At 46.5% G+C, this 71310-nt stretch overlaps 2 protein-coding genes across 3 annotated transcripts; one reads left to right on the plus strand and one right to left on the minus strand.

The window, feature by feature from the left end:
- The first annotated feature begins 5500 nt into the window (after positions 1-5500).
- VASH2 (vasohibin 2) lies at positions 5501-35901 on the plus strand. The gene is made up of 8 exons (XM_080941320.1): positions 5501-5638; positions 6209-6608; positions 14329-14417; positions 17617-17673; positions 18314-18388; positions 23447-23828; positions 25249-25370; positions 33628-35901. Exons 2-8 carry the CDS (start codon positions 6333-6335, stop codon positions 33698-33700), a joined length of 1074 nt encoding a protein of 357 aa, XP_080797446.1. The 5' UTR covers positions 5501-5638; positions 6209-6332; the 3' UTR covers positions 33701-35901.
- A 456-nt stretch (positions 35902-36357) lies between these two features.
- ANGEL2 (angel homolog 2) lies at positions 36358-55112 on the minus strand. 2 transcript variants are annotated; one of them, XM_080922647.1, is made up of 9 exons: positions 54974-55112; positions 52200-52522; positions 47259-47515; positions 45782-45851; positions 43678-44099; positions 42744-42870; positions 42114-42171; positions 39525-39688; positions 36358-38747 (listed from the first exon to the last, which is right to left on the minus strand). In XM_080922647.1, the coding sequence occupies exons 1-9, from the start codon at positions 55030-55032 to the stop codon at positions 38596-38598; spliced, it is 1632 nt and encodes a 543-aa protein (XP_080778773.1). In that variant the 5' UTR covers positions 55033-55112; the 3' UTR covers positions 36358-38595. The 2 variants fall into 2 exon arrangements, with proteins under 2 accessions (XP_080778773.1, XP_080778774.1); XM_080922648.1 differs by lacking the exon at positions 54974-55112 and adding an exon at positions 54641-54879.
- Between the last annotated feature and the right edge of the window lie 16198 nt (positions 55113-71310).

Consider the following 71310-nt stretch of genomic DNA (forward strand, 5'->3'; position numbering starts at 1 on the left):
ATATCTGACTGGTCAATTTTAGCTTTCTTCTGCTTGTAACTCTCTTGTTTCTGTAAAACCTTCCCACAGACATATGTTATATCTGACTCCTGAGTTCAGTTTCTGATGACTTATTCATGCTTACTCTTACCTTGCAGGGGGAGAGGGCCACTTGACTCATTGGTTTGTTTGCAGGAGCTGTTCAGGATCGCTGAGCCTGGGTTCAGGCGATGCTCTAGAGCAGATAAGGCTGCGCTCTTTCCAGGCCCCTAACGATGCTGTCAGCTCAGGCTTAAGCTTCAGTTTTCCAGAGTTCTCTGGACATTAGAAGCTCCGTGTAAACCGGGCATAGTGGTGTTCGCCTCTTATCTCAGCACTTGGAAGGCAGAGGCAGGTGATCTCCAGGAGTCTGGGGCCATTCTACATAATGCTGTACACGGTGAGTTCCAGGACAGCCAGGGAGAATGAAGAGACCTTGTCTTGAAACAAAACAAAGAGACAGACAGACAAACAATAATAGAGCTCAGTGTAGAGACAGATGCACTGTTTAAAGTTCTTAGAAAAATAACCTATTATGCTTTCTACCACTCAGAGTAGAGGCTCAGCAGGACTGTTTTTGTGATTTCCCGGGTCAGTTAGTTCCTTGTTACTGAGCTGTACATATTAGACAATCAGCTCAGAGAGAAGGCTTATTTGGCTCACCCTTTGGGAGGTACCATTGGACTTTACTGGGAACACGTGCTTTTTTTTTTTTTTTTTTTTTTTTTTTTTTTTTTTGACCTCTGGGGATGACATCAGGAGAGTATGAGACCAGGGTCCCACGTCCCCGTCAAGAATCTATCTCTAGTGACCTGAGACCTCCCGAGAGGTCCTGCTTAAGAGTCTCCACCACCTTAGAACAGCACCAAATTGGGAACCAAGAACTGAACCCAGAGGCCTTAGGGAGGACCTTCAACATCCAAACGACAGCTTTGCTCTCTGGACCTAGTGTGAATTACACAAGCTTTCCTAGTGTTACTTTAGAGCCCACAGGGTCCATGTGAGCATTTAAGTAACACAATACACATGAAGGGCTCGAGCTGTGCTCGGCATAGACCAAGCACTCGGCGGATGCTGCCGTCCTTCTCTGTACGGCAAGACCTCGCTCTCAGCACAACGAGGGAGGAATACGAAGCAGGGTGCGAACCTCTGGTCATTTGTGTGCTTCAGACCATTGTTTGGGTTCTTCCATCACTGCCAAAACCCCACGGTAGACGCAGTTCAGAGGAGGGAGACAGCTTTGGAGATTTCAGTCCATGGTCGGTCTCTGGCTATTGTTTCTGAGTCAAGAGAAGGAGTTCTTCACCGCAGGCAGGCAGAAGGGTTCAGGAAGCTGCTCTTACTGGGGCATCCAGTAAGCAGAGGGGACTGTGCCAGGGCAGGAGGGTGCCCCTAAGGGTACACATCAGTGGGCTATTTCCCTCAGGCAGACTCTGCTTCTATGTCCCTGGCATGTCCCTACACGGCAGTGCCATCCAGGGGACCATCCCTTCGACATGTGAACCTGAGCGGGACAGTTCACACTCAAGCCGGACAGTCATGAAATACAGAGAGCGTCCCAGAGGAAGGGGAGCTTTGAAAGGTCAAAAGAAAGTACAGAAATACAGGTGGGCCTCTTGTCTCATGTTTTCTCTTACTGCCTTAGCCCATTCTTGTTGAATCTCATGATTTACACAATACTAGTGTTATGTGCAGGAAAGTTCAGCACAGTGGATGCCTCCTCATGAGCCAGCTCCCAGACAGCGCATCCAAGCCGAGTCCTGGCTGCCCAAGCTTGCTGCGTCTCAGCTTGTCAGAGCTGAAGCGAGGAGGAGCTGGGGCCAGCATGGTACACACAGAACTTGACTGCCTCTCATGTTGGAGGCTGGAGGCTTCAGTGAGGCCAGCTCTCTCTGAAGGTACCACAAGTGGCCAATGTGTGCCACAGCTTTCTTCTGGCCCCTCCAAATCCCTTCATAGTGGGGATATAGCTCTGGTTCCCACAAGGTTTTCCTCATGTTGTGGAGACATTTAGATGTTTCCCTTCATGTTAGAGTAGGAACCCACCCTCCCTGTCAGTTCAGCATAACTAATTACCTCTCAGGGACAGTATTTCCAAATGCCACACTCTGATTCATCAGCAACAGATTCAATTTGGGGACACACACAATTCTACACACCACTGTGTGACTTTTCCTCCTTGTTACCAGTGCAAGAGACTCTTCCAGTTCTTCCTGTGTGCCAGGCACCGCCTCTCAGCTATGCTCCAAATCTGCTTGTGTAGTGCCTCGGATTCCCAGTGAAGCCCAGCGGACATATAGTAGACTCTGCATGGGTTTTCTTATATGATGGCTTAGGTCCTTAAAGGCTGTGTGTTAGTCCTGGTTGCTGGACAGTGGTGCTGTGGGTAGTACTGTCTGGGAGACGGGCACCTGTATTAGGTACTTTTCTCATTATGGTGACCAGTGACTTGACAGTAAGAGAGAAAGGGTTTATTTGGACTCACAGTTTGAGGGCCTACAGTCCAGCATGGTGGCAGGTGGCTCCACTGTGGCAGAGTGGGCAGCTGGAACCCTTGCCTCAGACCTCGGAGAAACAAGGAACAGAACAGGGGTGGACATGGTCTATAAAACTTTAGTTCCTAATCTCAATAATCTGCTTACTCAAGTGAGGTGCCAACACCTAAAAAGGTTTGACAGCCTTCAAAACAGCTGGGTATCAAGCATCCAAACCCATGAGTTCCATGCTGGACATTTCACAGTCCAACCCACTATAGGTGGAACAAAAGAATGTTAGGCCATCAAGAACATCCTTTAAAGGGGATACTGGAACTTTGGCCCTTGCTCACTCTCTCATTGGTCTTTGCACAGCTCTTAGCGGAGAAGCCTTGTTCTCCTGGACAGCAAGTTCACTCGGAGCCTGCATCTACCTCATTGGAAAAGGTGCCTATCTTCCCAGGACCCCAGGCCTGCTCATCCCATCTATGGGAAGGAGAAAATAGCAACCAGAATCCTGGGATTGTCAGCAAATGCTCTTCTCCACTATCAGTGAGTTACAGGGCACTTCTGAGCAGGAAGCAGGATTCCAGTGGTGATTGACCAAGATGAGCAGACCTGGTTGGACTTAGTCCATCTGTGGACAGCCATGTGACGGTGAGGGCGGCGAGCCTGGTTTTTCCTTGAGCACAGGTGTGAGCTGTTTTCTCTCAGGGCAGGCAGGCCAAATCCCAGTCCACAGAAGAGCCGCCCTGCGATTCTTTTCTGGTCTGGGAACCAGGGAAGTGGAAGGAAGAGAGACAGACTTAAAAGAATGAACTGCAGACATGAGAAGGGTGTTTGAGATGAGCACACAGGCGGGTTCCCTTTTGAGTAGGAATGAGATTCCCTGGGCACACACTGTCCTCTGACCCCTGCTTCTTTTCCAGGTGTGCCCGTTGGAATTGTGATGGCTTTGACATGACCCATTGCTTTTGTTCACATAGACTGATGGTACTGTGCTCAGTGCTGACTCCATAGTCCCATGCCAGGGGCTCTGTCTTGGCATGTTCAGAACCCAGGTCCCCCTGCCCCCCCTTCTCTGCTGATCCTGGCTCTGACCCTGCCTGCCTCATAATGGTTTCCATCCCAACCCCCACATGTAGCCAAGTAGCCAGAAACTGGGCTGTTCAGGGCTCTTCCCCAAAGTATTCAGCTGGGAGATTTGCTTCCCATGGTTGGCACAGCTGACTCACCTATTCAAGGCTGGGCAGTGGACCTAAAGTTGACAGCAAGGCTGTAACAGACAGGCTCCTAGGAGTTCCCCAAAAAAGCAGGCCACAGTCATATGACCTAGGAGCCAAAGGGCCTCTGGTTTTCCTCCTTTCAGACAGATAAGGGAAGGCTCAGAGCAGATGAATTGTGTGTCCAGGCTTATATAACTCAGCAAGAGACAAACCTAGACTTGTTGGGTCAGCAGTCTGTGGCTTCTTCCACTTCAGCATATTCTTTCTTGAAATAAAAGAAAAAAGACTGGGAGGAAAGGAGAGAGGGAGGGAAGGAGGGATGAAGGAAGCAAGAAGGAAGATACTATTAAGAAAAAGGTACTCTGGGCTGGCGAGATGGCTCAGTGCATACTGGCTGGCCACCAAGCCTGAGGTCCTGAGTTTGACCCCTGGAACCTACGTGGTGTAAGGAGAGAATGGCCACCAGCACTCTGCTGATCTCCACATACATGTATACACACGTTCACACACTCCACACACATACACACGTACAGACTTAACATACGACAAATGCAAAAGGCAAAAGGTTTTAAGAGATTTATTTCTAATGGTTTTAAATTACATGTCACGGCGTATATGTGGAGTCAGCACAAGCGTGAGCATCCAGGTGCCCAAGAGACCCAACTTGTGTGATCCTCTGGAGCTGAAAATGGGAGCTGAAACCTAGGCGCTGGTCTTCTGTAAAGACAGTAACCTTAACTCAGCCAACGCTCCAGCCTCACGATAAACATACACACACACACACACACACACACACACACACACACAGGCACGCAAGGAGGGAGAAAGAGAGGGAGGGGGAGAGAGAGAGAGAGAGAGAGAGAGAGAGGGAGGGAGGGAGGGGGGAGGGGGAGGGAGGGGAGAGGGGGAACGGGGGCAGAGAGGGAGAGGGGGAGGGAGAGGGGGAGGGAGAGGGGGAGGGAGAGGGGGAGGGAGAGGGGGAGGGGGAGGGAGAGGGGGAGGGGAGACGGGGAACGGGGGGGGGGAGAGGGGGAGGGGGAGGGAGAAATATTTCGTGGCTGGGGATGCAGCTCCTTTGGCACATTGGGTACCATGTAAAGTCCCTGGAATTCCAGTCCTGGGAAGGTGAAGACAGGACCAGGAGTTCAAGTTCATCATTTCTCTGTATGGCAAGTCTGAGACTAGCCTGGTTGCTGTGACACCACAAAAGTAAGAAAAGATAAAGAAGACAAGAGGAGGGGGAAGCTGTGGGCAGGCCGCTCCCTTGGCTTCAAGCATCCCTTTACAAAACAGTGGCTACAGCAAAACTGAAGGGGGCTTGACGGGCCTCGTGTCTCACAGCAGCTTGGGTTGAGGAACCTTGTTATCCACGTCTACTAACAGAGGATGCAAGGTTGTACCCACTTGTTAATCTGGGGAGAAACTTGTAATGGAGGAATTTGGTAAGTATTAAGGTTGGGCCTTCCCAGAGCCCTGTGTAGGACCCAGTCACTGTGCCCAGCTCCTCGACGAACACTGCTCCAACGCCAGACCCCTGAATCGCATCTCCGGGCCTCAGCTGCTGTTGCCCAAGGGAAACTGGATCTTACTTAGTCCCTGGACAGTCGTTCCAGCTCCGCGGTGCTCCCAGGACACCGCAGCATCGGATTTCGCGTGGCAGCCCAGCTTCCCTAACTCGGATCCCCTCCCGCCAGGGAACCCTGGAACCAATCGCAGAGCTGCACAGCCCCGGGTTGTAGAGTCCCAAGCTCAGGACCCGCCCCTCTTTGTTGCGGTGTCCAATGGCCGCATTCGGAACATCGGCGGCTGCCCGGGTGACTCAGTTATATGTCACAGAATAACATTCGAGAATGGGATATGGAATGAGGCGACAACCGCCTCACCTCCAACAGCCTTCTGCAGCAATGAGGCCGGCCCGAGGTGGGTCCCCGGGCCCCGCGCGCGTCGTGGCGGCCCGCAGTTCCCACTCGCGGTGCCCGCGCGGGACCCGCGGGAAGGGGGCGGCGCTGCGCTTGCCCGGGAACCCCGGCTGGAGCCGCCCCTCGCGCGCCAGAGTTCGGGGGGCTTCCGGGAAGACGCCAGGCCTCCTTAACAAGCGGAGGCTGCTGCGGCGCCCTCGCCCTGGCCCCGGGCGCTCACGTGCCCTCTCGCTCTGGGTCGGTGGCAGTCCACCACATCTGGGGACCCAGGGATGCGTGAAGCTGGAGGGGACCCTCGAGTCTTCTTGCTACCCAGCTGTCTTGCTTCTTCCTACCCCGTCCCCTCCTCACCCCGCGCTCCTTGCATGCCTCCCCATCCCCGAGTGCAGCTGGGTGTGAGGCTTCGTGGCGTCTTTCCAGCCGCCTTGCTAGGTAGTCGGCTGGGCTGGAGGCTCGCGTGAGTCCTGAGGGGGTGGGTCTGGGGCAGGGAGGCGGGGGTGGGGTGAGGTGGGCGGGAACCCCCATGCCTGTCTTATTGAGCCGCAGGGTCTGCTGTTTCCACTGCTTTCAGGCCCAGCCAGTGAGCAGGGTTCCCTTCGCGCATCTTGCGGCTGCGAGAGTTAAAGTCCACCCCCGCGGGGCCCTGATCCCCGGCGTGCCCGCGTCCTCTGCCCCCTCACCGCGTGCCCCTCGCCATGACCGGCTCCGCCGCCGACACTCACCGCTGCCCCCACCCCAAAAGCACCAAAGGCACCCGGTCCCGGAGCAGCCACGCGCGGCCGGTGAGCCTCGCCACCAGTGGGGGCTCGGAAGAGGAGGACAAAGACGGCGGGGTGCTGTTCCACGTGAACAAGAGCGGGTTCCCGATCGACAGCCACACCTGGGAACGGATGTGGCTGCATGTTGCCAAGGTCCACCCCAGAGGGGGAGAGATGGTAGGCGCCATCAGAAATGCTGCCTTCCTGGCTAAGGTCAGTGGCTTGGCTGGGGAGGGTGGGATGGGACGGATGGTCGAGATTGGCGGGATGGGACTGACTCATCCTGGGGAGAGCAGAGAGAATGTACCTCATGTCCAGCTACTGAGTCCTATCTCCCTGTTCTGCTGCCAAGAGGGACAGGCAGGGGGCTTGCTGGCTTGGCTGTGAGGTAGAACTGAGCCAAATCCATTATGTACTCAGCTCGTGTAATATCTTCATCAGCAGCTAATGTCACCAGGTCAACACCAGCCACTCCAAGAAAGCATCGAACTCCAGGGTCCACACTGCCTGCCCTCCTTTCGTGTTTTACTTTTTCCTTTCCCTTCCCCCTGTGCCCCTAGCCGTGATTTATGGAGCCGTGAGTGAATTTGTAATCAATCAGCCAGAATTTTCAGTGTGAATCATTTCTAGAGTTTTTGCTAATTATCTTCATCGTCTTCCTCTTCCTCTCCTCCTGCTCCTCTTCCTCCCCCCCCCCCCTTTTTTTTGATTACAGAGATTTTTGAATTTTTTCTCTGAAACTTAGAGATCAGTGACCTGTCTCTTACCAGCTTATCTGGTGCCAAGGAAGCGTTTGGCTGTGGCTTAAAGGGACTTTCCAGGACACAGGATGAATTAGTCTCTGGGGTAAAGGGAGACACCAAGTGAAGCTCTCTTTTTACTCTGGAGAGGAGCCAGGGAGAGACTGAGCTCAGTGGCCAAGGATATGGTTACAGACAGACGTGTCCCCTGGTGGGAGTGTCCTGTTATAGAAAATGAAAGCCTTGGAGATGGCTTCCCTGGACCCTAGGGACCCCATTTGCTGAGCAAGATTCCTGAGAAGATGCAGGAATCACACACCCCAGAGTCATGGCTGCAGTCACTCCTGGTCCTGCCTGGTGACAGCTGAGCATACAAGCCTGCAGGCCAGGAGGCTGTGTGTGTGTGTGTGTGTGTGTGTGTGTGTGTGCGCGCGCCCTTGGGGAAGTGGAGGAGGCTCTCTGCTTCCTGCTTCATTGTGTTTCATTACCTTGCTAGGCAGGGAGTTTATTCTGTCCAAACTGGAGCTAGCCAGAGCTGGAAGCTTGTCTGTGGGGGCATCAGCAGTAATGATTCCTGCTCTCCAACATGAGCAGCCTTGGCTCTGACTTCAGCAACTTTCTCTGCTTAGCAAGAGTCACCAGAGTCCTTAAACGTGGGAGAGTTGGGCAGAGGGGTCGGAGATTGGATGCCACTGTCTTGAGTGGCTTTTGAATCCTGCACCTCCCTCACTGCCCCTTCATCCTGACCCGAGTTCCATGTGTGGAAGCCCTTCTCTATGAGACAAGTATTGGATCTTACCATTGGTGACCATGTCTCTCGAGTCCCCCTGAGAGGGAGGCAGGGGTGTGAGTGAGACAGTGGGACTCTGCCTCTGTTCTCTGGCCTCCTCTTCCTTCCCCCTCCTCTCTTCCCTCCTCCCTGATCCTTTTCCTTTTTCGCCTCCCCCTACCCCTCCTCCTCTTCATCTTCCTTTTCCTTCTCTTTTTTTTTTCATGTCTGTCTGCTCTTTCTAGGACCATGGCAGATTTGCCACAGATGCAATATTCTAAGTGTCCACTCCCCAAGACTGACACTTGATGCTTCCAGGATTGTAACTTGAGTGTTTCCTTTTTATACAAGAATATTCCAGTCAGGAGTGGTGGCGAATATCTGTACTCTCAGCACTCAGGAGGAAGAGGCAAGAAGATTAGAAATTCAAGGCTATCTTGGGCCCTCTACTGAGTTCAAAGCCAGCCTACAATGTGTAGTGAGACCTTGTTTCAAAAAAGAAAAATACAAGAACAGGACCCATTTCCTGTTCTTATATGTATCTTGTAGTGTTCTCATTGTAACCAAGAGCCTCCTGACAGTTGCTGATAAGTCAGGACTCCCTCAGCCCAGTGAAGGCACTTGCTTGCTTTAATTTTGTTGTTTCTGTTTTGGTCAGGTTTTTTGGGGGGTGTTGTTTGTTTGGATTTATTTATTTATTTATTTATTTATTTATTTATTTTTTTTTTTTGAGATAGGATCTCACACAGAAGCCTTGGCTGTCCTGGGACTGGCTATGTAGACCAGGCTGGGCTCTAACTCATAGTTGTCTGACTGTCTCTTCCTCCTGCCTGGTCCTCTTTGTTTATTTTTAAAATAGTTGAAGATTTATTTTATGTGTATGAGTGCTTTGCTGGCATCAGTGTCTGTACACCATGTGCATGAATACCCACAAAGGTGAGAAGAAGGTGTTGGATCCTCTAAGACAGGAGTTAGAGACAGTCGTGAGTCACCATGGGAACTGGGATTTAAACCCAGTTCTCTACAAGAGCAGCCAGTGCTCTTCATCACTGAGCCATCTCTCCAGCCCCATTTCTGTTTGTTGATGGGGTCTTGGTTATATCTGAGGCTAGCCTTCATTATATCTGAGGCTAGCCCTCAAATTTATGATCCTCTTGCCTCAGCATTCTGAATTCTGGGCTTATAGCATGTCCCACTACCTCTGGTGACAAGGGATCTTTAAACTTGAATAAGACTATATGATTTCATTTCCCAGTATTGCTTATTTGGTTTTGGTTTCTAAGAGGTTCTTATGTAGCCTAGGTTAGTCTTAAATTCACTCCACTGAGGCTGGAACTTCTCCATCCTTTCCAGTGAGTGCTGAGTTTCACTGGCTCTTGATCCACAACCCCATCACTGGTACCTCCTGGCCACAATATCCCTCAAACCCTGGCTCCTGCCCAGGCACAGGCATGTGAAGCTGCTCTGTCAGACACTGTTCCTTTCCAACTCCAGGCCTTGGCAGTCTCTCCCGGGGCCAAGTCATTCTCCTTTAGCCAAACTAACACCATGCTGCGAGGAATTTGCACCGAAGGCGGTGGTGGGACAGTGAGTGGTGCTGGAGGACTGGTGAGTTTGGGAGTAACTACTACAGCAACAGAATGTGGACTGAGGCAAGATAGAATCCGGAGCAAGTTCCCAGGGTCTGTGAGGAGGCGCGGATGGCGTGTCCAGGATGTTCTGTGAGGGACCAGAGTAAGTCTGAGCGCCTGGGTAGGAAAGAGTGGGTGGGGGTGGGTATCACATGAGATCTGCATTCTTCTCTACAAGTGGTTACTGAGCCAAGCGGAGCACCTGACCAGTCCGGGTTTTTTTACTGGGATAATTTAAGAAAAAGATCAAAAGTCACTGGGGTTCCACAGGATGGGCAGAGAGAGTGACAGAGAGGCAGGTGCAGAAGGAGCAACTGGCCCTTCTAGGTCTGGCTCTAGGGCCTCCTAATGTCTAGAGGTCAGCTCTTCTGAGGCAGGACACTGGAGCCCTTAGCAGGAAATGCCACTCGGTTTCCCGCAGCCCCCACCCGGGTGTGTCTCATTTTCACTGTGATTCCAAATTCGGAAAGAGTTCACATCAGAGGGCTGTGAGCTGCCTTTGTGAGGTGTGAGCAGAGATCCGAGACTCTCTGCAGGCTCTGCCTCTGCACCGTGCGCTCTCAGGATGCTCCCTCCCTTCCATGCCCTGGATTTAGAACTATCCCTCTTGTCTGTCTGAATCCTCCCAAAATGTGACTCTAGGACCTCAGTCCCAGATCACAGGCTGGGCCCTCTGATGCATGAGCCTGGGGCCATCCTGGATTGTGACTGCTCCATGCCGCTTCTCCCAGGACTCCAGGATTTTTTTTTCCCTTGCTGTCTATGCAGTGAAAGAAATGCTTTGGTTTCTCCTTGTTCTTATCAAAGGTTGTTCCTGCTGGGGCCTCTTGCTGCCTCCGTCCTTCAGGCCTGGCTTCCCTTCCTTTATGGCATATGTCACTTACAGGCCTGTGCTCACCTGTGGGCCTCCATCTTGCCTTCTGTCAGCTCTCTTGTTTGGCAAGAAGTGGAGAGGCCACCCACCAGACTCTGTGGTCTCATTGTCCTTCCCTGCCCACTGTATACCCTCTTCTTCTAAATCCTTTAAGCTTCCCTGGGCTTCCTCACCAGAACGGTGATCTGCTTTTCAGAGTATTCGGACTAACGGGAAGAGCGGAGGATGACATTTTACAGAGCCTTAGTTTGTGTTTATTAGTGAGCTTAACCTTTTCCAGAGTCATTATTTGCATTTCCCCTTTAGTAAAACACTTTTTGTGACCTTGCTTATTATGGTAAAATACAGGATATGGATTTACCTTTCAACCATTTTCTTTTTTTCTTTTTTTTTTTAAATGATTTATTTATTATATAAAAGTATACTGTAGCTGTCCTCAGACACAGCAGAAGAGGGCATCAGATCTCATTACAGATGGTTGTGAGCCACCATGTGGTTGGTGGGATTTGAACTCAGGACCTCTGGAAGAGCAGTCAGTGCTCTAACCACTGAGCCATCTCTCCAGCCCCCTTTCAACCATTTTGAGTGTATGGCTGTTGATGTTCAGATCCTGAATGTCCCCAAAGGCCCACCTGTTGAAGGGTTTGCCCCCAGCCTATGGTGCTCTTAGGGTATGACGCCTAGCAGGAAGGACTTAAGTCACTGGGTAGTGTGCCCTAGAATCAGAACACTGGCTCCCCCCCCACCCGCTTTCTTAGATTCCATGAAGTGAACCCTCCATGCTCCCTCCATGATACACTACTGCAGGTCTAAAACTATAGTCACAAGTGATCACGAACTCTGAAACCGTGAGACAAAACAACCTTTGTTCTTTATAAGCTGGTTATAAGCTTTGTCAGTGATAGAAAGTTCCAGACACACATGTAAGATCAGACAGGTGTCGGTCACCTTTCGCCATGTGGGTTCTGTGATTGAACTCAGGTCATCAGGTTTGCCTACAAAAGCCCCGTGCTGAGCTGTCTCCCTGGCCCAGTACTGGCTGTTTTGAGGCTAGTTTACTTTAGGACTTACCCCTATGTTAGTGTGTCCCCCAGTCTGTGCCTGCTTTGGGAAATGGAGTAGCAGTTGTCTGTGTTAGGATGGAGCTTTATTTATTTGTTCTGTCTGCACAGAGTGAACCCTGATTTCTCACTGATGCCTAATGGGCTTTCTGATCACTGCCTGTGAGTTTCCATGAACTAAGGACACCAAGCATCCCCTCAGCAGCATGTGCTGAACTTGGCAATGGAGTGGATGCTTTTATCTACTCTTGGGTAGGAAGATGTCCTCAAGAAGTGAGACCCCAGGGTTGTGTGCCTAGGAACTGGCGTCCCCACTCATTCTGAGCCTCTCTGGTCCAGCTCCTGGGAGCCTGTCAATGATGGATAATGGCCCAGTTTACACCTGTACCCTGTGTGCAGCACCTGCCCTGCTACCTTCTCACACAGCAGGCCGCTGTCCTTGCTGCAGCTCCAAGGGCAGAAGACGCAGTGTTGCTATTTATCTGGATACAAGTGAAATCTCTGGGGTCCTGCCATGGCCACAGCTGGTAGGAGACAGAGCAGGGATTTGAACCATTGTGTATGTCATCATAACACCTTGGGGCCTCTGGCTTACATTTAGATCCAGCAGGAATATTGGCTGCCTAAGGTGCTGTTCGATGTTGCCCAGAGATGAGCCCCAGCCAGCTTGCCTGACATCAGGGTGAATTGCAGCTGATGCTATCTTGCAGTGAGTCACCTTGGCATTCCCCACCACAGCCCTGCTTTAGCCCATGTGGGGAACGCTTGCATTTGTCCTCCTGCTTTGGAGCAAGTGTGACCACAGACATCTGAGGTAACTGTGCAGCTGTTTTGCTAAATCCCTTGGGCGCCATTGGTTGCTATTCTGAGGCCCAGCTGCCTTCTGAGTCCTGCTTCATACCCTGCTCTGTGGGATCCCTAGGATGGAGGGGGCTGGAAGTAACTCGGTGGTCAGCTTAGCTCCCACAGTGGACTCTGAGCCAAGTCACAGGCTGCGTGTTCGAGAACTCAGTCTCACATCTCTCCACCTTTCCCCATGGGGTTTCCCTCTCCCTTCCTTCCTTCTCTACTTCCATGCTTCCCGCTCCGTACCTGACCTAGAGCTCACCACGTGGAGATGCTGAGGAAGGGTCGGTCTGTTCCTTGGCCTACTTTCTCTTCTCACCTCTCTCTGAAACCTCTGGCTGGTTGTTACGTAGGTTTGGTAGACCTGTGGGTGTTGCTGCACAAAAACAAGGAAGTCTTCACAACTGTTAGTGTTTGTTGGACAGAGAATTCAATGTGTGAGTTTGTGGGTGTGCATTTATCTCTCACTCTCTCTCTCTCTCTCTCTCTCTCTCTCTCTCTCTCTCTGTGTGTGTGTGTGTGTGTATGTGTGTGTGTGTGTGTGTGTGTGTGTGTGTGTGTGTGTGTGAGAGAGAGAGAGAGAGAGAAAGAGAGAGAGAGAGAGAGAGAGGGAATGAAGTTATGGGAACATATGTTCTTCATGTTGGAGCCTTTTCCCCTCCAAAGTGACTCTCAGACAGGGAGTTTGAGTGAGGTGTCAGGGAGAAAATGTAGCTTGCAGAACAGTCAGGCCTGTGTGTGTCCCCACATAGTCACACTCAAGCTCACACACACAGTGTCTTGGTTTGGATGTGCCAAGTGTGACTGCTTCCCTTCCAGCTGAAGGGACAGTTTCTATGAATTTAGAATGCCTCAATGAGTAGAGGCACCGAGAGGAAACTATCAGCAGAGAATGTTTGCAGTAAATACAGCCACAGTCACACAAATGGCGAACAGCCTGCTACCCTGTGCCCATCTGTCACTGCATGGCGGAACCTGTGCCTGGAGAACCAGGGACTTCTTAGGTGGTGTCTGGCTCTGCTGCCCAGCTAGGCTGTCCACAGCTCCGCTTGCTAGCCACTTCCCCTTCTGTTTGCAAAGCTGGCCCTGTTTTCTCCAAGGATGAGAGTAATCATGATTTCCACTCTTTCTGCTTCTTATTGAAGAAGCTAATGCCTAGAAGAGCCTCCTTTCTCAAACCTGCATCCAGAGGGAACAAGTTTCTTGTCACCAATGACGTGGCCCACCACAGACATGGAGAAAATGAGGAGTCAGAGGGGGATAAACAAACCCTAATGTGTTTCTGGCTGGCTGGCGTCCTCATGTCTTGGGAGCAGTTTGCTGACTGGAGGCACTTGGGAGAACTGACTGGGCTGCCCTGAGAATAAAATAAGAAGGTTCATGAGGCAGGGGCATAACACTTACCTGGGGAGAGTGGAGACAAGGAGAGGGCCTTACTTAATCTCGAACTCTGGAAGGGGACTAAGTAGAGAAAGCAGTGGGCGTGTGAGGAGTGTGGGATTGAGAAACAATGCCCATGGCTGGTGTTCCATTCTGCCATTTGCCTCGTGGCTTGTGTCAACAATGTTCAAGAGGGAAGCACATATAAAAGGGTCACTGTTAGCTATGCTAATTAATATTCATGAGATAAAAAAATATTCAAATTGGTAAAGCACGTTGGGGTCCATTCTGGGCCAATCTCAGTGGGAGACTCCAGAGGACATGATCCCTGGCCTCAACAAGGAAGTTACGTTCCCACAGAGAAGGCTAACTGTGTTACACTCGATGTCAGGAGGGCCACTGAGAACCAGAGCTCTGAGTGGTGTATATCTGGAGGGAGCTGAGAGGGCCCTTCAATGGTGGAACAACTATCTTAGGGAGAGATGGTGTAGGGGAGGTGTCATATCAACAGGGGGACTATACTGAGTGCTCCTGTGAGCAGCTGTCCCTTGGTTTCAGCCCCATGCCTGCCCCAGGAGCTGGACCAAGGCAACCCCTCGATAACAGGAGTCCCTCTCTCTGTCTCTTTGTAGCCTTCAATCCCCCAGGTCCCAAACTACAGGTTGTCCATGACGATCCCAGACTGGCTCCAGGCCATCCAGAATTACATGAAGACACTACAGTATCCTTCCAGCCAGGGGCTGAGCATCCCAGACAAGGGATGGGTGTGGTGCTTGTAAGCTTGGCAGAATGTCTGTTACCTTTGGTTGTCCAAAGCTCTCTAAGGCTGGTGAGGACAGGTGTTGAAGAGCACCCTTGGGTGAGAGCTTATAGCCCGTGATAGCAGCGAGCAGAAAGAACGGACAGGGCTCGTCTCCCAGAGGTGAAGTTGTTCTACCTTCAGGCCGAGACTTCTTTCCCCTCCTTCTCTGACTCTGCCTCTCCAACATCCTTTCTTTCCGACCTTCCATTTTTTCCACTTGTTCCATTCTTCCTTTTCCATATGACAGCCATCTCCTTTTCTCCTGACCTTCCTTCTCTTCCGTCTCTCACTTGATTTAATTCATTCCTGATCTCTCATGATCCCAAACAAGCCAGGTAGGTGATTTTATCCCAGTTGTACGTGCAGGGTTTGGGGGGGGGGCTCTGCAGTGGGACCTCTGTCTCAGCTAGAACTCAAAGAGCTACTGAGGAGCCTGAGGGTTTGGTCAGACATGCTTTTTTGGTTGCCACAGTGCCCTTGAGTTGTTTACAGTCAGGGTTGGTTAGTTCCAGCACTGTGGGGACAAAGGGGCGGAGGTAATGGCCTTATATGGCTTCTGCTGTTCACCAGCACAGGCATGAGATTCGAACCCTCTCCGGGATACTTCTCAGGCGGATGTGCTTGGGTTGACTGTGTGGAGAGGCCCAGGCTTGTTGGCTTGCTTTCTGCTTGCTTCTCTTCAGCCTTGAGGATCAGAGAACTTAAGGAAGCATGGAGCTGGTATTCCCCCATTCTTTGCCACAGTCTCCTGAAGGAACCAGACAGCAGCACCTTCCCAGGGCTGCCCTGCATTCTGGGGAACAGCACCTGCTCTGTTCATTAGGATTGATTTTTTTTATTAGCCTGTCAGTTTCTGCCTCAGTTGGAGATGCTAGCTTCCTCCAGACAGAGGCTGGCAGCCCAGGGCCCCACCAGAATTATTGGGTATCGCCTTTTTTTCTCCTGAGATTCTACGTGGGTTGCTGGTGGTAGCTGAGAGACACAAACACCTTCCCAAACCGACCAAGGCCCCAAGAGCTGAGCTTCTTTCAGGTGTCACTGTCACCAAACATTCTAGGTGACCTAAAGTTAGAACGACTCTCACTTCTATCTAGGACGAGGCCTTCCCAAGGAGAATGAGCTGGCACGGGCTTCATTGGTCGGGACAAATTTGCATGTGTTTTGCATATTATTTTCTTACACTGATATAAAACCTGTCACACAAACCCAGCTCGTCATGGCTCTTGAAGCTCCTCCCCCCTTTCGCTTTTTCTCTGACTCCTTAAGGAAAGCCGAATGCGTTAGCCTAGATTACCGACCGCAGGGTAAGCAGTGGAAAGTACAAGTGGCCTAGGGCCCAGGTCCTTAGGTCTTGGGAGCTATCGTCAAGGGAGGTAGAGTAGAAACTCTCCCTTCAGACCCCGTGTCTGGGTGTCTTGTGCTGGACATGGGTGCCAGCCTATGGGGATTGCTTGGGATCATTCCCAACTACACATGCGTTCAGCTGCCAGTGGAGTTTTGATGGGTCTGACTCTGCCTTCCCCAGGAGTAGAATTTAAGAGGCAGTGAATTGGAATGCTGCTCTTTGCATGTCTAGAAAGAGGCTGTGGCTGTACTGGGCATGGGAAACCTGCCCAGGAGCCCTGTGTTTCCTACAGAGAAGGCTAGAGAAAGATTTCCAGAAGCTCAGCTACTAGCCACAAGGAACTTAGAGAACTTAAGTATGGATTGATCTTACTTTGTAGAAACTGCATTCTGCTTTAAATATACTGGGAACCCCACTGTTTGAGCAAAAATCTTTGATAAAGTATAAAAAAAAAAAGCACCACTTCACAGTAAGAGCCCTCTTTTTCTTTCCTTCACTACTAATAATTTTTAATATCTTATTTTAGCAATGCCTAGCAAGCCTACACTGCTGTACCCATGGCTCAGGGTAGCTTCCTAGGATCACCTCTGGCCCTCTAATCCAGCATCTGAAGTGGGACAGACGCCTGGAGGGGGCCTTGTTCCTCTGGGGGCAGCATGAGGCCCCGCCCCCTCATAGCTCCCACCCTCAAAGCTGCTTTTGTACCGCTGGGACACATAGGGAGTGAGTCCTGTGCACCTGACCGGACATAGCACTCTAGGTGAACAAAATCATTAGTCATCTACAGCCTCCCAACATGCATTTTTACAAACAGGATTTTGCTTGAAGTAAAACATATAATCCAAGTTTTCTTTAAGATCCTAAATATTTCAACATTGTGTCTCAGAAAGCATGACATGAGCAGCCCCTCGGCAGACCAGGCTTGCTAGCTCCAGAGAGCTGGGCAGTCGATCAGCACAGGGCATGAATAGAGGTGCCATCTGCTTAGTGATGTCAAGTGTGCATCTAGATGTGTAATGAGTCACATTTTCTTAAGTTCTATGTGCTGTTGAAAACATCTAACTCCCAGCTGTCCACCCTTCCATTTTTTCTTCCATATCCTGATACATTGATTAGGATAATACATCCATCCATACACACACACACACACACACACACACACACACACACACACACACACGACTAACCATACTTTGTCCATTCACCCATCCACACATGCACCCACCTATTTACCATTTATTCGTTCATCTATCCATCTGTCCATCCATTTCCTTTCCTTCTTTTCATCTTGCCATCTGTCCTTCTGTCCTACTTTTTCTTTCTTTTCTGTTTATCCTGTCCCTTGTTTATCCACTGAGCTGCCTACTTGGTGGTGAATTAATTTTCTAACTCTCATTTATTTAATAACACCTGCTAACCTAGGATTGTTGCTCTTCCTTCAGGCTCTATGGGGATCCAAAGACGATAAAAGAAAGGTCCCAGCTCTCAGAGGCTTCTTCTGGTCTAGCGTGTGATTTAAGACACACAGTCAAATAACCAGAGCACAAGGTAGCCTGCTCTGAAGTGCTGCGGACATCAAAGGTGCGCCTAGGCTTCTGTTAGAAGATGGATTTCTAGGTTGCACAGTGAGACATCGGGCTGTTGGCTCCCCACTGGCCACTGTCCAGGAAAGCAAGTGCTTTCTTATCCCATGGAGAGATGGCAATTTGTGTGGCCCTCTGCTGGGGACCAGGACTCTGGAGTTTGTCTCTTTCCTTAACGTGTTTCACACAGATACAACCATACAGGGACCCAGTTCTTTGAAATCAGGAAAATGCGACCTCTGAGCGGGTAAGTGGCACATGATCTGAGGACACATGACTTTTCTCCTATCACTGAGCCACCAGCACCCTCTCCTAATCTGTCCCTGTGTCCTAGTGCTCCAGGATTCTAGTCTGCAGAAGGTGGAGGTGCTCCAGGGCCTGGCTGTGGGTGGGGCTGAGGACCAGTTGCTCTCGGCAGCTAAATTCAGTGGTCAGGACTGACTCCCAGGCCCGGTGTGGAGGCACACAGCTTTAATCCTCGAACTTGAGAGAAAGGTGGATCTCTGAGGTTGAGGCCAGCCTGGTCTACATCTATACAGCCAGGGGCTATATAGAGAGATCCTGACACAAAAAGCAAAATGAACCAGAATGACTTTCAGGACAGCAGAGGCCTGCAAACCTGTCCCTCTCCGTCCCTGCTTCAAGGCTGGGAGGTGCTCACACCACCCCCTTGGAGGTAACTGGGGGACAGGTGCAGACAAAGATCTCGGTTCTGTCGGGGGTACATGTGCTTTTGGTTCTCCCTGGGGAGTGAGTTGTTCCCTTTCTCTCTAGATCCCTGCATAGCCCCTGGTGTGGAGGTGGGCATGCACACAGACCGATGGACTAAGGGACAGCCAAACTGACTGCATAGGTCCCGAGATGACCCGTTGTGCTCTGTCCCACAGGTTAATGGAGACAGCGAAAGAGATGACCCGAGAGTCCTTGCCTATCAAATGCCTGGAGGCAGTCATCCTGGGAATGTATCCTCTAACCTGTGCGCTGTCCCCTTGTGACCCTGTTCTAGAGCTAGTTGTGTCTTTAGTGTCCTTGGAGGAAAATATCAGACCCCCCCCCCCTTTTAATTTGGCCTGGCTGGAGTCGAACACAACCACCAGAGTTGGGCTCCTTCGGACCGGCTTCATCTAACCTGTCATCTGTGGAGCTGTCTGGGACAGATGTCAGGCTCATGACTGTAGATTCAGCAGTTACGGGAGAGTTCAAATTCAGAGGGACGTTGGAGGGTACCCGTGTGGCTTTTCTTGCATTAATCTGACACTGTCATAAGAAAGATACTTATACAGAGTTGGGTAAAGGCCAAGAGGGCAAATATTCAGAGCCATCACCGGGAGAAATCTGAGAGCAGGTTGCAGAGAAGAGCAAGTGTTGGCAGTGTGTCACGGAACCCGGTCATTTTCACTGCACTCTTGGCTCTTTGCCTGGAGTTTGGTCCAGAAAAGCTGCGATGATCCTGACTGATGGTGAGGGCAACCGAGCACCACCTGATAGCAGAGAAATGATGGGTCTTCTTGTGGGGTATTTGGCTGGGGGACCATAGCCATGGAAGCAGAACAAGGTGCTGCTGGGATACTAGCTGGCCCCAGACGTCTTGAATGCTGTGCTATGTGGCCTTCAGAAAGCTTTGACGCTGAAGACGGCTGAGTTCTCATCCTGGACACGTCTTCCGTAGCTTTTGGAAGGACGGACAGGACTTGTTGAAGGCAGCTGGGCTGGATCTGCAGAGCCCACTGTGAGTACTCACAGGAGGGAACGGTGACACCTGGACCATGATCTTGGCAATGGGGCTGGGTTAGATGAGGTGGTATCCAGAACTGGCAGGAGCTTCAGTGTACAGGACTTGGAAGCCAGCCATACATCGGAGTTGACAGGGAGTCAACCACAAATGGAGAAGATCTTGAAGAATCAAGGGTCATGGGGCTGTGGCATGTGACCTGCACCAGGACAGAGGCAGTATGGGCTGAGGGGATGGGGCCTCAGGCATCCGGGCTGCAGCACTGTGGAGCCCTCCTGTCTCACGTGGTGATGAGATCTGGGCTACTCAGGATGGGATATTTGGAGTGTGGGGCTTTTGAGGAGGCAGATCTATGCTAGGAACCCAAATTGGGTGGCATGAATGTTGGGGAGATAAGTTAGGAGAAGGAAAAAATGACCAAAGGTGAACTCCAAAATCCTTTTCCCGAGATGGACACAGAGAACCCATGAATGAGCCCTTCTTTGATCTCTGTTGCTGTGAGTGACACTCTGATGGCTCTGTTGTTAAAGAACTCGCTGTGCAGCTAGGCAGTGGTGGCACATGCCTGTAATCCTAGCACTCGGGAGGCAGAGGCAGGTGAATCTCTGTGGGGCCAGTGTAGCCAAACCAGGGTGCTCCAGGTTCTGTGGAAGACGCTGTCTCAAAAGTCAGGTAGATGGTTGGGGAGGTATCTCAGTAGGTTAAAGCTCTTATTGTGCACGCAAAGAACCCGAGTTCAATACCAAGAACCTACACAAAGCCAGGTATGGAAGATGACATCTGTAGCCCCATCGGTTCTGTGAGGTGGGGTGGCAGGTAAGAAAATCCCTGGAATCCTGTGGATCAGATAATTCGCTGTACAGAGCAATGGACAACAAAGAGAACCTGCCTCAAATGAGGTGGAAGCTGAGAACCAACACTCTGACCACCACCCTCATGTGTGCACCCCTCTTATATCTTTTTTTTGCTTTTGCTCTTTGAGGTTCTAGGGACTAAATTCAGTGCCGTGGTTGTGCACTTGACCCAAGCTACACCTCTGGCTCCAGATTTTCATCGCATCTTATCCTTAGTGATGTATATACTTTGGGTATATATTGGTGGGCATTAAAAGCCAGGGCTACGCACCGGCTAGTGGACCTTTTCACAGGACAGGGAGCTTTTGTGATTGTCTGCCTCATGCAGAGAACATGGGGGTCTGACCTGAAGTATGATTGTCCATCCGTACTGTAGCATTTGGAAAACGGCAACTTGAGTCTTTCTGAAGCCTCTCCCAGATCTTCTCCTTGCTCCTCATCAAAAGGGGAAACACATGTAGGGAGCACAGCAGGAGGGCGTGCTGTGGGCAGTCGGGTAGCCCAGGGATCCACTTTTGAGTAGCCACAGCTGTAGGCAGAGCCTCTTTCTGGGAACCATTGGCTAAGGAGCTACTGGCCTGAGACCAGTGGAGGACACAAGGCCAGACCTGTCCCTGGGTAGACAAGCTCTCCTCAGCCGCTTTGGCTGCCTGCTGAGTGTACAGGGTATATGGGCCTGGGCTGTGTAGGTCCAAGGTACGTGGGCCTGGGATGTGTGAGATCAGGGTTTGTGGGTAGTGGGTATGTGGGTGGGGGGTATGTGGGACCAGAGTATATAGGCCTGCGGTGTGAGGGCGCAGGGTATGTGGGGCTGGGGTACATGGGGCTGGAGTTTGTGGGTCTGGGGTGTGTGAGTCTTGGGTATGTGGGACCGGAGTATGTGGGCCTGGGGTGAGAGGGTGCAGGGTATGTGGGGCTGGGGTGTGTGGGGGTGGGTGTGTGGATGTAGGGTGCATGGGACTGGGGTGTGTGGGCCACTTTGTTCTTTGCACATTATCACACATCTGAACATCACATCCCTGGAATTATCTAGAACACTGGGGCTTGTAGATAATAGATCTAGGAACCCACTGGGCCAGGGCTCTTGATTTTACTTTGTTCTTACCTGTGTGACATTTCAGAAAAGAACAAGGCAGGTGATGCTCGTGGGAACTTCTGCCTGTCATGTTCAACTCAGGGAAGATGGACCTTTGGCACAGACCTTCATCCAGACTTAGAGTATCTCTGGGTTTGCTCTGTCAGTGTTCTGGTGTCCTGCTTTTCCCCTGGGAAGAGTGATTCAGGTCACAGTCAGTGCCTCCTAGAGCTCCTGACTGTCCTGGGAAACAAGGTTTCCTTAACAGCTGGGAAGTTGTTAAACAGGGTTGGCTGACTTTTAGTCACCTGTCCTTTTCTATCTAATGAAGCAGGGACAACTTTGGGTATGGTTTCATAGGCACTGTCCGTCCATCTGTCTGTCTGTCTGCACATCCATCTATCTGTCCGTCCCTCCCTCCCTCCCTCCCTCCCTCCCTGCCTTCCTCCCTCCCTCCCTCCCTCCCTCCCTCCCTCCATCCAGGGATTACAGATCTGGGGTCTGAGTATTGACTAAGCCAAGTACTTTACAGACTGAGCTTTCTCCCCAGACTATGTCTTATGCATCCTCACTTCATCCTCAAGTTCAGGATCCCTTCCTGGACATCCACTTTGTACACTGCTAACTAATGGGGTGTGCACACTTTCCCGTGCCTGTCGGACACACGAAACTTAAAACTCTTCTCTGGATGATGGCAAGTATTTGGGAGGAACAGCTGCTGTGGGAGGACTTGAGCTGGTGTTTGCTCGGAAGAGGCACATTTGGTATTGGAAGCTACTGTTACCACCAGCAAGCAGCCTGAGTTGGTTTGTTTGGTAACAAGTTTTAAGAAATACTGTGGTTACTTTGCTTTTTTAATTATTTTATATGAGTACACTGTAGTTGTCTTCAGACACACCAGAAGAGGGATCGAATCCCATTACAGATGGTTATGAGCCACCATGTGGTTGCTGGGACTTGAACTCAGAACCTCTGGAAGAGCTGTCAGTGCTCCTCACCACTGAGCCATCTCTCCAGCTCCCACTTTGTTCTGAGACGTTTTTACTATGTATTTTAGGCTGGCCTTGAACTTCCTCTAGCCCTCTAGGACTACAGGCCTGTGCCAGTGTGCTTGGGCATCATTTCATCTTTTGTGGCGGTACTGAGGATTGAACCTAAGGCCTCATGCTTACAAGGGAAGTGCTTTTGCACTTGGCTGCAGCCCCTAACACTGTATGACATAGTTTCCCAGTACATGTAAAAGTCATCTGAAGGTCCCTGTCTTCCTTATTCTCCACTGCTGTGGTCACACACTCTGACCAAGGCAACTTATTGGAGAAGAGTACTTGGGGGCTCACAGTTTCGAAGGGTGAGCCCATGACCATCATGGCTGGGAGCACAACAGGAAGATGTGGCCCTGAAGCAGTAGCTGAGAGCTTATATCTTGAGATATAACCCAAAAGGCAGGAAATATTATATATATCCATATACACATATGTATATATATATATACACACACATATATATTATAATGTATAATCAGGCCTTAAGGTTTGCATTAATGATCCCAGTGTTGGAGATGTGGAGGCAGGAAGATCCCTGGGTATCACTGGCTAACCAGCTTATCTGAATGTTTGAGTTCCAGGACAAGAGACCCAGATTTGAAAAGTAAGCATGGCAGAGGAACATGGAGGTAGATCTCTGATCTCCACACACACACGTACACACCACACCATGAATGCACACACACACACACATATACTCTCATATATACATACCACACCGTGAATGCACATCACACATACATGCACCTACATGCATACACACATGCACACAGTCATATACACACACCACACATGCGTGCTCACATGCACACACACACACACACACACACGTAAAAATGTTTTAAGTAGCTCCAAGTGCCCTATAGAAGCCAGACAAGGAAAAGGTACCTGGTTATTGTCTTGTTTTGTGTTTAAGGGTGGATTTTCTCTTTATCCCATATTCACTTGATTTTGGTAATATGTCAAGAGAGTTGATACTCAAAGACACCCAGCAAATTCCTTGTAGAGGATTCATCTGGGAAGGTTAGATACCAAGCTGCTAGAGACAGGGGAATGGACTCATTGGCCCCAGGAGCATTATCATATTCTGGAAAGCATGATCTCTGAATTCTTTGACTTTGTTGTTGAGGTTTTTTTTTTTTTTTTTTTTTTTTTTTTTTTTTTTTTTTGGTGACAAGGTTTCTCTGAGTAGCCCTGGCTGTCCTTGAACTCCATTTGTAAACCAGGCTAGCCTTGAACTCACAGTGCTGAGATTAAAGGTGTCACTCTCTGAATCTTTAAGGCCTCCTCCTTTTCCTTCACTCTGCTTGCCTCAGATATTTAACCAATGGGCAACCTTCCATTGAGCGGTTCCCTATCAGCTTTAAAACCTATTTCTCTGGAAACTACTTCCAGCACGTGGTGCTGGGCATCTACTGCAATGGCTGCTACGGTTCACTGGGCATGAGCCGAAGGGCCGAGCTGATGGACAAGCCGCTGACCTTTCGGACTCTGAGTGACCTTGTCTTTGACTTTGAAGACTCCTACAAAAAATACCTGCACACGGTGAAGAAGGTCAAGATTGGGCTGTATGTCCCCCATGAGCCCCACAGCTTCCAGCCCATCGAGTGGAAGCAACTTGTCCTCAATGTCTCAAAGATGCTGAGGGCTGACATCAGGAAGGAGCTGGAGAAGTATGCCAGGGACATGCGGATGAAGGTGAGTTTGGGGCAAGCACATGGCGTGTGGGAGCTTTCTTCTCGTCTCTATCTGCTACATACAGGACAAAGCCCCTGATCCGAACATCCAGAGGGGAGGAGGATATTCTGGTTCACGGTTCAAGGGTGCTCTCCATCATGGGAAGGAACCGTGGTAGATCCACTACCGGGCTCAGCTTACTCTCGCTTTTATTCAGATTGGCTTCAGCCCATGGGACGGTGCTGCCCACATTAGTGTGTGGTTCCCGGTTCACCCAGCTGAAAACCCTCCTCACAGACAAGCTCAAAGAGCTGTCTCCCCGTGAGGTCCTCAGTCTCATCAAACTGAGAGTCAGGACTTAACACTGTCTGTGGCTCTTGCTTAGTGGCCTCTGTAGGGAAATAAACCTCTGCATCCCTGTCTGACCGGATGGATAGTCTCTGCAGCCCTTTTTGCCGGTGGATTTTTATACCATCAGTTTAAGCCAACTGTGGATCAAGGACGACAGGAAAAAAACCTTGCAGCCATGCTGAAAATATAAAGACTGTTTTCTTATTATTCCCTAAACAATATATAGTTGAACAACTATCATGCCTTAGGCATTACAGGTCATCCGAGTTGTGATTCAGTCTAGAAGAGGATGAACACACATCATTGCAGACATAAGGGACTTGAATACCCAAAGATTTTGGTGTCCCTTTGGGATCCTGGAACTAATTCCCACAAGGACCCTGAGGGGCAGATGGTGTTTCACAAACCACAGCTGAAACCACCTTTGATATTGCAAAGAAAGCGACAGTCTCCCCAAATTCTTTCATCAACTAAGATCCAAAAATGAGAGACCAGGCTGAGACAGTCACCCTGTCTTACGGTCTATTGCAGAGTCCTGCCTTTGTGGTCTAAGTTTCGAGGCCTTTGGCATCTGGTGTCACAATAGATAGGAGGGACAATCCCTGTGACAGACCAGAGCTTGGCTGGATGGTCTCATTATCCACTCTTCTGTCAGCTCACCTCTATGGTGGCAACACACCTACTTGTCCTTGTCCCTCCAGGGCCTGTGGGGACACTAAGAGAAAGTGACTTTTCTGATTCAGGCTGGCTTCTCTTCACTCCTTGGGACCTGGGGTGGTGATCTGAAGCCTACTCTGTGACTAAATGTGGGAGGTGGGGTCAGCATCTGCTGCTTTCTGACAAACTGTAGAGGAGGCTTTGCCTTCCAGGGTGAGAAACATGTCAGCTCCCGAAGGTTAAGGAGCTGGGGCTGACTCCCCTTCCTCTACAGAAAAGGGGGTGACCTGCTGCTCCATCTCACTTTCCAGGACCCTTTTCTCAGTGCAGAAGGAATGTGCATCTTGGATGGGCTATGGTTGGGGTGTTGTGTTGTGGGAAGGAGAGAGATGGGTGTCCTTAGGATCCAGCTAATTCTTCCTGTCTTTTTCAGATTTTGAAACCTGTGCCTGCAAGTACCCACTCTCCAACCCAAGTGAGAAGCCGGGGGAAGTCCCTGTCTCCACGGAGAAGACAAGCAAGCCCTCCGAGGAGGCTCGGCAGGCGAGACAAATCGTGAGTGCCGCTTTCTCTTTTCTAGCCGCACATTTGCAGGGGTGTCCTGGCCTGTGGGGATGGAACCAGCTATGGTGTGGGCCACCCTGGGCAGTGCTCTACCGAGGATGAGTTGCACATACAAATAGAAGCTAGGGAAGACCTAAGCATGGAAGAATACTGAAGATACAACTAGGAATCTTGGCTCTGGAATTAGCTTAGGTACTTAGAAGCTGTCATGGCATTTTTGTAACTCTTCAGGGTCTGAGTTCAAATTTGTCAAATTCATGGACTGGCTTCCTTTGTGCCCAGCAGGATATGGTTGCTGTCACACAGTAGTGGTCCAGGGATGCTTCCAGGCTTTTCCTCATCCTTGGCTAACTACCATAGGCTGGTGATGCTGCCACAGCTCCTTAGGTCAAGATGACTCATAGAAGACATGACAGTTGAACTGCTGAGGGTCTCTAGAGTAAGCAGGAATGACTAGCTAGAAAGTGCTGAGGCTACAGTGGCATAAACACTAAATCGTTGACATTTGCTAAAATAACGACAGTGGGTTGTCACAGTAGCCTACTGCATGCTGGGAACTAAGGCTGAGTCCCTGCTCAGTCTCATGGTAGCCTTGTGGTCAAGCAGACCCTGGTCCCAAGGGAGCCAGAGTTTGCATTTGTAAGAATTCCTCACCCGTCACCCAACATTGTTGAGCATATCTAGTTAGGTCACATGGTGGGTGTGGCTTCTTAATGGTAAACTACTTTCACAAAGCATGTTCTGAGCAACATGTTCGTCCCGTCGGCTAAGAGGGGAAGGTTCTGCTGTGTTCACTTCTGGATGTGTTCATATCTTGGCCCTGGGTCCTGTAGCTTGTCAGTAAGGGAGCCAGCACAGCTCCGTAGACTCTGGAAAGGTGACAGGGAGAGGGGTGCTTCTGTTTGGGGATAACAGGATAGGACAAAGTGTTTTAAAGAAGGCTCTTGTTTGTCACTCCACATCCCACTGCCCCCTTCTCCCCCCTCACCTCCAGGTTTAGCATAGACAGTCAGCAGAGCCTTGCTAAAATGAGGTGTCCAGAGGTGGGGAGAGGGAGTCCTGGGACTTCCATGGCAAGAAAGGCTGAGATCTGGATGCTCCAGCATATGGCCATTTTCTCAGAGAGGCCAATGACTTCTCACTTTCCATGTGTGGCCTTGCTGTCCTCAAAGCCTATCTCTGACCATGACACCCACCCTCACCACACCATCTCTGACCATGACACCCACCCTCACATCACCTCTGACCTCGTCACCCACCCTCACATCACCTCTGACCTCGTCACCCACCCTCACATCACCTCTGACCTTGTCACCCACCATCACATCACCTCTGACCTTGACACCCACCATCAATCACATCACCTCTGACCTTGACACCCACCGTCACATCACCTCTGACCTTGACACCCACCCTCACATCACCTCTGACCTTGACACCCACCCTTACATCATCTCTGACCTTGTCACCCACCATCACATCACCTCTGACCTTGTCACCCACCATCACATCACCTCTGACCTTGACACCCACCATCAATCACATCACCTCTGACCTTGACACCCACCCTTACATCACCTCTGACCTTGACACCCACCATCACATCACCTCTGACCTCGTCACCCACCATCACATCACCTCTGACCTTGACACCCACCCTCACATCACCTCTGACCTTGACACCCACCCTTACATCACCTCTGACCTTGACACCCACCCTCACATCACCTCTGACCTTGACACTCACCATCACATCACCTCTGACCTTGACACCCACCTTCACTGAGCCCAAGCACTCTGGACTCAGTCATCTGTTCCAGCTGTGTTGCCGTCTCAGAATTGTGAACCCTTCCTGACAGGTCAGTGACACAGACCTAGCAGAAGGGGAGGCCTGTCTTTTTGATTTATTGTCTCCTCTGTCCATGAAGGTAACATCATTAATTCCTTTGAAGCTCCCATGAGCAGTAGGGGTTGAGCTGCCCACAGGAGGTGCTCTTCCCCAACTAACCTGGTCCAGTGTACAGGAGCAGTGCTCCTCTGGGATGACAGCCATTGGCAGGTCAACATTTCTCGGTCAACGTTTCTGGCTGGATTCCCTGGACCCATTAGGAGCTCGGTGTAGGCAGAGTTGTGGGAAGTTCTTAACCAGTGAAAGAAATGGAGTGACTGAGGGGACAGGGCAGAGTGGCAGTCAGGGTGAGGTCAGGAGTCTGATGGTGATGGTTTGATATGGAGGCAGGGGAAAGTATGATTGAGACTGTGGGCTCTGAGGTGCTTCTCAGGCTCCCAGGAGGAATGTTCTAGAAAGTACCCATAGAGACCGGGGTGGGGGTGGGGTTTAAGGATAGTTTTAAGATGGAAGGCTCCTACCCAGAAGTGACAGTTCAAACAGGGACCCATCGGTGAGGAAAGAAAGAATGAATATCTCTGGGGAGGCCAGAGAAAGCAGAGACCAACTAGGAAACGAGGAAGGAATGGCTAAGAGGGAGATTCTGGCCCGTGTGTGCTGCTGCCCTTGTCATGGTGAGTGTTAGACAGCCCCCGCTGCCCTCTGCTGTAATAAATATTTACTCTCAGTCTGGGGTTTCTACCTTTGATTATTCAGTTTCCAGATAAAAGGAACAATACTATTATATTTATAAGCTTTAAGCAGCACTAGGGCTGAGCAGATATCTACCTTCTAAGCTACTATTTTACCTCCCTATCAGTAATCTGTTCCACACGGCTGCTCTTAACTCCACGGATAGTTCTTGTGATCTCTTATCACATAGTGTCTTCCTCCCTCCTCCCTCCTCCCTCCTCGTGGTTCTCCTCACGGTTTTCCTCCAACCCCAATCTCGAGAACCAAACCCTCCACCTCTCACTTCTGCCCACGTATAGGCTGCAGGCATCTTTACTCATCAATAAGGGATAACTTGGGGGCAAGGTTAAGTGTTACTTGGGTCTACATGGCAACTCTCTTATCCCTGGGGGACAACCAGGCCTTGGGGACTAGTATTTTGTACAATAATACATAGCAAAAGACCAAATCTCAACAGTCCTACTCTGGGGAACCCACCAACCCTTCTGTCCACCTGGTACATCAGAGAGCCTGGGAGTGAGGAGGCAGAGTGGGGGCAGGTAGTGACCTCTAAGCCAGAGGGATGCTGTCCAAGAAGAGGGGGTTCACTTTGGTCATCCTCCTGCCTTCATACCCCATGGCTCATTTCACCCCCATGATAGCTGCAGGAGGACCAAGGTGAGGACTCATGGTCCAGTGACAAAAGTGTCAACTCAAAAACAGCATGGGTAGTAAGGTGGGGGGGGTGGGGAGGGTAGAAGATAGTGGGGACTCTGGGGACCTTTGGAATGGTATGATGGGGCTTGACAGGGCTAAGCCTCTGAGAGGGGGAGAGATGAGAGGAGCCAGGAGGACAGCACACAGGATGAACCTTACCTGAGACCCAAGGGACCAGGATGTGGCTTCGGGCAAACCATTTCCTGTGAAGAAGAGTGGAATTGGAGCCGATTCCTTGAAGTCGTTCGTAGAGTATCATGTATTCCCTCTGGGCCTTTCCTTGCAGAACTGAAGAGAGCTGCACTGTCTTTGGTGACAAGGCAGAAATGACTGGGGGCAAGAGGTGAAGGTCCAAAAACAAAGTGGTGAATTCAGGAAGCAAGGTTTTGGGGCAGCCAGGGTCAGAGGGATGGGATGCTACACGGCGAGGCCTTAGGGGCAGGGGAGGGGTTAGAAGGGCACCAAGTAGACAAGCGAGCAGAGAGGCTGACCGTCTCGTACCAGGGGAAGTAAGCCATGTTATCTGGAAAAGACAGCCGTGGCTGTAGACTGAGCAGGGCCCAGGCTGAGGGCCTCAGTGACAGGTGGATCCTGATTCCCAGCGGGGCCTTGCTCCAAATCAGAATGGGGGAATCCCCTTCCCTGGAGCACTTGTGAATCTGAGTTTCTGTTTTTGATAAGCCCTCAGTTCTGCAGCTGGGTGGGGACCACAACTTGAGTTCCCAAAACCATTCAGCAGCAGACCCAACTCCACTGGGCTTTATGAACGGGGGCAAAGAGTTTGCATTAACAACCAACGTGGCAAGATGAAAGTGTGGAAGGCCAGTCAGACCCCAGACATGTCCAGTCCTGGTGGGCCTCTGACGGAGATGGTCTCCAGGTAAACCTGGCTGGGCCCCATGCTCAGGACTCCCTGAAATCAGTCTGGGAGGTGCCTCTGAGTCACCCTCAAGGGGTCAGAAAAAGAAGGGACTTCCCTTGCCCCAGCCCCTAATCTCTCCTACTTTGTCATGCAGCCAAGACAACCGGCCACACCAACACCTTCATATGCATCCGAGAAGGACAGCTGTTAGACAGTTCCAGTTGTGAGTTCAAAGCTACGGGTGCCAGGGCCCCACATCCTCTCTTTTACCCCATCATTCCTGATACTAGAGTGTCCTGAGAGAGGAGAGGACCAGGAGGAGCCGGGTTCCCAGGTGTTTCCCTTCTATCATCTTCCTATTGCTGCCCCACTGCGGGACAGTCATAGGCCAGTATATTGTAAACTTCTCAAAAAAAAGGTGAGGTGGCTGTACCCAACTCCCAAGGCCCTCAGATTCAGGCCCATAGCCTTTCTCCCTGGCTGAGCAGGTTGCCAGGAGCCCCTCATTAACTCTTCAGTGGGGAGTGTGGAGAAGGGGTCTGCATGCAAGCCAGGTGGCCTTGGAGCTGCATGGTCATCAGAAGCCCTGCACTGAGAGTGCCACAGAGCTCGTGAGGCCACACTTTTTTCTGCATCAGGAATCCTGGCCACTTGGCTCACTGTCTGCATTTGGAGGTTAGGAGGAGCCTCTAAAGGGGGAATGTATGAAGAACTAGGGAAGGGCTATGCTACTGTGCAAGAGAGGGGAGGGCAGGAGAAGTAAAAGAAAGACTGGAAAGCAGGGACCTCAGGAGACACGGAAAGTCCAAGCTGACTCCTCCCTCTGCTGACGCATACATCTGCCATAACCACAGGCTAGACCAGCGTCACAGGCTAGACCAGCACCCCGGCTCCCAACAAAAGGCTCTTCTCTCCTACCCATAGCCTTCTTCAGCCATCTAGTCTTGCTTTTTAAAGGGGACAACTTTGACCATGCCCCAGTGGCTTCAAGCACTGGGCTCGATGAGCTGGTCTGCACTGGGAAAGTCTCTCGGATGCCACTGTCATGCTATTATCTCATCATTACCTAAGGCCAACAAGTCGTTTCTAAATCTGCTCAGGGAGGAAAATGACCACAGTTGGCGTGAGGCTGCCAGCTGGGGCCCATACATAGTTCTAGGGGCTGATGCTACCCTCCGCTCGCTCACAGCTGGAGCCTCTGCCAGCTCTTCATTCCCCTGTCTTTACACTTGCCTAAATAATCCCTTTAGGAACATCTGTGTCACTGGGCTGACTCAAGAGTCAGCTGAGTGGGAGGCTGCGAGTGACTTCACCAGCCTCAATTAAGATCGGGTTTCTAAAGGGAGACCAGTCTCCCCTCACCCAGGCTCTTCTCTGCTCCCTCGGAGTGTTTCGGTCTTATCACTACATTTATAGATGTGTAAGAACACACACACATACACGTGTGGGGCAGAGGACAACCTGTGGGTTCTTACCTTCTACCGTGTGGGTCATACTTGGTGACAAGTGCCTTTAACGACGGTGCCATAGTCTCCCTCCTCCAAAGGTCGGAAGCACCTTCCACAAAGAAAGTTGAGCTTCGATTTGTTACCTCTCAACTCCACCCACCAGGGGTTCTTAGAGGAAAGTGGGGAAGGAGATTGGGGTCTGTTTCGAAGCCCCTGTCACCTTAAACCAACTCCTTCCCAACTCTGGGAGACAGTTCCCTGCAGCTCTTTTCTGAGAGTTGTTCACAGTGCCTTTTGAGTGGGGTTAGCTCAAGAGCAGGTTAGAGAAGTCGGGGGAGCCTGAGGTGGTAGCACATCCATTTTTCCGGTTACCTGAGAGGTGGGAGCCAGGAAGCTCACTTGTGTCCTCAAGTTCAAGACCAGCTTAGACTATATTGAGGCAATCAGTAGAAAAGAGAGGCTGGAGACATGGCTGCTTGTTACACAAGCCTGACATCACAAGTTCAGATCCCTGACACTACATAAAAAGTCAGGTATGGCAGCACACACACTGTAAGCCTACTGTGTGGGATGGGGTAACAGGGTGAAGTGAGGCTTTCTGGAAGCCAGTTTATCTCAGTCTACAAGCTGAAAGGCCAGTGAGAGATCCCATCTCAAGAAAATAAAATTAAATTAGGTGAAGTAGTTAAAGAAGATAACAGGTCAGCCTCTGGCCTCCACATGCAATGGGCACATTTGGACACATACCTCCACACACATCCTCACATGAACGTCTACAACAAAAACAAAAAGGGAAGACCATCTCTTCACTGGGGTCAGCTTCTCCAAGTACTGGCCAGTCTAAGACTTTTTCTCTCTCCATTTTTCTTTTACCTAGCCTTCCTCTTTTTCTTCTGCCATGTTTCCTTTTCCCCCTTTCCCTTTCCTTGTGGTTATTAACCTACCAAGGGTCTCAGGTGGGTCCTGGAAGTCACTCTTCAAGGTTTGTAGGCAGCAGTCCTGTTTAAAGTAGCTGGTCTCTAGGGCATGACTGGACCAAACCAGCATTACCCTGAAGGCCTGGAGCCCATGACACTGTTGAGTGAAGCGTGCACACATCCACTTCCACTGTGCATCACTTGTGGGCATCCCAGGAACCATGAGAAAGACACATAGATGAGGTGCAGACCAATACTCACCACCACTCACAGGAGACTAAGATACAAGTTCTTTAGTGGGTCAAGTAGCAAGTTGGTAGATTTAGTGACCACTGTGAAGTTGTTTCACAGAGAATGATTATAGATCAAGATGTTGGAATCTCTTAGTGGTTGCTTGAGAGGCAGGAGGATTCCAAGTTTAAGGGCTGCCTGGTAACTGAGAATTCATCTGAAATCTAGAATGAAAGGGGCGTTGGGGAGGGCTCATGGCACAGTGCTTACCTACCACAGGAGAGCTGGGTGTTTTAGGAAGGTCAAGCCCTTCTTAGAGAGACAGGTTGCTGAGCTATGGAGTCTGCTGTTCAGTGGAGAGAGTTGGACTACTTTCCTGTCAAGAGGAAACAATTCTGTAGAGAGAAATCTTTCAAAGGTTTAAGAACTTTCTTATACCTGAATTTTCACTTTTTAGCACTTAAGATAGTATCATTGGGTGTCATTTAGAGACATCTTTGATGCTCTGGTGAAGATAACAGAACTCGCCAGCATTCTAAATCCCACTTAGTCTTGGACATGTCAACCTTTGGTGGCAAGGGCTTGGTTCATCAGGTATTGGAAGCTGACAGGATGCCTACACAGTGTCATTCTGGAGAGCTGCTAGTGACTTATCTGGTGTCCTTACAGTGCTTAGGCAGCTCACTGCCAAGTGCTTTAGGAGTTTCTTAGCAAAGATGCTTTGGTCGGGTAGTTCTGTGCTGTGGCTTCAGTGATTTCTGAGAGGCACACCATTTATTTATTTATTTATTTATTTTTGGAGACAGGGTTTCTCTACATATCCCTGGCTGTCTTAGAACTTACTCTGTAGAGGTGGCTAGCTTCAAGCTTCACCTGCTTCTGCCTCCTAAGTGCTGGGATTAAGGTGTGTGCCACCACAGTGGGCAACACACCTTGATGTTACGTTCAAGCCTACAGTATGAAGCATCTCTTGGGGGTAACTGAGCATGTCCACCAAAACCTAGTCTCCTTGTGATCCCTGGGCTCACTGTTGCCAAAAAAAATTAGCTTAGTCCTGTATGATATGTGACTTATTAGGAGCTGAGGTACTGGGTTTCAAAAGTTGTAGCACTGAATTTGGTGCCATGCACCTATAATAGATCCAAACGTGGGAGACTGAGGCTGGAGGATGCAAGGTTCAAGGCTACCCTGGCAAACAGGGAAACCCCGTCTCAAAAAAGTGAGTCTGATGAATTTTGCTGTGCTGTTTATTTTCAAGGTCTTTTGTTCATTTTAACTTTACAAAATTCAAGCTTAAAAGGCTCATTTGATACCAGAGATGCTTTTATATAACTTCACTGAAAGCCTTTAGAACTCCTGTAAACCTGTCAAGGTAGGATTAAGAGCAAAAGTTGGGAGCCAACCGTGCGGGCTCCGAAGGTGACTAGGAAGGGTTAGCTAACCACGCCGGAGGCCCCAGAGCTTTGGTGCTATTGTTGGTCCCTCTCTACCATCCTTCTGCCCTTCCCCTCAGGCCTGCTCTGACCGAGAAGAAGGTGTCTGACCTCAGCACTCTGAACGAAGTGGGCTATCAGATCCGGATCTAGCCAAGCCGGGCCGGCAAGGCTTCTATGGTGCTCTTCTCTGCACTTTACCCAGCAGCTTCAGGACGAACTGCAACTTGTGGCGTTTTGATTTTGAAGGCTTTACCTGGAGAGAGAATCTGAGTGAGTTTGGAAAACTCACTGGGCAGTAGGCATGAAGTGACGGACAGACCCCTGGGTTGACCGACTCCCTCACTCAGGATCTCAAGAACAATGTTAACTGCAGCTTTCTATTTTTCCATTTGCCGACTGTTCCGCTTGCTTTGGCGTTATGCCTCGGCTGTAGTGACCGTTTATAGTCCGTCCCCACTTTTTGGTACAGTAGGCAACTCAGCCAGTATTACCGTCTTCTCAGCAATAACAAGCAAAGATGGGTAGGTTTTTTTAAGCAGTTGATATTACCTCAACATTTTGGCATCAGATATGCAATCTTAATGAGTTTTTATATTCTCTTTGTATTGGTTTCCTATAGGGATCCTGGTTTGGAGGGTTTTTGTTTTTTTCTGGTTCATACGAGATGAGATTTAAGTTGTGTTATATGCAGATGCTTTAGAAACACTAAAATTCTGGCAATAAGGGAAAACACTTTAGGATCTTGGAGTCACTTTTCTTAAAGCATCTGCTGACAGGTTTTCTTCTTCTAACAAGCATGTTAAGAAGCTCAAGTCCATGCTGTTGCTAACATTTAAGCCTTTTCTGAGTCAGGGAAAAAGTACAAGAGACCATGTGCACCCAAAAATGCAGCAGTACTGAGACTTCCCAGACAGGGCAGACGTCTGGTCAGCCTTGGTTCTTAGTGGCTCCTTGTTAATGTGTTCTGCTGTCTCCCATGAAGGCAAACCTGATGATGGACTGTTTTCCAGTAGCTTGTCTTTGGGTACCACTTTGTGGCATTAGGAGGCACCGGGGAAACCAGGACCTCTCGGAGCAAGCCTGTCTTAAAGGAAGAGTTCCAGCTCGGTGCTGTGCCTCAGGGTCACCTAGGCCCTGCAGCAGAGTGAGCCTGCCTGCTTCTGCTTGCAGCCCACGAAGGAGGAAGCACAGCTTCAAGTCTTTTATCTTTGTGCAGTCACGCCAACTCGGGAGGGCGGAGCCCAGCGTGCTCCCCTGTGACTGGGGAGCTCTGAGGAGCCAACATCTGCTCATTGAGTCTCCACCAGGAAAACCTAGGGCCACAAGGAGTGCAAAACAGAAACACAAAGACCTCACTCCACCCTAAAGCCAGCATTATTAATGACAAGTAGTTTTCTTGGAAAAGCTTAGTGTCCTTTAGAGGACAGGACCAGGAAACTAAACAGTGTAAGCTTCAAATTCTGAATTCAATGGTTTTCTCCAAAAATCCTGTTTCTGGAGTTGAAGGCGAGTTGTGTGGCCTGGCACATGCTTGGAGGCTCCTCTGGTTTGACACCCAGCACCCAAGGAAGCATCCTTCCTCCACATCTTCACACACTACCTGTTGTGAGCCTTGGAGCCTTGTGCATTTAAATGTTCCAAGGAGCAATCTGGCCAGTGCAGCCACCAGGCCAAGTGCCTGCAGCTGCCTGTGTTCAAGGGCAGTTCTCAGAAACCTTGATGTGTGGCAAGGGCAAGGATAGCAGCCAGCTGTGACACTTTGTTGTCTAATCTCTTCCACAACTATTTTCTCATTTTTAGGCTCATTTTTCAAGGCAAGATTAGTCAGAAATATTTAAAAGGCTCTTTGTCACTCAATTTTAATGCCTGTAGTTACACTAACTTCCAAAAACAGAAGCAAGCCCCAAAACATCTACATTCTAATGCAATATTTTATAAAACGAACCCAGCATGTCTTACCTCTCACTGGCCTTCTGCCTGGCTGTGATGGAGATGAAAACGGAGCTGACAGGAGCAAGTTTGTCCTATGCACCATGGCAAGATGCATGGAGCAGAATGACACATTTCAAGCTGACTGCTATTGACTGAAAAGTGGCTGGGTATTTTCTGCACACGTGAACTGTGAGCACACCCCTTTCCTGAGTCAGCTGTTTCCTAGGGTGTCCTCAGCTGACATGGGTGATCAAAGGGAAGCCTTTGCAACCCTTCAGCTCACCATACAAGGCTTTCTAGACTTTTATGTGCAACCTTATACAGTCTTTTTGACATACACTTCAGATTCTTGTTTATTCTCTTAAGACTTTGATCTGGACAATACATTTTTAAAAAATATTTCAGACAAACCGTGATTGTTTTAGTGGTTATTTTTCTAAGTCTGTGAAGACTTGACGGTATTCTACAGAACACCACAAGTGCATGCTTCAGGCTCAAATCTCTCATCGCGTGTCCACACACAGCATGTAACTGTAATAAAACCGTTCTGGAAACTGAAGGACTTCATGATGTTTTGTTGCTGTTTTATCCAATTGAACATAATGGTCATTTTCTCTCCTCTTCCAGACTTTGTTAAATATTACTCTGTTTTTGTATGGATCAATCACTGGCCTCTTAGCTTCATCCTGCTAATGACTGAAAAGGTACTGAGTTGAGGAAGGTGACAGGCCAGCATCTACAGCTCAGCACACTTACCACAAAGCCCAACAAATGTGCGAATATAATTTATTACACCTTACAGGAACAAAGTACAAAGAACTCTATGCCTTATAACTTTTTTCAAACAAAAAGATTAAAAACTAGCAGATGCTCAATCCTGAAAGACAAGATTTCAAGTGTTTATTATCTTGATGGCAAAAGTAAGAACTAGAATGTCATCACACTTTCCCTTTGCATTTGTAACCTGGCCAGCATGAGGCTGGGGATGGCTCAGTTAGAGGGCCCGAGTGTGACCCCAGGACTCAAAAGTAGTCTCCTGTGAGGAAGGCAGACTGGAGGGTCTCTGAGCCTTGCTGGTTGCCAGCTTATATGATGTTGGCATGCACCAGTCCAGCCAAAGAACCTCTTATAAAAGGTGGATGGCTCCAGAAGGCTCACCTCTGGCTTCTAGACACACGTGCTAGCAAACACACGTACACACACACACCACACATAGCCTGTACACACATTAGCCTGTGAGAGACCTGACTTCTATAGTAGATCAAACTTTGCTTGGCAGGTAAACACAAGGCCTAGAGGAGTCGCTGACTCCTCTCTGTCCACACAGTAGAGAAAATAGGTAATATTTATTGGAGTTTTAAAAGCTTGTGAGAAGTACTGTGTGGTCACAGTTTAGCAGTGATAAGCTAACAACAATTTATGAATTAACTGTATCAAAGAGCTGTACATGAAATAAGCCAAAATTCACATTACATTCATCAGGATATAAAAACTTTACAAAGGTTTTCATGAATGTTAGTTTGCTTACAATGATGTCTATACAAATTCACTCAACACACCCTAATTAAAGAGACAATTACCACTGTAATTTGATAGATTATGTCTCTAACCAGGACCTTTAGCACCGCACAAGGTAAACTGGACCATCAGCACTCTCGTAATAAATATTCCACATGGAAATCAGAGTGAGCCTGTGCTTGCTCAGTGCTCACTGGACACTTTAGTCTACACACCTTGAGGCAGAGTCTAGTAGACGTAAAATAACTGGAATAAATGAGTTAAAATTTTAAATTGCAAAGATTTAGTCTCTAAAACATTCTATTAATAAAACTCACCATAGAAAACATTTATTACTGTGCAGTGATGTCTTAGTAAAAATGCCTGTAATCTGAGTCTACTATTTTTAAAGAGAAATTTCTACTCACATTTAGAATTCTATTATTCGATACTTGTACAGGGAAAGCTGCTGTGTGCCAGAGCTCAAAGCTACAGCCAACAGTGAGGCTCCAGGTCTAAGCAACAACTCCCCATGCCGACTCCTGCATGTTGGATGCAAATGACAAATAGCCGTGGAGCTCCCGCTTCCCTCCAAAGACTTCTCTAGTAAATGTATACAAAATTGGCTCAACAAAATGTTGCTCCTGACCCAAGGGCCTTCCATCACCATCCAACAGAAGGGGAAACGCAGGAGATAAAGGCACAACCTGGGGACTGCCGTCTTGTGTCGGTCTTTAAGACACAGGGCCTTGTGTATAGACCTAGTCAGCCCAAGACACAAAGCCATCCTCCTGCCTGTCTCCCAGCTGCAAGATTAAGGATGTTTGTGGATGCACCTGGCCCATCTGCTTTCCTTGGGGCAATCTTTGTCCAGGACAGTAATGGACATAAAAGACTTTGCCTTTTTTTTTTTTTTAAAGACAGGTTTTATGTAGCCCAGGCTGGCCTCAAACTTGCTATGTTGCTAAAGCTGGCTTTAAACAACTAACCCTTTTGCTGCCACCTTCCAAATGTTAATAAGATTATAGGTATGCACCACCATATCTCCCTAGGAGCTCTGCTCCTATAAGACTGACCTACACTTCTCAACTACTTTCACTACAAACTGTAGGCACATCCCACAGCTCAGGGTGGCAGTGACACCAGTCAGTGTTCTCTACTAACACACTGTCAAGTGTTCTTTACAACAACACATTGTCAAGCTTCTTCAGAAGCGTGGAACTCTGGAGGAATGACCCAGTGATTTCTAAGAACAAGCACAGGCTTCTAGGTCTCCAGAAAAGGCTGCTGAGCTTTTCAGGTTCTGGCAGGACTACCCACCAGATGTACTAAAAATCACTGACTTCCTTGAGGGCCAAGGAGGGAAACAACAGTTTTCAAATGCTGTCACCTTTACCAGGACTTAGAAAGTCATCTACAATAACGTTCTTTAGACATCAGATATCAGGAAATTATTTCATTAAAAAACAGTTGTAAATTTCTTTCTTCCAATCTGTTTCAAGCATGTAACAGAAATTGAAAACCCCACATTACAACAATGAGAAACATGCAAACACTTAAAATTTGTACAGCCTTTGAAAAGAATCCAGACAGGAAGTTCTGGGAATGAGCGGTAGTCAGAGCTCAAGCCTGAACTTGGCCAGCAGAGGCAGGTGGTCTGAGGAGTTGTGCTCATTGGGAAGTCCATTCACAGTCCACAAGTCCTGTTCTGTTAGGAGTGACAGTCTAGCCAGAAGTTTCAAGCCACCAACCAAAGTAACGTCAGCTCCTAGAAACACACATTTAGTGAAACTGTCATTAAACAAGTTTTTTAAAAATCAAAACACTGAAACAGAACCCAAAGCCCACTAGAAAACTAATATGAAAGTTTTTGGAGTATAGTTTTATAAAATTATTACTAATAAATCGTTAAACAGATTCATGCTTTTTATGCCAGATATTTTTTCTATTTCAATTAATACAGTTTACACAATGTAACATAAAATTGCTAATAATCTGAGGTTGACAACCAGCCCACTCGGATGTACAGAGTGAAGCCTTGCAGGGGATGCTGAGGTGACTGCAAGGTAAGATGGTAAGATTTGAGCCCAATCATTCTCCACCCAAGTGAATGCATGCCTTAGACTGGAGCTGCTAAGCCCTGGCACACTCCTGCCATCTAGTGAACGCTGTAGGCATGGCAACTTCCAGACCTTACTGTCTAAACTGAGAGCAACGCACACTTGGTAGTTAGTTTAGTCAAATCAAACAACCTGATAATACGGATTCAAGATACTAAGGTTCCAGTTTTCTCCAAGCTCCCACTGGCTTATACAACCCGATTCCTTGAACTGTAACGAGGAATGTACTGCCAAGAGCTCGCCTCAGGTTCACGCCTAGGGTCTGCTATGGGCAGCCTGTCTGATAAAGAGCGATGGCAGCACAGGACTTAGTCTCTGGCTGGCACTGACTATGGCTGTGAGAGTTTGTGTGGGGATCTCTCTGCCTGGCTGCTGTCATCAGTCCAGCCCCGTGCGTTCTAGCGCTGTTTCCACATGCTTTTTACCTGGACCCCGAGCAGTGTCGTCCTTCTCTGCAGAGTAGAAAATGTAATCGACAGTTATGGCACTTCGAGAGTGGCAGGTGGTCACCTCTGGAACTCCAGTGTCAGGAACATAATGGGAATAGACAGATGACAAGCTGAAACCATGCTGCAGATGTGAGGACACTCTAAAGTGGAGAGAAAAGGGCTTACTATCCATCAAAGATTTCATAGGAAAAACTAACGTTTACTCCATTCTCAGACAAAGACTAAGGACACGTTTGATGTTCCTTTTCAGAGGGTTACGTCACAGCCTGGCTGAGATGAAACTTACAGCTCAGACTCAGACCTGCCTCAAATCTGCGGCAGCTCTTATCTCAGTTGCTTGAGTGCTGTTGTAAGTGTAAGCCACTATGCCTGAGAGCTCATAGACCAGGCTAGCCTCAATATCATTACATAGCCCAGACTGGCTTCCTTTTCATGATATTTCTGCCTCAACAACTGCAATGTTATGGTCACAAGTGTAAGCCCCACACCCAGCTAGATGAGTTTCACTTAAACGAACCATATTCCAAGTGAGGACTCCTTTAGTGATGCAGTAAATGTAAACAAACGGCATCTAAAACTCAGCAAATGGAGTAAGAAGTAACAATATACTAATCAGACCTTAAAATTATCCATGTGAGAGCCTCCGTTTACACAGTGAGCATATGATCCTAGAACAGCCTGCAGTTCTTGGCTCAGTTTCTTCTTTTTAGTTTCTGAGACAGGGTTTCTCCATGTAGCCCTGGCTGTCCTGGAACTCACTCTGTAGACCAGCCTGCCTGCCTCAGCCTCCTGAGTGCTGGGATTAAAGGTGTGTGCCACCACTGCCTGACTTCAGCTGTGTTTCGAAGGGTGCGATCAGTAGTCAGTGTGCAGGGCCACTTGGGACCATCTGGACCTCCACTGGCACAGAAGTCACGGGCCTCTCATGCTTGTGCTGCCTCATGACAGCTCCAGGGTGATTCACTCTCACCGCTGCAGCCAACACTTGGCTTGTTACTGACAAAAGGTGAAAGATTATTTTCTAATGACATAAATTTTAGAGCCATTTGTGCTATAAAGGAAAATTTATACACCATTGTAGGTGCTGAGGGACACACAAAAATTTGATTCTTTGGACTGGAGAGATGGCTTAGCAGTTAAGAACACTGGATGCTCTTCCAAAGGACCAAGGTTCAATTCCCAGCACCCAACGGCAGCTCACAACTGTAACTTTGGTTCCAGGGGATCTGGTATCCTCTCATAGACACACACACAGGCAAACTATCAATGCACATAACATTCAATTTTTTAAAAAGGCCCTTAATTTTTATAAGCTAAGTCAATAAACACAGGTAACTTCTCATGTCTAAAGACTTATAATTAGCGTTACTAAATGTAAAGGTGATGCATGTCTATAATTTCACATGTGGGAAGCTGGAGCTAGCCTGAGCTACACAATGAGACACAAAAGCAAGTTAGGTCTCCTTCAAATTGATGTCTTACTGTCGGTGTCTCAGTTTATAGATGGTGCTATGGATTCACACATTTGTCACACATCTTATACAATACCAGAGCTAGGGAAGAGCATGGGCATGCAGTGTGACTGTAGTTCATTGGAAGGAAAGAGCTCGAGCTAACCTAGGGTACACAGGTAAACCTTGTAAGAGATCTAACTTCTCAAAACCATCAATGTTACACCACCTTTATTTGATCAATTACAGGGGAACTTTTGCTATATTTAATATGTTTATTCACTAAAAATTGCTACTTTCCTTAATATGTTATTTATAAGAATTTTTTTTTGTCAAACAAGACACTCAAACTAAAACTAAAAAGAATGATGATAAATTGAAGGAGACATGCTTCTAATGTGGTACTTACATTTAAATACTGAAAAAAAAATCTAGTTGTAATATAAAATAAACATCTCAAGAACCTTAAAGAGATAAGATATAGGTCTCTGTCTTGATGCATTACCACACATCCACTGTTCAAGCATCCTTGAACTTGTTCCACACATCCACTTGTTCAAGTTTCTTTTTAACTGACAAAGGCGTCTTCATTCTGCTTCTGATGCTTTTCTTACAGTTCAAGAGAAAAGGACAATGCTCCTCTCTACAGCCTGGTGTCTGGGTCATGTTGCCTGTTGCCTGGGATCTAAGTGAGTTAAATAAGACTAAGGGTCCTTCCTACAGAAATTGAGAAGATAACTTTCCTGTGACCTGGGCTCTCTAAATACATAATGGCATACATTTTAGGGTTCCAGGGCCAGTCCAGGCCCACATGCTGTGTTTTCAGAACACTGCCTAAGGCACCAAAGCATAAAACACTGCTTTAGGAATGCACTTGTGCTCTGTGAATCCTCACAACCCAGGTAAGGAAATCGAACCCTAGAGATGTTTGATTTTCACAGCTAAAAAGCAGTAGCCAGACCTGGAATTCATGTGTATTTGTCTTAAACCCAGCAGCCTTTGCAGCGTAAAATAGCACTGACTCCATTCTGGATCCAAGTGTTTTCTGAGAAAGAATTTTTTGCATTATTCAGTTAAAGTCAAGGACTGTGCAGTGCTGCCTACTGGAACTTACTTGTCAGCTGACACTGGGACCCCTGCTTTCTCCTGCTGTGCTTGAGTCAGATCACTGTCTGAAAAAGCAGAGGGAATCATGTCAATCCAATGTGCATACAGTTCTGTTCTAGTTTGCCAGAGCATAGCTATCTCTAGTCAGACTCATGTCTAGTTTAGATGTTTGGTTAAATGCTTGATCTTATAGCCTATATTGGATGGTCTACAGGGATGGGGGAGTGCAAACAACTATGAGGTGACATGCAAGTTACTCATGCACAGTAACACATTTTTGTTGTTGTTTAAGATTTATTTTATGTATGTGAGTACACCGTTGCTCTCTTCAGACACACCAGAAGAAGGCATCGGATCCCATTACAGATGGTTGTGAGCCATCATGTGACTGTGGAGAATTGAACTCAGGACCTCTGGAAGAGCAGTCAGTGATCTAAACTGCTGAGCCATCTCTCCAGCCCAGAATTTTACTCTTAAAAAGGAAATTTGAAGCACATTAAAAAAAATGCACAAAAGCCATTTATTTTTGTATACATGAACATTCATCTGAGATACTCAAAGTTTGACATTTTAGCTTTAGGACTTCAAAGGGAAGACCATAACCCAGCAGACTGCCAAAATGTACCCCCACACTCACCTGTCTTTTCTACTTTGGGAACCTGCTGTGCCTCATAAACACAGTTCTGAGAGATGCCTAGGTTTGGGGGCCAAATTGGAATAGATAAAATTCTTTGTCCCCGTGAAGACTGTTCCTGGCCAGATACCTGCACAGAATTTCAACAGGCATCTTAAGTGAACAGACTTTAACTATTTATGTACTGAAATGTTTATGTTTTTCTTGGGAGGTAATCAGAAATGATAAGCAGGCCCTTTATTCCCATCCAGATACAGCTCAGAAAGCACTTGTCATTACATGGAAATGCAGGCTTTTCACATGTGTTTCCTTATGTGAACATCTAAATGTCTATGGCTTCCCGCTAATACTGTCTTACTCTTTCTGGTATCTGTAATATAGTTTCTACTGTGTCACATGCTAAGCTCTAAAATCAAATTTAAAGCTATCATTGAAAATTCTGTTGGTGGAGGACTTATTTTAGTTAAATATACTAAAAATCAAATGGTCATGGAGATATTATTCAGAGCCTTATAAAAATAATTCTATGCTAAAGAATAAAAGTATTTAGCAGTAAACAAGGAAAACATTATGTAAAAGGTAACTTATATAATAAATATTAAGTTACTGTATTGTCCACGTCCAGCATTCAGACCTCCTCCTACCCCTTGTGAAAGGGGCTTTCAGGTTATCCTTGTCTTCAAACTTCTCTTTCTACCTGCTAATTGCTTTAGACAGAAAGCTTTCGTAAGTGAAAAAGACAAAAATCAAACCCCGTGAATAAAAGCACTTGCTCATAACTGTGGGGATCATCACATTTCAGTGTAGAGGTATTAGACACCCATGTTTTCACACAGCCATGCTAGGACCATCTTCTCTCCACTGATCACCATCCCCTCATTCTGATGGGCAGAGCAGCCAGAGCTCGTTTCCTAACACAGAGGAAATGAGCACTTACCTTTCCAATCGCAAGACCTTCATAATTTAACTTTCCTTCCTTTATGAAACTATAGAGTGGAGATCCAGGAACAGAATTAAAGTCACCACACATGACAATGGGACAGAAGCTGCCATCTTTCCGAAGGGCCACACTGGAAATTTCCGCTAGCAGCATTGCCAGCTGGGTCAGCTTAATATCACCACGCCGTGGATTATACAGCAGATGAGTGTTAGCTACGCAGATAGATGGAGAGGCAGCGCGTGGGATCTTGGGCTGCAGGAGTAAAACTAATCCAATGTTGTCTCTGTCCAACAGAGGAATGTCACGGCGGCAGAACTCCACTGGGTTCACAGATAAGAGTGAGAATTTGGAATGTTTGAAGCAGATGGCACAGCCATCAGGTTTCCTTCCTGTTTTCATCTTATATTCACAGTGATAACCTACAAGGAATGGATTTTAAAAGAGAGACTATGTCAAATACATTTCCCTTAAGATTTTAAAGCAATTTTGACAAAGCATATTCTACAAGACAGGATATAAGGATATGTTAAAACCGAAGTTTAGGCTAGAGTTGGGCCTAAGAGTGTTTCAGTTTCAGCACTGAAGAAAATAAATTCTGAAAAGTCTTATCTTGTCTCTCTCTTGGTGGTGGTAGAGGTGCTGCAGGTCATAGCAGGCAGGCACTCTAGGATGGATCTCCAGTCCCAGCCCAAGGGTCTTCTGAGACAGGGACTCACCAAGATTCTCAGGCCATTCGTGAACTTGTTACATGGTCCCAAGTGGCCTTGAACTCCTATCATAATGCTTCTGTATCCCAAGTGCTGGGATTATAGTGAGGCTCACCACACACCTTATAATGTAAGGCAGGGAACAGTCTTATACACTTGTAATGCAAGCATTTGTAAGGAGGCAGGTGAATTATGAGTTTGAACCAACCTGAGTCACACAGCAAGCCCTCGTCTCAAAAACAGTATGCCTAGGTTTTTTACTAGTAGGTCAGCAGGAACAGTACTTTGGTCTTTTTGTTCATCTTCCCCCACCTCACTCTCTGTGGCATGAATCCACTGGAGCCTTTGCCCTGCTGGTTCTACTATCAAGAATGCTCTAGGCATGGCTCCCCTTTCACCTCCCACACATCTTTGTCCAATCCTCACCCTGTCCACGAATCTTGCTGAAAACCTAAATCTTCCCCGTCTGTTTTCCTTGCCTATGGTCCACTTAGACACATCCCACAAGGGAAGGAGGCCAGCTGTGGATGTGTCTCATTTCTAGAACAGTGAAAAGGTCAGACAGGTACTCAGAAGGCACCGGATAAATGAATGAATGCCATGCCGGCACATGTTTTATGCTTCATGCCTGGAGATGAGATGATTCTTAAAGCTGCTTCATCAAACAAGGCATGGGAAATCCTCCTGCTGATAAAGTAGGTGACCCAGTTCCTCATCTGCAGCACAGACCCGCAGTGGTACAGTAGCTGAATGACTCCTGGAGGCCTTCCCTTGTAAGATCAGCATGGAATTTCCAGCAGAAATGCTGCAGGATTTGCTTGACATTTTGAATAGTATCGCATTTTAGAATTAAGAGTTATCCCAAAAGTGCTGAAAATGCTCGGCGGTTAAGAGCAGTGGCTGCTCTTGAAGATGACCTGTTCCGTTCTAGCTCCTACATTGTAGCTCACACTGCCTATTAATTATAATGCCACAGGAGCTCCCTTTTCTGGTCTCCACAGGCTGAAGACTCACACATGGTGCACATACAGACAATACACATATCTGTAAAATAATAAAAAAAATTAAAAGCTATCCCCAGGGCTAGAGAGATGGTTCAGTGATTAAGAGCACTTGTTGCTCTTGCAGAGGACCCAGGGTCAGTTCTTAACACCCATATAGTGGCTCACAGCCATCTTTAACTCCACTTCTAGAGTGGATAACTAACCTTTTCTGATCCCCAAGGGCATAAGAAATGTAGGCATAATAAAAATAAATACTAAGAGCTTTTTTAAAATGTTAACTCCAAATATATTATTTTTTGTTTAAAAACTTATGTTTTAATAACAAACAATTCTGCAAGAATGAATCTGGTTAAAACAGTAACAAAAAAGTAAACAAAGGTTATACTGTACCCAGTGATTCCAGACTCGGCCTGATCTCTGTCCCATAATGATCTTCTTGAACTTCCTGCAGACAAAGCACCTTGAAGAAAATGTGGCACAAATTAAAACATCCAAGTATGAATTCTAATTAACCTATACAGTAGACATTAACATTGCATATATACTTTTTCTTATTTTTAGAATTAATGCTATTTATTTTTATTTTTGGCTTTTCAACACAGAGTCTCTTGGTGTAGCCTTGGCTATTCTGGAACTACTGGCCTTGAACTCAAGAGATCCACACACCTCTGCCTCCCAAGTGCTAGTAATAAAGGTGTGTACCAACTCCACACAGCTTGTCTTTTTTTTCTTTTTTGAAAAAAAATTACTACTCATATATTCTATATCACAAGAAATATGTTTCTAAATATCTTATAATACACCCCAAAACCATGGCCCACACTCATGAAATAGTATCTTATGGGCTAGTTCTTGAGAGAACTTTTTTAATATGTGAAGCTGTCTTTCATGAATTTCCATGTTCATTGTTACTAAAGTTTTGGATTCTTTTTAAAACAAAAGACTGTCACTATATCACCCAGAACAGCCTTGAACTCAGAGTGGTCCTTCTGCTTCAGCCAAGGGTTAGATTACAGACACAGCATCACACTTGGCTCAGGTACTTTCTTTTCTTTAAAATAAAAATTTGATATTGTATTTTATGTATATAAATGCTTTGCCTGAGTTCTGTGCATCATGTTCATGCAATGACCACAGAGGCTAGAAAAGGATGTCAGACCCCTTGGAACTAGAGTTACGGATGGTCATGAGCTGCCATGTGAGTCCTGGGATTGAACCCAAGTCCTCTAGAAGAACAATCAGTTCTTAACCACCAAGGCATCTACCAAGCCCTGCGAAGCCCTTCCTAAGTGGTTGGTTTCATCCCAGCATCCCCAGATCACCCACTTACACGCCACCCCCCAAAACCCACTATTTCCTTAGCTGGACATGGTGACACCTTACCTCCCCTCCCCCAAAAAAACTCCACTGTTTCTTTAGCTAGACATGGTGGCACCTGCCTGCCACCTCAGCACTTCATGGTAGAGACAGGAAAACCAGGAGTTCAAGGTCAACCTACGAAAACTTGAGGCTCCTGTGAGGTATCAGAGATCCTGTCTCCAAACAAACCCAACTGGCATTCTTTAAATGCTATCATCTTACTATGTAGATTTTTTTTTTGCACAAATTACTGAAATTTCAAGTCCAATATTTTTGTTTAAAATGCTTCCAGTCTGAGTCTCAAAGTTGACCAATACTTTAAAACTTTCAGCTTTTTGAAAAGCTGGGTGATTATTTCTACCAGTGACCAACAGTAAGAAAGCCATACCTAGCTACCAATGGCTCCTTCCCTAAGAGCATGAAGTAAATAAAACACTGCCCGTGACTGCACACTCATCAACCACACTTTCCTTGGATGAAAATCTTTAATACTGCTTTACACACTTACATCTGCATCAAAATGTTTGATTTCTTTCAAAATATTGGGGAACCGAAAGCTCCAGTGTAACACTGGGCGTCGGCAGTGTCTGTAGAGGTGGGAGTTATCCTCCAGTAGCTCCTGCGAAAGTATGTTGTAAGACATCACTGAGAAGTCAAACTTATCTTCATGGCCCTCACACGTGGAGTCAACATTTTTGTCTTCCAGGTTCTTTGTTTTCTCTTTATTATGGCTACATAAATACTCCCAATTCCTTTTTATTGTTCCTGTTAAAATGTATTAGACAAAATATATCAATCAAATGAGACCCGATACTTTCCTGTATACAAATACTTTAAAGAAAATGCCCTCAGCCATGGAGGAAAATGCTTCCCTAGGAGATAGCTACATGACACTGACTAGTTGCAAGCTGTCATCAGGTGGGCTGACAAGGTAGCAAATCCATATACTGACTGAGGGCTACCAAATCTTTCTGAAGGCTGAAAACCTAAGACTATGTGTGGCTGCGCTTTCCCATTTGTCCCTGGTTAAGACTGCCATCAGTCATGCTTAGCATTCTTCAATACAAGGGAAAGGAAAAGGGAGGGGGAGGGGAAGGGGAGAGGAACTGACTTTGCCTGAGTTGGCTTTCCAGAGATGACTTCCCACATTTCATTCCCTATTAAGACCACCAGTTACCTCAGCTCAGAGCCCTAGTTTACACAGGGATGGAGGGTGGTATGAATGACAATATGTGGGAAGTGGTTAGTGTCTAAAATGTTACAAGTGGAAAGTGCAAACAGAATGACAAAATCAACTGTTACAGGGCTGGAGAGATGGCTCAGCGGTTAAGATCACTGGCTGCTCTTCCAGAGGTCCTGAGTTCAAATCCCAGAAACCACATGGTGGCTCACAACCATCTGTAATGGGATCTGATGCCCTCTTTTGGTGTGTCTGAAAAAAATTTGTTTACTTATTTTATATATATATAAAAAATAAGTAAACAAATCTTTAAAAAAAATCAACAGTTACAGATCACGGGTTACAGGATGAGCCTTGTAATGTAATGTAGGTACACAAAAACAGTGTTGGTATTACAGAATGCTCCAGATAAACAGCAGAGACTTCTGACTGAGTCTTGTATACAACCCCCAAGAATGCACCACAGATCATACTATGCAAAGACATACAATTCTTCGAAAAAGCAATAAAGGTGGATAGAAAAAGATGAGATTCTGTAATTAAAGACACCCTTCCACTGATAAATAATCATCTTTGGAGGATGCATGTGTGTGTATGTGTACACACACACACACACACACACACACACACACACACACACACTGTCACAGCCAGGCCTGGTGACACATCTATAGTTCAGCACTCAGAAAGCTGAAGTTCAGGATTAGCCTGGCCTACATGTAGTGAGATTAAACCCTCCCCTCCCCCCAAAAAACAAAACAACAAAAACAAGGTCGAACACTTATCTGGAAAGCAGGTTCAATGCCTCCTGCCAGGAAAAAAAAATGTAACTACAAATGTTTGTTCACCTTTGATCTGGGGTCTTACTATGTCCCACTAGTGAGACCATGCTTAATGGAAGGGAAGCCAGGAGAACAAAGAGGAACATTTAGTTACTCAGAAGCTCAACAATGAAGAAAACCTAACTGGTGCTAATGTTAGCACTTGGTGATGGCCAGCCAAGCATACTGAGGGTATAGAGCATCTTTTGGCCTCAGACTGTCCTCCTCTAGCCTACATGAAGGTTTTCATTTCACTAGGCTATATAACACATACAATTCTACTAAATAAAGTTGTCTGGATATGGGGCTTATATCTGCAATCCCAGAACTCAGGAGGCTGAGGCAGAATTCCTAAGAGTTTGAGGCTAGCCTGGGCTACAATGAATCCATCTCCAAAACAAAACCAAAACAAACCAAACAGGAAATAGACTGAAATGGTATGCTTATATGCAGAGTGTAAAGAAAATATGCTACCATTTTAAAAGTCTTTTACATTCATATTCATAATTAAAATATGCATACCCCACATACAGCTGCCAATAAAGTATACCGTAGCAATTAACTATGCCAGATTACTTTCCTTGGTCTCTAAGCATCTCCCTGCTACATACAGGTAAGAGACATTTGCCCAGACATTAGATAATCAGTGTGATCAGTGAGGCTGGAGGGCAAAGGCGCTAAGGGAAGGGCAGGGAAAGGGAAAAGGTGGAAGGAAATGAAATCAAAGAAAAGTTTTCTGACAACTGCAGAATTCTGTCCCAAGCGGCAGCCCCATGCCCAGGTGAGTGAAATCCATTAGCCCCTCCCTCTCCTGCACTGAGCATGGGGAAATCTCACCCCCAAAGGCTTACAATGAAGACTAACAACAGTACTAGCTCTGCACAGCTACACTGACAGAAGCCTATTCACCAACTGGGCTGTTGGTTAGGCATACACTGTGGTCTCTGGATATAAGCAAGACAGAAGAGCTCCATCATGCCATGTGGAAGCCTTCACCCACCGCAGCACCATCCTCTGTCACTGTCACGGTGACATAATCAGTGAAGGTGAAGAACACTCATCAGAGCTCCTTAGACGAATGTACACAGAGTGGCATGTAAATACATGAGATTACTATGTCCTTCTTAAATAACCAGGACCAGTGGATTACCTGGTTAATATGGTGACTTTCAAACTTGTACAGCGTGTGGAGCCCTTTGGCACTGCTTTTCATTTCACAAGGACACCAAATCTCTGCTGAGGGGAAAACATACTGTCCATCTGACCACAGTTGTTTTTACTGAATAGGTGCAAGTGTGTTCACAGGCTAGGCTCCATGGAGGACAATCTCAAAACCATTGAACAGTGAACAGTCTCTGGCCATCACATACTTTACAACATAAATTCACACTGCAAAATCTTATATACCTTCCATGTCAGGAGGAACAAGGTGATCACAGCAGAGAAGAGAGATGAGTCAGAGAAAGTGAGCAATAGGCCTGAGCAGGTATTGGGGTGCCTAATTAAAAGTCATACAAATTGTGTCATACAAATCCTTCAAATACCACTTTAAAGTGACAGGCAAATTAGTAATGCTGTTCTCTTGATTGGAAAGTATTAGTGAAATATCGGAAGTCACATATGTGGCTTAACGAAGAGCCTTTTCCTTATTCTCAACACCTAGGAGGAATGGACAGATAGAGAGTCAGGTAGCAATCAGAAATTGTCAGTATGTAGCTGCAATTCCCTACCATTTCTGGGAAAACTTCTGAGTAGCCACTATGAAGCCAATAGTAAGTTAGGCATGTACACATTATCTTGCTTTATCTTTAACAGATATTCAAAGTAAGTATTCTTTATTACACTAGAAAACCAAGGAACATAGGTTCAGTGATGTCTCCGAGTTCATGCCATAGCGGCAGAGTGCACATAAGGGTAGGGAGTACTTCCTAAACTTTACAATGCTTGTGTAGCCTGTCAAAATTCTATCTGAGAGAGCACAGAATTATCAAAAGTGACAACAGGAATGGAAGTTGGCCTGATCAACAGCAGACATGTAATCAGAAACAACTGGATCCTTTGGAGTACAGATTTCAACGCCTCATAGGAATCTTACCTCTGTATACTAGTCACATACTATACACATAGGATTCTTACACTATACACACATAGCTGACGCTCAGTTCCTTAGCTCTGCCTCAGCTCCCTACACACCAACTGTCACACAGCCCCTCTAAAGCATCCTCATGAAGACTAGAGTGGGTCAGAAAGGCGTTCCCAGCTCTTGCAGACCTTAGTATACCCTGGGGTTACAGCTGGTAGGAGGACAAGAGTTGTCTGTGAGTAAAAACAGCACGAGAAAAGCTGATGGAAGTTCCACAAAGCCAGCAAAGATATGGCTTCTTTTCTAACAAGTAACCACTGTGACTCCCTCAACAGTCTATCTAGGACTGGGTGTGTAGCTCAGTACCTGAACAAGCACAAGGTGTTGGGGTCAATCCCTAGCATTGACAAAGAAGGAAAAAATATACACTTAGGATATTTATAGATGCTAATTTGGGAAATACAGATTTAGCAAGCTAGAATTTTACCCTGTAATATATTATTTATGACTGTTTCTAATAAAAAAATCCTTTTATATTTTAAAAATTACTATTAAAATGAGAACACAAAATTAATATTTTTTAGATCAGTGACCTCCACTGCCAATCTCTATGTCATCAAAGTCTCTTCATAAAAAATGTCATGAGAACTATTCCTTTTTTTTTCTTACAACTTTATTTTTAAAAAAGAGATACATGTACAGATTTTAAAAAGCATTTTGGCATAAAACTATATGAATATATTTTTGTCAGTACTTGATTTTTTTTAAAGGTTTGATAGTATGTATTGAAATCTTACTAGTTACCATAAGAATAAAGTACACGCGTAAAACAAAACATAACACAGAAACAGTCAGTTTTCTTGGTGTGTATAGATTAGACGTAATGATTTTTAAATACCAAAAATTGCCACAAAGCTATATTCTTAGCTCTTGAGTTATTGATGACTTAAGGTCTAGGTGTACCCTACTCTGAGTGGGTGCTATACACTTGTTTTTCTTTTTGTTTTTTTTGGGTTTTTTTTTTTTTTTGCTTTTTTTTAATAAGAACTATTCTTAAGCTTTATATTACCTACTTCTGTTTTCTACAGTCTAAATGGGAGTCATTTTCTAATGTTACAGTCATACTTTACTTATGTAAGTACTTACATAGACTATATAGGTCTTTTTACTTATAGTGCTTTCTACTCTGATAGAAAAACACACGTAGTAGAAAATAAAGATACATCCCTAACACTGAGCAAGTACTGGCTTAGAATAAGCACCTGTACCACTAAAACATAAAGAACAACTTCAGAATTCGAAAGGATGGCTTCAACGTGGCCTACCATCTGTGTCTATTCCCCACAAGAGAAACAACTCCTTTACCTTGGTGTTTTCTTCGTTTAGATGAGGGCTCATCTTTGTCAGAGTTCATTACGTAACGAGAGAGATGGATCAAGGATGTGTGGCTCAGTTGGTCAGGTCTCCAATTATACTGAAACTGAGTCCCAGACTCAAACAGAAAAGGTGGTCTACAGTTCAATGAGAAATGCCTGCTACTGAAGTATGGGTAGGGTGCACGTGAGTAATGTCCCGGCCACCTCAGACAACTGGAAATATGTCTGAGCCAGCAGTATTTCTGCAGATCCTCCCAAGGTGTGGTCCAGTCTCGACCCAAAGTCTTTAGGGGATAGGGAAACATAGAGTACCTAGAAGAAAAAGCAGACACTCCTTGAGGTACCACTTTTTGTTCAGCTGTAGTTTATACAAAATCCAAATCTATCTTCTCTAGGTGAGATGTGGTCTCACATTGAACTTTATTTCTAAGTCTGTAAGAATAAAGGGAAGAGCACCCATCTTTAATGGTGGTTGGCATCAATACTCAGTGTTTTCCCCTCAACAGTAGTAAATAGTATTCTAAATCCTAACAAGAAAATACTAGTTAGGCTGCCAAGATACCACATACCTCCTGCTCCCAACATCAGTCCACAGTCCAGCTGAGAGGTTAACCTACTCCCAACACACCAGTAAGCAGAATAGATTTCTAGCACCAAAAATTCAACAAAAATAAAAGCCAGAGCAAGCGTAACAGTTAAGTAGTAGGATGTAAGAAAAAAAATGTCTACTTCCAACTACAATTTAGAGTAAAAACATGCTTTGGAGCAGTATTTTTATAACAAAGTTAAATTCTTCCTAAACACTGGTAAAGCTAAAAGCAAAAATCTGTCAAAGGGTTTTAGCTTTAGCTCCTTCCCATCCTAACCAATGGGTGGACAACGTGCTTTTCTGTTCTACTTTCTAAGCATATAGCCTCCTGGGGAAAACTAAAAAGCATAAGGATTATTTATAAAAATCCACCTACACCCCAAACTGACACCATTCTTATCAATTCAAGCAAAGTACATTAAGACTGTTACTTTGTGTATTTGCAGGTGTATGTGCTCTGTATGTACAGTCCTGAGGGTCACACCAGGAGTCTACTGGTCTTCAACTTGTATTCGGAGACAAGATCTCTGTCTGAACTTGGGAACCCCAACAACTGAGTCGTCTAGACCAGCAGGTCAGCTCTGGGATGCTCCTGCTCCCCAGCACTATGGTTACAAATGTGACACCTTTCCCACCTTTACATGGGTGCTGGGGACTCCAATTCAGGTCCTTGGCCTTGTACAGCAAGCACTTAAACAACTGAGCTATCTTCCCAGCCCCACAAGAATATATTTAATAGACATGTTGCTCTCAAGTTCTCAAAAAGCACTGAATCCTTACTGTGTTATCTGGCAGTATGTTGGGGTTTGTGGGGTTTGTGTCTCAACATCTACTATCACTGTTTCGCTTAAGATGCATTAAGATTTGTTATGTCCAATTTATTATCAGAAAAGATAGCTTGTATTATATATTTGAAACTTAAGTACTTTTAAACTACTTCCTAAGTAAATATTTAAGGGCACAACATGGGCACTGTATCTTGTAAGGATTTCAGCACTTGGACCTTGTTTTTTTTTTTTTTTTTTTTTTTTTTTTTAAATTAAAATTGTTTGAGGTGGCCATGCCTTTGATCCTACCACTCAGGAGGCAGAGGTGGGCAGATCTGAGTTCAAGGCCAGTCTGGTCTCCACAATGGACTCCAGGACAGCTAGAGATACACAGAAAAACCCTCTCTCTAGAAGAAAAGCAAGCAAACAAAAAACCCCATCCATTCAGTACAGGCTGGCGTTGGTCTCCTAATCTTCCTGCCTCCATCTCCCCAGTGCTGGAGCTGTTTATTTTCTGTCTTGAAATGCTTCTATATACTGCAACTTGCACTGTGACACTTACTTGGATTGGCAGTGAGCTTTTGAGGGCTAGAAAGTCTGTTTTTTTTTTTTTTTTTTTTTTTTTTTTTTTTTTTTTGTAAGCCCAGTCTCCACCCACGGGACAAGCACACAGCTGTACTCAGAATATGCCATAGCACGGGAACAGGGATGGAGTTAGAAGATCCCAACGATTTATGTAACCATAATCTGCTATTTCCCATGCATGGTATGCTACACAGTTTCAAAGGTTATACAAACCATTGGAATCTTAATATCTAAGTCCTCAAAGTTTATAGGAGAAAAACATAATCAGTACATCAAATCTAAGATTCGGTGGAGACTAGTTGGGGTGACGTTATTAGAGGCTGCATGTACTGTGGCGCTTTAAAATTTCAAGTGACATTTTTTATTTTTGGAGGCAGAGTGCCATGCTGTCTAAATCCAGGCAAGCCTCAAATTCATGATTTTCCTCCCGCCTCAGCCTCCTGGGTATGGACGCCCGGCTCTCAATGAACGGACTGAAAAGAAAAATACCCAGGATGGAGCGAGAACTTGGTGAAAAAGTTGGCCTCCGCGTGACCGGCGTGTGCGAGCCGCGGACGCTGCCCAGCCACCCCGGGGCGCGCAGCCTCCCTCCGGGCGGGGCCCCGCGCGCGGGCGGCGGCGGACGTGGAGGCCGCGCGAGACGGGCAGGACCCCGGAGGCCGCCGCCGCCGCCCGCCCGCGCGTTACCTCTCCCTTGGCGCCGCCGGGCGCGTCCCCGCCGCGGACCCTCTTCCTCCGCCTTCCTCCCGTGCCCCACCGCCCCGCCCCGCTGCCCGCCCCTCCACGTCCCTCCCTTCCTCCCACCGGCCGCTCGCTACTGACCGGCCTCGCCCGGCCACACAGCGGCCGTAGCCCCTCCTCACACAGCGCCACGTCTCCATCTTGGCTCTCTGTGAGCGCCCAACACCCGGGCCTGCGGCTGTGTCTCAGCCCCGGCCACTCACTGGGCCCTACCGGATCCCCATCACTCGGCTCCCGGCCGGCCGCTAGGCATGCTGGGAGGAGCGTCTAGCAGCAGGCTGGTTCGCCATCTTGTGTTCTGGGCAATTCCTTAAGCAGCACGATTCCAGGCAGGCGCAGAGCGTGCCCAGACAGCCATTTCCGGGTAGGGCGGAGCTCCAGGCCTCCTCTTAAAGAAGACAGGAGGGTATCACTGGACAGTTTTACTAGAAGCAGGAGCTGCAGGAGACCATAAAAGTGTTTTTACGTGCTTCGGTGGATCCAAATGGCAGATTCCCACGTTGAGGAAATATTCTTCTGTGGGTTCCGGTAGAACTTTATAATTGATTTTGTGGAAATCTGAGAACCCACCTGTACAAATAATGTGTTGATTGTCCGTGTCTGTCATATCTCACGAGTGTTCTTGGAAAACTTAAATGGAGACAGGACAGGAAGAATAGAGATGCAGAGGGAACCTGGAGCCAGGGTTGCTGCTTGCCTAGGTTCTTTGGTAGAGCTGTGTAGCTGCGGGCAGTAGTTTCTTGAGAAGTTTTGTTTCTTTTCTTGTGTTAATTTTGAGATACTTTACCCTCCGTGAATACTTGGTTTATGTTGTGTAAACACTCCAGGAATGGCGAATTCGTGAAATCTGAGGAAAGCTAATCTCTGATATCCTCCCCCAGACCCCCTCTCTCTTTGTCTCTCTCTGTATGTCCGGTCTCCCCCCCCACCCCCCCCACCCCCGTGTTCTTGGACAAAAGTCTTGCTGTGTAGTCTAGGCGTGCCTCAAACTCCTCTCAAATGCATGTCTGAGCACTACGCTTACCAACATATACTGCCACACTTGACTTCGGATCACATTGTCATTGTCACTTCAGAATCTTATAGCAGTATGCTTGGGGACCATTTTTAGTAGCAAAATCAGTAAAAGTGTGGGAAAATGACACTAAGTAGTCAGTAGAAAAGTTACTTAATTAGTCTGAAAATTCAAAAGGGCAGAGCTCCTTGTTTAGCCTCAGGAACAAGCACAATAGGCAACTAAATTTGCCTTTTTCCTTGGAGAAAAACTAAACACTGTAAGGATTGATTTGGACATTCTAGGTAGGTTTTAGGGAGTAGGCAGCTTAGAAATGCAGAATCCACAAATGAGGGCTGCCTGCTTCCGTTTTATACTGTTCTGTTTTCTAAGGGTGATCACAGTTTGTAGTTTAACCAGCCATTTCCTATATGCCTTGTTCTATAATGTATCCAACTGACACTCTGACTACACAACATATACATTCTGTTCAAATGTATCCAACTGACACTCTGACTACACAACATACACATTCTGTTCAAATGTATCCAACTGACACTCTGACTACACAACATACTCATTCTGTTCAAATGTATCCACTGACACTCTGACTACACAACATACACATTCTGTTCAAATGTATCCAACTGACACTCTGACTATACAACATACTCATTCTGCTCAAATGTATTCAACCTAGCACTCTACTGAAGTCACAACCTATGGCAGACTACACAAAGCATCACTGATTGGATTATTAATTGGGCCAGATGTAAGGAAGACCTGCCAATCACCAGAGTCCTCTGATCACACCTTAGCTCCTCTGTCTGTTGTATAAAGAAAAATGTGGCACTTTGAAACAAGAAAACGGAATTAAACTAGCTAGCTAAGTCCCTCCTTCCCTCCCTCCCTCCCTTTCTCCCTTTCTTGAACCCTTTGAGACAGGGTTTCTATGTAGCTCTGGCTGTCCTAGAACTCACTCTGTAGACCAGGCTGACCTGGAACTCAGAGATCCACCTGTCTCTGCCTCCAGAGTGCTGGGATTAAAGGCATGCACTACCACCTGTCAAGATGCATTCTTTCAATGAGTCTGAGGGTTACTTGATTATGAAAGATACCTTGAGAGTTGTCTGCTGTAGAACCCCAGAGAGATTAGTTACCTTCTAGAAAACTGATGGCAACATAGTGGTTATCATAAGGGCGGGAGAGCTCTTTGTCTCTGTAACAAACAAAACACCAATTTTGCATTCATGTTCAAGCTGAAAGTTCTCAGCTCAGACATTATTTCTCTCCCCTTAAACGGATGCTCCCCTTAAACGGATGCTCCCCTTAGTCACTCAGTTTGTTAAGCCAGTCTATTCACATATGCTGTCATCTCAACATTCAGACAGCTGGGGCAGGAGCCTTGGAATTTGAGACCAGGCTGAGCCACATCAAAAACCTGTCTTAAAGAGGTCTCTGAGAGTCTGAAGAGATTGCTCAGCTGTTAAGAGAACTGGCGGCCTTTCCAGAAGACCTCGGTTCAGTTCCCAGCACCCACTGGCTGGCTCACAACCATCTGTGATTTTAGTTGATGCTCTCTTCTGGCCTCTGCACACACCCAGGGATGTATAGTGCACAGACATCTGTGCAGGCAAGACACCTTCACATAAAACAAAACAGAGAAGAAGTTCATTGCAGAGTGCTCAGCCACAAAGTGGGGGGTGCATTTTTATCAAGACATCTTCCCAAGGCTCATGGACTATTGCAAGAGAGCTCAAAAAGCTTACAAGGCAGAGGCAGCACTGACTACAGGGAAACAGTATTTTCCACGTACAGTCAGACAGTTGGACACAAAAGTCTAACATGGATGGGAAGGATGTCATAAACTCTCACATCTGGATGAGGAGCCACTGATGGCTGTAGAAAGAGAAAGTCTTCAGGGATGCATCCCTCAAACTTCAGTACATGGTCCTACCCCTTATGCACGAACTGCCCTCTTCTGGCAAGAGGGTGCACATTCTCAGCAGAATATGTTAAACGAATAAAGGAAAAAGAAAGGAAAGATTACAACTATAGTTGAAGCGCTTGGCATCCTCGTGAACAAGCCAGTTCTTGAGCTACAGTCATGATCAATTTTGGGGCTTTTCACCCCCATCCTCCCCCCAATATATCAGGAATGTGAGATACACACACACACACACACACACACACACACACACACAGCAACAGTTTAACACTATAAAAATGATATCACATGCTGCATCTTTCTACAAGTTACTTTACACTCTCAATGCTTTATTTTAAGATTTAGCCACACTAGAGCTAGGAATTTAGGTCCATGGTGGGATACTTGGCTAGTAAGCTCAACTTCAAAAAGCAAAAAATAAGGAGCTGGAGATGACTCAACAGTTAAGAATGCTCTCTGCTCTTCCAGAGCATCCGTGTCCAATTCCCAGCATTCATATCAGGCAGCTCACAACTGCCTGTAATTCTAGCTCCAGGGGATCCAATGCCTATGGTCTGCAAGGGCATTCACATATAGGAAAGGCTGGCCTGAACTCAGAGCTCTATCTCTGCCTCCCAAGAGCTGAAAGGGTAGGATGAAAGGCATATACCACCAATGCATAACTGGAAATATTTTTGAGGTATGTCTATTTATGAGCATTTAGTCTGCATGCATGACTGGTGTAGGTACTGCCATAGGCTATTTGCAAATACATGGAAACTTGCCTGCCTGCCTCAGCCTACTGAGTGCTGAGTTATAGGCATGGTCCTATAGTAGATTGTTCCTACTTTTATGAGTAGGAAGTATATATATATATGGAACTCACACTGTGAATGATGCTGGCTTCCCACAGTGATAATATACCCTTAACTTCATATTGTCTCACTGTGTCTGGCTCACAACCAAGAACTGGAACATGTGGGGGTGGGGAGAGGGAGAGAGAGACCTTAAATTACCCACAGGTGGCTTCTAAGTAGACTCAAGGGTGTCAGCATAGAGTGACCAACCTCCAGAGGTCAGGCAGTGACCCTAGCCTAGCCTTTGGATTCTAAGTTTCCCTGAGTTATTTTTGCTTGCATGCGTCTATAATTTTTTGTGTTTAGTTTTGTAATGAGACAGGTTATCAAGTGCCCCAGGCTAGCCTTTAAAAGGCCATGTAGCTGAGGGTGACCTTGGACATCAGAATCTTTCTGCCTTCCCAGATGCAGAAATTGTATGTATATCCATGACTCACCTGTGCTTAAGTGTCTAAAACCTTTGGAGTTTGGCACAACTTTGCCTACAACTGGCTTTTGGTTTTGATCTGATTCCTAAGTCCCCATTCAGAACATCCACACAGTGTTCCAAACCAACCTTATTTCCAGTTTTATGGATCCTAATTTTTCTGACTTCCTAATGCATCAGGCACACAGGTGGTACAAATATACAAGCGCAGGTAAAATACTCACACACATGAAATAAAATGAACTCGTTGTTTGTTGTTTGGATTGGTTTTGAAAAATCTGTCCCTGTGCAACCCTGCCTGACCTGAAACGTATTTATGTAGACCAGGCTGTACGCCAACGCACAGAGATTTGCCTGCCTCTGCAGGGACAAAGAATTGTGCTCCACATCCAGGTAAAATAAAACCCTAAAAATTTCCTTTAAAAGCCAGAAATATTAATCGGAAGTGAGCCATGAAAAAAGTGCTCATGTTTGGTTAGCTCAGCAAGAAATTAGGAGCTTGGGACCGGGCTTTAAGGCACAGTCTTGTCATGCCCGGATTCAGGATACAGAAGCACAAGGATTTTAAATTCCAACCCACCTGAGCCAAATGGCCAGTACAGGGTCAACATAGACAACAGAGGAAACTCCTGTCTGAAGAAAACAGAAGCATAAACAACAACAAAAATGGAGATGAAGGCGGAGCTGCTTTGGAGGAAGAAAGCTCTCTCTGTGATGCTGAGTTTAAAGAAATGAGCATTATGTTTAAAGGTTAAATTTGTCATTGTTTAAGAGGTCCACGGTAGGGCAGTGTGGCCCACTTCTTTAATCCCAGCACTTGGGAGGCAGGTTCAGGTGGGTCTCTAAGTTCAAGGACAGCCACAAAGAGAACTATCTTAGTCAGGGTTCCTATTCCTGCACACAATATCATGATCAAGAAGCAAGTTGGAGAGGAAAGGGTTTATTCAGCTTACACTTCCACATTGCTGTTCATCACCAAAGGAAGTGAGGACTGGAACCCAAGCAGGTCAGGAAGCAGGAGCTGATGCAGAGGCCATGGAGGGATGTTACTTACTGGCTTGCTTCCCTTGGCTTACTCAGCTTGCTTTCTTATAGAACCCAGGTCTACCAGCTCAGGGATAGCACCACCCACAATGGGCTGGGCCCTGGTCCTCACCCATCAATCTCTAATTGAGAAAATACCTTACAGCTGAATCTCATAAAGGCTTTTCCTCAAGGGAGGCTTCTTTCTCTATGAATTTGTAAAGACAGTGGGACTTTAATGTTACTTAGATTTTGGGGAAGCTGTCTTCCGCAGCAACTAGGCTTCACCAATAGCTTCTTAAAGGCTCTTACATAATAAAATTTTAATCCCTTTAAAATATCCACTCTCTTTGGAAATTCTATGTCTTTTTACAGTTCAAAGTCTCTTAACTGTGGGCTCCACTAAAATACTTTCTTACTTCAAGAGAGAAAAAAATATCACGGCATAGTCACAAGCAAAATCAAAATCAAACTCTAACCATCCAATGTCTGGAATTCACTCATGATCTTCTGGGCTCCTCCAAGGGCTTGGGTCACTTCTCCAGCTCTGCCCCTTGTAGCACACACCTTGTCTACTGGGCTCCAGCTGCCTGTACTCCACTTCTGCTGCTGTTCTTGGTGGTCATATCATGGCACTGGCATCCCCAAAACACTGAATCTTCCACTACAACTAGGTTCCACCAATAGGCTCTCATAGGCTCTCTTCATGGTGCCAAGCCTCAACTCCTTTGCATGACCCCATAAGTCCTGGGTCATGAACTGCAGCTGAGGCTGCACCTTCACCAATAGCCTTTTATGTTCTTTCACAGCTGAACCTCAGCTGCTCTCCATGACCCTTTCATGCTTTTAAAACCAGTACCACCTGGGTGACTCTTGCACATTACCAAGTCCAGCCACAGCATGAGGTACACCTTGGCTATTTCTAGAACACAGCCTCTTTGTGCTCTCAGAAAACACTTCCCAGAAGATTTCACTTCAATGATGCTGGTCTCTTCTTAATCACCACTAATTTCTTAGCTACAGCCAACCAGCATCAAATGCAAAGGTTTTGCTTTAGTAGTTCTGGTATCTTGTTAATCACAGCTGATTCTTCAGCACCAGCTAACCAAAACCACAGAATCAATCTCTCTGTCTGTCTGTCTGTCTGTCTGTCTGTCTGTCTGTCTCTCTCTGTCTCTTTCTGTCTCTCTATCTCTCTCTGTCTCTGTCTGTCTCTCTCTCTCTCTCTGTCTCTGTCTCTCTCTCTGTCTCTCTCTCTCTCTCTCTCTCTCTCTCTCTCTGTGTGTGTGTGTGTGTGTGTGTGTGTGTATGTGTGTCACTGTGGTTAGGAGAGCACCAATACTTTGGACACAGAGACAAGATGTTCTAGACTTCAAGACAGGTGTGGGCTATATGGCAAGCCACAGTGTCAGAAAACAAAACAGAAAAAAAAAAAAAAAAGAGTAAGAACTACCCACTTGGCTCCTTTCAATCTCCTTTTCTATGAAGTGCTGGAGCATGTAGAAGCAGATACTGGAATCACTGTGTGGGTACTGGGATAAGGCTGAGTGATTACCTAGGATGCAGCAAGCCTTGGCTGGCTCCACAGCCCTGAGCCAGGCTTAGCAGAGCATACTTGTGAGCCCAGCAGGGGGAGATCAAGGCTATGTATCCTTGACCCTTCTAGGCTAACAAGAGCTCTAAATCTCAGTAAAACATAAACACACTAAATCCTTGCTTGGTTCATGTTGGGTTACTGAGGCTGCTTTATTAGAAAATTAAAGACTGGAGTCTCCCATACATCATCATACGGTACCTCTGCTGTCTGCCTTTTGCTTTTCCACTTTTTAATTTCTTTTTTTATATAAGCATATCTCTGTTATTTAGGTCTGCATGTGGTATTCGGTATGGAACTTGGTACGTCCAGGTATGGGCTCTACCACTGAGCCATACCCCAGCCCCTTCCATTGTTTTTTTTTTTAAGATATGGTGAACTGCAGTCAACAATCACAATCACAACAATATGGAGAACCTTTCTAATGGCTCAGCAGGTAAAGTTGCTGCCTGGAACAGCATCAGGACCTGACTTCAATCTCTAGAAGGAGGGTACTAATTTTGTAAAGTTTCCCCTTGACTTCCGTGGGTGTGCCATGGCATACTTACATGGATGCACACCCCAAAATAATAAGCCAAACTTAATTTTGTTATATAAACTATAATCTGAATTTGGGGGACCCTGTTTTAATTGCCAGCTTCCAAACATCTCTACCTTCAGTTTCTAGGGAATTATAACCTTTCTCTGGCTTCTGTGTCCCTTAAGTACTATATTGTGCATTAGTGTAATATACGAGAAAAAAGTGTACACATTTAAAAAAAGAAGAGAAGAGAGAAAAACAGAAAAAGTGAAAGAAGGAAGACAGAAGGAGAGAAGAAAATTGGAGAGAAGAATCATTAAGAAAAAAATCTTCATTTAGGCATGGTGCTAAATGCCTTTAAACCCAGCACTCAGGAGGCAGAGGCATGTGGACCTCTGAGTATAAGTTCAGATTGGTCTAATAGAGCAAGTTCCAGGACTATAGGAATGGCCAGGATAAACAGAGAAACCAAGTTCAAAAATAAAAATAAAAATAAAAAGCCAAAACAACAACAAAGTTAACATATGGAAGGGGGTCATTATGGCATTTTCATAAATATCTGTAATTAACTTTGTTCTTTGTGGTGGTTTGAATATGGCCCAGGGAATGTCACTATTAGGAAGTGTGGCCTTGTTGGAGGAAGTGTGTCACTGTTTGGATGGGCTTTGAGACCCTCCCCCTAACTGCCTCAAAGCAGTCTTCTGTTTGCCTTTGGAACAAGATGTAGAGCTCTCAGCTCCTCCAGTGCCACGCCTGCCTGGATGCTGCCGTGCTCCTGCCTTGATGATACTGGACTGAACCTCTGAACCTGTAAGCCAGCCCCAGTTAAATGTTGTCCTCCAGAGCAGCTGCCATGGTGGTATTCCTTCACAGCAATGAACATCCTAACTAAGACTTTCATTTTCATTGACCTTCCCTACTGCTCTTCCTGTGTGTGTTTCCTGCTCTCCCACAATGCTGCTTGCTCACAATACCTTGGTGGGTTTTAAGAGTCCTGCCTGAGAGCATCTGGAAAGAGGGCTACACAGGCCACTTAGCACGTCCCAGGTCAGCCTGCACTACAAGAGACTATGCCTCAGAAAAACAGAGACTGTTCAATAGGTGTTAATAAAAGGACTTCAGAAATGTCTCGGTAGTTTACACCAGTCCCTTTACCCATCGGGAATCTGAGGTAGGAGGACTTCCCTGCAGAATGATTTAGAGACCAGTCTATGTACATAGTAAGGCATCACCTCCAAAAGAGAGACACTTGTGTGGTGCAGGCTTCTAATCCCACCCCCCCCCCAACCTCCCCTCCCCACCAGTGTCTGAAGAGGTTAGGTAAAAATGTCTTCAGACAGACATATTGACTTCCAGGCTAGTCTTAGAAAACCAAATTACATATGTAATGAATCAAGGAGCTGATTAATAACTTAAAATGACCTGGAGACAGGGCTTGGTGGCTTCTGTTCTTAGAAGACCATGACTACAGAGCTCTTACACAGCAGCACCAGGGGCCCCAGCCACGTCAGCAGAAATGCTGGGATGTGCTTCAGCTGGTGGGGTAACAGTATCCAAACTCCACAAATTGGGCACAAGGACTCACCCCTGCAAATCCACCACTCAGACCCATCCTAGCTTCCTAGCTGGGCTACACAAGAGCCTGACTCAAAAAATAAAAAATAAATGTGAAACATAAAATAAATGAATATGCATCTTTGCTAACCTTGAAGACAAATATTCTGGCCGGGATTTCAACTCTAGGATGCTTTTATTGTTTATTGTTTTAGTTTCTGTTTTATTTCTGGTTTTTAACTTTTGTTTCCAACAGAAGTTGGGATTGTGTGGGACAATGGTGAGCCTAGTCAGGTGGATGCTTGCAAGAGTCTCGCCATGATGCAATGAGAGGAATGGAGGCTTTGACTGACCCTTAAGGTCTGGTTGCTCCCCAGGGATGAGGAAATCCTCACATACTCCAAATGATGCTCTGTAAGCTTGCTCCTTAATTTAAAATCATTGATTGAATAAAGATGCCAACTACCAATACCAGGGTAGAAGAGAGGTAGGTGGGACTTTGGTTCCTGGGTTTGGGGGCTTGAGGAGAGACCACAAGGAGAAGAGGAGAGAGGGAGAGAGGAGAAGACACCATAGGGTAGGTGAATCATGAAAACATGGCCTTGAGTTTGGCCAGGAGGATTGGCACAGACGGAACACGTTATATTTGGGATTATTGATAGGGAAGTAGAGAAAAAGCAAAGAGGGCTGGTATCGGCCCAGCTGTGGTGCTTTAAGGCTTATTATAAACATAATAGCTTTATGTCTTTTATTTGGAAACTGAATGATCAAGGGTGAGGTAGAAATCCCCGAATAACTTTACCACAGCAGTCCTAGAGAGTTGAGCAGTCTATCCATCATCAAATCATAGGCTGAGCCTTCAGGCTTCCTGGTGATCCCTTCCCAGTCAGATGTATTCACCCTAACTGTGGTTGGAATAGGATATGGCCTTTGGGAAGGAGGGTGCTTTGGAGAGGTTTCATATCCCAGAGAGGAGAATTACCACTTTAAAACCAATGGAAGCCAGATAGTGGTGACACAGCCAGGTAGGGGTGACCCATGCCAGGCCTTTAATCCCAGCATTTGCGAGGCAGAGGCAGACAGACCTGATCTATAGAGCAAGTTTCAGGACTGCTAAAGGCACACAGAAAAACCATGTCTAGACAAAAATAAACAAAACCCCAGGATGATCCAGGCTGGTAAACTGAGTCTCCCCAGGAGTCATCTGGTTCTCACAGCTCCCTGTGGGGGAGAAGACGTTCTATGTTCCTTGTCGTTTATGGTGTCTTTGTTCTCATGCTTGTCCAGGATCATTCTCCCTGAAAACGATTAACAGTGACAGGTGAGGTACCATCTACAGTCCTGCAGCTGGCAAGACAGAGGCTGCCGAGGGAGGAGAGAACATAGAGAACACATCTTTGTCCCCACATATTAGTGGGTTCCTGATGGTCCGGCCACTGTAAACTTATCGGTGTTAGAGCCTTAGCATGTCTGAGCAGATGAGCTCTGTGCTGAGGTATGTGTGAGCAGGCACAGGATGCCTCTATTGGCTCATGTGTGAACAGGGGTGAATAGATGAGAAATTTGCACTACTGGGGTTCAAGATGAAGGCAGAAACATGGCCTTTGTGAGGAATAGGTCAGGGAAGTCTTAGGGACACCTCTAGGATGTTGCATAACCTTGTTTGGGGTAAGTAGTCCTTACATGCACCATGGTAGCCCGATACGGCCATTGCTGTAGTTTTCTGCCATGCCCTGAATCATGCCCATGCTGATACCCACAGGCCTCACACTATAATGCCATGAATTAGCTGTGGGAACAGACAGCAGAAGGCCATGTCCTGGGAGGCTGACTCCATTGTATAGTCGGACCAAGTTTCAGAGAAGTGTCATCTGCCTCCCTGCTAACCCCACCAACCCTCTTCAACACCATTTGCCAGAAACCAATCATCTGTCCTCTCCCCAGGTGTTTGAAGAAGCCCTTGGAGACCCCGAGCATCGCTTTCGGTGACCTCTCACGGTCAGACTCTAATTACCTGCCCCACTGCCTGAATATTTGTGAGCTCAAATATCTGAGCCTGAGTGTTATATGTTTACATCATTTATTACTTACTCGAGCCTCTTGCGGTTCTCCTTGAGAGAGTTAGAGACACCCTGCAAACCCTGGAATTGGGGTCTCGTAGGATGGGGGACTCTCAGTCCCAGTTTTCTCTCACCTGCCCCGAGCCAGTGCTCACAGATCACCAAGGTCAGTTTCTATGGTAATAATACACTTTCCCTGCCTGTCCTGAAGCAAAGCTGGGCCAGCTGACCCATGAGCTGCAATTGACAGATTTAACCAAATATGTCCTGAGTTCCTGGATATACTCAGGGCCAAAGGCAGACTAAGAGAGTCTGTTTCAATAGAAGCCAATTCTGTAACTGTTCTGGGTCTATGATCTGGAGACCCAAAGCTGCCCCTTTCCAGCACCAAGTAAGGTTGAGGCCGAACTGAGAAATGGAAGTGTAGTTTCGGGCAACGATGACATCCTGAGTGGAGATGAGCAAGCATACGTCAAGCACCTCAAGGCCGAGATACACTGGTCTTACCCCGGTCTGGTGAATGGAGGTTGCCCCTGTTCAGAAAGGAGCAACACTCTTTCCTTCTCTAGGATTATTGCAGTTTGAGATTGTTGCAGTAGAGAGACCCTTCTTTCCACGAGTAGGTTGCCCCACTCTGTCAATTGCATACAAGAAAAAAAGTGCTCAGGGTTTGGGAGGCACGTGTGTATAGTGCATTCAGATCACAGGGACTGAGTTCCACAAGGAAAACAGAGGGATGGGGGTGGGGACAGGAGTCAGAGGGACAATCATAAACTTTCGAATAGAACTCTGGGAAGGACTGAGTAGGATTTCTCCAACATGGTAGCAGTAAGGGAATAATGAGGCCCTGGATGAATGCTGTCTGGTGTCAGGTCACTCATGTCCTCATCTGCTTCCTAAATCCAAGGTCAGGAGAATCCATCAACGGGGCTCAAACCACAGAACTCCTTATTTGCCTTAAAATTCCTTGGAATCTCACTAACATTCTTTTCCCTTCTTCCCAGCTTCAGTTACATCCTGCTGGCGTAGCTGCTCAGTGGATTGTGTGCAAAGAATTTTTTTCCCCCAAGTGAAGTGTTAGGGTTGATGCCTTAAAATCATTTTTAAAAATTTATTTATTTATTTGTTTGTTTGTTTATTTATTTATTTTACATCCTGGTCATCCCCTCCCACAATCCTTCCCCCTTAACCCCTGGCACATCAAGTCTCTGTGAGGCTAGGCTTATCCTCTCCCACTGAAGCCAGACAAGGCAGTCCAGCTAGAAGAATGTATCCCACGGACAGGCAACAGCTTTTGGGATAGCCCCTGCTCAACTATGTTCTTCAGCTTTATTCATAATAGCCATAGACTAGAAACAAGCTTGACATCCCTCAGCTGAAGAATGGATGAAGAACATGTGTATTTAGGCAATGGAGTATGACTTAGACATTAGATACAACGACATCATGAACTTTTCCAGCAGGCAAATAGGTAGAACTAGAAAAGCTCATCCTGAGTGAGGTCACTCAGACCCAGAAAGACAAACATGGGATGTACTCACTGATAAGTAGATATTAGCCTTAAAGTAAAGGATAACCATGTGACAATACACAGACCCAAAGATGCTCAGTAACAAGGAGGCCTCAAGGAAGAGTTTGTATACGTGAATCTCACTGAGAAGGAGAAATAGAATAGACATCCTGGGTGGACAGGGGATGGGGACAGGAATAGAAGGGATCAGGTGTGCGGAGGGCAGAGGAGAGAGTACTCGGAGAGACAGCTGGAAGGTGTGGGAAGCACCTCTGAAACAAGATAGAAACCTAGGGCAGTGAACACTCCTAGGAATCTATGAAGGTGACCATGGCTAATACTCTTAGCAATGGGGGATATGGAGCCTGAAGCAGCCATTCCTGTAACCAGGCAAGGCTTCCAATGGAGGAAGCATGTATTCTGTGGGTAAGTGCAGACATGCACACCGGGTACACACAAACACACACAAGCACATGCGCGCACACATGCAATTAAAGATCATAAGGTTTTACCTGGGCAATGATGGCCGATGCCTTTAGTTCCAGTCTTGCCTAGAAAAAAAAGTTTTGCTCATGTTTATGTTGTTCATGTTTATATTGTTTTATTTCCTGGTATGTAGCATTCCACAATAACACACTACTAACCCTTTACTTTTTTCTTACACATTTGTGTTGTTTGCAGCTTTTGCTTGTCTTCAAGGCCTTTTAGCAACATCGCTCGTAGTTTTGGTGTTTCTTTGTCTGTTCCCAAGGGTACAGCTGCCAATGACAGTGAATACAAGATTATGCTCATGACACACTATTCAGGTGTTCTTCACATTCGCCGTCCATTCACTAGGAGGGTATAGAAATTCCTGTTGCTCTACATCTCAGTTCTATTTCTAATAATGTTTACCTCCTTTCTCTTCCTTCTCATCCTTTCTCCCCTTTGCTTTTTGAGACAAGGGTTTGTTCTTCAGTTCAGAACTTACTATGAAACCTAAGCTGGCCTTGAATTTGCTATTCCATATCTTGTCTGTCTTCCTAGTGCTAGGATTACAGGTTATGTCTCTACACTAGCTCCTAAGGCAGACACCCTACAGCCATAATATGCATATATATATGTATATATATATGTATATGTGTAAGCGCATCCATGTACACACATATGTACATACAATATATGTATATATGTATATCTCTATGTATATGTGTATGTACATCCATGTACACATACATATGTACACACACATATATTTATACGTGTATGTGTGTGTGTGTAGATCTAGGGTAGGTATACTGGTGCATGCCTTTGATCCATTTCCTTAAGAGGCAGAAGTAAGCAGATCTCTGTGAATTCCAGGACAGTCTGGTGTACATAGTGAGGTCTCAAAACAAAAAGGGAAATTGTGCACATGAAATTACATTTATTCTGATCAGAACTCTGGGCACTTGTTCAAAAGCTATTTTCTTATTAATATGGGGATACTGGTTACTACAGACCCTCCTGCCTGTCCTCCTCCAGTGACCCCCCTGCACTCACTGATCTAGAGGCTCTTCAACCAATCCTCCCTTTGTTTGTGTGAATGGAGATGCTGTACATCACTATCCTCTGAACCAAACGGCTGCCATCTTTGTGAGTTCAGCTGACCCTGCTTGTAAAAGATCTTCATAGATGTGCTTGTTGACTACCGGTTCCACCGTAGAAGGAAGAGGATGGCATGAGACTCTGACCTAAGCATGCAGCCATGGCTCCAAGCCAGTTGTATGCAAGTCTGCTTTAGGGTGAGGTTAGAGTATGTAGGCCAGAGAAAGGAGGGAAGGCAGCTGCATCACTGAGGTCATCAGAAAGCTCTCATCCATGTTGGGTGACATGCGGTAACTTTTTTGGGCTCAGTGGCCCTATAAATAAGCTCAATGAAGTCATTGGTTCCTTAGGGAGAACTCTGGTAGAATCAAAATTAAGTTTATTGTTGGGACCTTAGGAAGTGGTTAGATTTTGCCTAGGCTTTACCCAGAGATAATTCTTGAGAAGGGAGACTTTCTTATGTTATATATTATATATTACATAATTGGTTTCATCATGAAGCTTGATCATGGCCCAAAAGTGCTAACCCTCTAATCATGTGGTTGTTTTCCCTTGCTACTTAGGTCCCTCCGTGCAAGACCCTAGACACAAATTATGTTATTATCACAGACAAAAGATATTTGGCATGTAATAGATTCCATATGTTTCAGCATCTATGTATCAGAAAAAAAAAATCACCGAAACCATATGTAATTTTCTTATAAGTCACACGGTGTAATGGGAAACAGGTACAAGAACCAAATATATACACTTCTTATTCTAAATCTCAGTAGTGACTGGAAAGGTCAAGTTTGAAGCTGGGTGTGTTTCCACACACTGGGAGGTACCAGCAGGAGGGTCAAGAGTTCAAGGTTACTTTGAGTTGTAGAGTGAGTTCAAGATCACCGTGGTTCACACTTAGATCAGCAGGTAGTTCAGGATAATCTGGCAATACAGTGAGACACTTCTTCTAAGAGAACCAGGAAGCTATTGGGCCAGACTGTGAGGCTCTGTGAGAGTAAAAAAAACCCTACATCACCATGACAACCTTGGCTATTTTTACCGACCGAGACACGCTAGGCTATCCTGAAATTCTTCTCAGGATTTGGAGGTGGAAAGTGTGCAGAGTCTGGGTGACTCAGTAAGGTGAGTTGAGGGACACCTTAAAATTCTTCTTTACCCTAATTGTTTTAGCTTTTCATTACATTCCACACATCACCCAAATCATTTTTTATAAGACCAAAAAGACAAGAGTGATTTTATGCACTGTAATTACATATGAATGCTACAAACAAGTTTGTATGATTCTGTAACTGTGAGAACTTTGTATTAATAATTCAAAATAGATTACTGTATAATAGGACAACACCTATTCTTAGGTATAAAAATATGAAAATCTCACTACTCTGTATGTATGGAAACTGTTACTTTGGTTATCATTGAAACTATGATACTTCGTTGTTGTTTGAGACAAGGTTTCTCTATGTAGTCCTGGCTGTCCTGAAACTTGTTCTGCAAATTAGGCTGTTGTCTCTCTCTCTTTTTTTAAAGATTTTTTTTTATGTATGTGAGTACACTGTAGCTACCTTTAGACACACCAGAAGAGGGTCCCATGATAGATGATAGTGAGACACTATGTGATTGCTAGGAATTGAATTTAGGACCTCTAGGAAGAACAGTCAATGCTTTTAGCTGCTGAGCCATCTCTCCAGCCCTAGGATTCTGTTTTAGTTAGGGTTTTACTGCTGTGAAGAGACACCATGACCAAGGCAGCTCTTATAAAAAAAGAACATTTAACTGGGGTTGGCTTACAGGTTCAGAGGCTCAGTACATTATTATCATGGGAGAAAGCATGGCAGCATCCAGGCAGGCATGGCACTGGAGGAGCTGAGAGTTCTACATCTTCATCCAAAAGGAAGCCAGGAACCGACTGTTTCCAGGCAGCTAGGAGGAGGGTCTCAAAGCCCACCCCTACACTGACACACTTTCTTCAACAAGGCCACACCTACTGCAACAAAGTCACACTTCCTAATAGTGCCACTCCCTAGGCCAAGCCTATTCAAACCACCATTGCAGATCTTGAACTCACAGAGACTTGCTTGCTTCTGCTTCTTGAGTGCCTGGATTAAAGGCGTTTACTACCACTGCCTGGCCAATGCTACTTTTTATGTTTTTATTTCCTCTGTGCTGTCTTTTAAAGGATCTCTAGGAAGCTTTTATTTTTAAAATTATTTAAAGTTTTAGATTCACCTATGAGCATTTGACTGCATGTATGTATGTATGTATGTATGTATGTATGTGTATCACATATGTGCCTTGTACCTGCAGAGGTCAGAAGAGGATGTCAGATTCATTGGAACTGGAATTAAGGATGGTCATGAGCCATGACGTGAGTGCCAAAAACTGA

The sequence above is a fragment of the Micromys minutus genome (assembly GCF_963924665.1).
Source record: "Micromys minutus genome assembly, chromosome: 1".
Classification (NCBI taxonomy): domain Eukaryota; kingdom Metazoa; phylum Chordata; class Mammalia; order Rodentia; family Muridae; genus Micromys; species Micromys minutus.

What these genes read in the sequence shown, in the direction of transcription:
- VASH2 (XM_080941320.1), top strand. Translation starts at nt 6,333, where the DNA reads ATGACCGGCTCCGCCGCCGACACTCACCGCTGCCCCCACCCCAAAAGC. An exon ending in GAGGCAGTCATCCTGGGAAT is followed by an intron (nt 18,389 to 23,446) that starts GTATCCTCTAAC and finishes TGCTTGCCTCAG; the next exon opens with ATATTTAACCAATGGGCAAC. An exon ending in CCAGGGACATGCGGATGAAG is followed by an intron (nt 23,829 to 25,248) that starts GTGAGTTTGGGG and finishes TGTCTTTTTCAG; the next exon opens with ATTTTGAAACCTGTGCCTGC.
- ANGEL2 (XM_080922647.1), bottom strand. Translation starts at nt 55,032, where the DNA reads ATGGAGACGTGGCGCTGTGTGAGGAGGGGCTACGGCCGCTGTGTGGCC. An exon ending in TCCCAAAGTAGAAAAGACAG is followed by an intron (nt 42,172 to 42,743) that starts GTGAGTGTGGGG and finishes CTGCTTTTTCAG; the next exon opens with ACAGTGATCTGACTCAAGCA. An exon ending in GTCCCAGTGTCAGCTGACAA is followed by an intron (nt 39,689 to 42,113) that starts GTAAGTTCCAGT and finishes TCTCCACTTTAG; the next exon opens with AGTGTCCTCACATCTGCAGC.